This window comes from Typopeltis vanoorti, chromosome 5 (genome assembly GCF_054136105.1).
Source record: "Typopeltis vanoorti isolate ZY-2024b chromosome 5, IOZ_Tvanoo_1.0, whole genome shotgun sequence".
Classification (NCBI taxonomy): domain Eukaryota; kingdom Metazoa; phylum Arthropoda; class Arachnida; order Uropygi; family Thelyphonidae; genus Typopeltis; species Typopeltis vanoorti.
In genome coordinates, this window is record NC_143553.1 from 71,878,151 (window position 1) to 71,950,239 (window position 72,089).

The window sequence follows — 72,089 nt, forward strand, 5'->3', positions numbered from 1 at the left end:
TCCAAAACATGGTCAGCCAAGCCAGAATGGCCATAGTTGTGTTTGAAGATGTACGACTTGTGTTCCTCTAGACGGATGGATGCTGATCTGCCTGTCTGTCCAAAGTATGCCAGCTTACAGGAACAGGGTACTTTGTAAACTCCAGGCAGAGAGAGAGGAGGGAGCTGATCTTTCGTAGAACGGATTTCCGAATGAACGGATATCCGTTCTACGAAAAAGTTTCTGCCTCCACACCCTGTCAAAGGCATTGCTACAATCTAAAAAACGGTGGATTTGGTAGGATTGGTCGGGAAGTTATCATTAACTGACTGGGTTAAGTAGAAAAGTTGATCAGTTGTTGAGTGATTTTTTCTAAAGACAGCCTGAAAATGTGGTAGTATACTATTTTTGTTTAGATAGTAAATTGAATGCTGGAGTATCATTTATTCCATCAATTTGCCTGGAATTGAAGTCAGTGAAATTGGTCTATAACTTCCTGGTTGCAAATTCCCCCTATACAACAATAGCCTAAAACAAGGAAAAGTTCCAAAAGACTGGAAGACAGCCACAGTCATACCAATCTTAAAGCCTAGGAAATCTCAAGACATGTAACCCTTTTTTAATGAGGTTCTTATGTGACTGGCTGTAACTCTAATGTTTACTCTCACCAACTGAGGAAAGATTAGACACTCCATTCACAGTCACATCCTCTGATGATATAACCAGTTTTAAGACTCTTTAACTCTCATGTGTGTAGGGGTGCTTAAGGGTCAAAGCAGCATCAATGAGAAGAGACCTCCACATAGCCTTTAAAGCAATGCAGAGAACTGACCAGGGCTTCTGACTTAATATCCAATCCTCACCTTCTCGTGGTGCACACTTGGGTATCTACCTGGATACTGAACGAATGAGGATGGACTGGAAATTTGGGATTTAGCACACCAAATTGTATTCTTATGGGCTTAAACCAAAATACAAAATGATGGTACAGCATGGCAAAATTTCATGCTGGCTGGGGCATCGCCTGGTTAAACAAGGCCCCTGTTGTTTTCGCCAGGGAACCAGGGCGAACAGCGAAAAGTCAGCTACTAGAACAAATCTGAAAACACACCCCAACTCAATATCACCAGAGTTCAGGATGGAGATTCAGCAGGTACTATCAACATAAGAAACCTGAATGGCAAAGAAATGGACTTAGCTGAGGAATTAGATAAGTACCAGATCGACATAATAGGGGTGACTGAAAAAGATATCCTTGAAGTATGGAGTAACTACTTCGAAAAAAAGATGAAAACTGGTGAGATCTTTCTGAGCAATAAATACAACATATTATATGCAGGCAATGACAAACAAAGAAAAGAAGGAATAGCCATAGTATTCAACACTAAATAACAGGCTAATCTTCTTGAATGGCAGGCGGTCTCATGTAGAGTGATGTGGACAAATATGAGAATGGGGAACTGGACAAAGAGACTTATTTGTGCCTATGGTCCCACAGAAAGTTCTACTAAGGTAGAAGCGGAAGAATTTTTTTGAGGCTTTAGAGAAAGCAAATGACACAATGAAAAAGAAAAAGTTGGTCCTTGTTGGAGTTCTAAATAGCAGAGTAGGAAGTGATTGTGAGACATACAAAAATATTCTGGGAAAATTTGGAGAAAAGGGCAAAACTCTAATAATGGCAAATACCTTATAGATTTCTGCTCAGGACATGGACTGACAATGTTCTAACACGATGTTCCAACATAAAAATTTGCACAAATTCACATGTAGAGAAGAGGCAAGGAATAAGAAAAGTCTCATTGACTATGTTATTGTTGATAGTGATGTTTTTCCCTGGTGCAGGACACCAGAGTGTAGAGAGAATTTGAAACTGGAAGTGATCACCATTTAGTCTTCAGCAGGGTAAAACTGAATTTCATATTGAAAAGAAGAACATGTAAGAAAGTTTTAAAGTGAATAAAAGTTGAGCAGCTCTCAGATGTGAACTGTAGACTAAAATACACAAAGATTATTCAAGAAAAAATGAAAGGGTTTGAGAACAGGAACCAAACCGTGGAGATTCACTGGCACACCTTAAAGAAAACCCTAATTGATTCAGCCAGAGAGGCATGTGGTGAGGTTGTCTGCAAGGATAGAAAAATCAGAACTCCATGGTGGACACAGGAAGTTAAAGAGGCAGTGAAGGAAAAGAAGAAAGCATATCAAAATTTCTTGGCAAATAAGTCAGCTTGTGCTCTTAGAGAATACAGAGACAAATGTAAGAAAGCTAAACAATGTGTAAAACTAGCTAAACAAAAGTCATGGGAGGACTTTGGCAAGAACATAGAAAATAAATATCAAGAAGGAAGCAAAATATTCTGGAGGTTGTTGAAGAAACTTAGGAATGGAGGAAAGAGTGCTGTAAAAGGAGTTAGAGATGATCAAAGTGACATGAAAACAGGAGAAAAAGATATCCTTGAAGTATGGAACAATTTCTTTGAAAAATTGCTAAATGACAGCAGAGTGGTAAAAAACACTCAACGGGCATACAGTCAGGAATACATATCCATACCTGAAGTAGAAAAAGCCATCAAAGGCTCTTGAAATCTGGAAAGGTAGCAGTAGTAGATGATATTCGACCAGAAATGCTTAAGTATGGTGGTATAAAAGTATTACAGTGACTGCACTGCATAGTTCGGAAGGCCTGGACAGAGGGATGAATTCCTGATGATTGGAGTAGAGTTATCATAGTACCCATATATAAAAGGGGAAATAAAACTGAATGTGAGCACTACAGAAGTATTTCTCTACTGAGTGTTCCTGGTAAGATTTATGCAGGTATACTTGAGAAACGATTGAGAATTGTGGAAGAAAAGCTTGGTGAGGAACAAGCTGGATTCAGGCCAAATAGAGGCTGTCAGGTTCAGATCTTCACTTTACGACAAATAGTTGAAAAATCATGGGAATATAACAAAGATCTGTATTTAAGTTTTGTAGATCTGGAAAAGGCATATGTCAAAGTGACAAGAGAGAAGTCATTCAATACACTACGGTTATATGGTGTGAATGGGGCATTCTATCAAGCAATACTTAGTCTTTGTTTGAGTTGTAAGTCAGAAGTTAGAATTGAAGGACGTACAGGAAGATGGTTTAATGCTAAAGCTGGTGTGAGACAAGGATGTATATTATCCCCATCTGTTATTCATTATCTATATGGATCACATTATGAAGGAAAGTGGTATTATACATGATATCAAAACTGGAGATGTTAATGTCAGCTCTTTGCTTCATGCGGACGATGTTATACTTCTAAATAAATCCGCTACAAGTCTGCAAGATTCCCTGACTAAATTGAATAACTGTTGTAATAGATATGGTATGAAGGTCAGCAATAAAAAAGATAAGACAATGAAAATAAGATAATCGTTGAAAATGTAAATTGCGTTGTGAACGGAGAACCTGCGGAACAAGTAAAACATTTCAGCTACTTAGGCACGATTTTTAGTGAGGATGGTAAATCAAATATGGAAATAGTCAACAGAATAAACAAAGCTGGTGTGGTAGGGAGTCAACTGAATAAATTCACATGGAATAAGAGAGAAATTAGTCAGAACACTAAATTAGCTGTATACAAGACAGTGTTCAAACCAGTTTTAACTTATCGATCTGAGAGCTGGGTCAGAAGCAAAACACTTGACCAAAGACTAGTGATCACAGGTAAGAGAGTCCTGCGAAAGATTAGAGGAGTGAACAGATGGCATCAATGGCAATATCATATTAAAAATGAGGATATTAGGAATGAACATGACATTGTCATCATCTAGGAATGTGTCAGTACAGCTAATATCTGGTGGTATGGTCACTTAAACAGAATGGGCTAGGAATGATTAGGAAAACAAGTGTTCTCTTCCAGGTTGGCAGGAAAATGACCCAGTGGAAGACAAAGATATAGGTGGATTGATATGGTACAAAGTGTCTTAGACAATAGAAATATAAGATCTGAAAAATGTTGGAGTCTTGACAAGTAACAGACTGTTCATAAGAAAGATTTCGGTAATTGGACCACATGTTTATTAAGATAAGTAACAATAAAAAAACCCAACACGTTTCGTAAGTCGTTTGACTTACATCTTCAGGGGTCAAAGGTAACTTCTTCTTATTATTATTGTGCTATCTTCTATCGAAGGTCAGCGACCATCTTGGCGAACAAACTGTGCTCTTGTGCTAATCTGAGCAGTTGTGCACTGCTCTTTCCTGTCCACGTCTTGATGTTGTCAAACCATGATATTCTTTTTCTTCCTCTCGTTCCTTTGCCATCAATTCTTCCTACCAAAATAGTTTGTAGAAGTTGGTATTTGCTGTTTCTCATGATGTGTCCAAGATATGATGTTTTTCGTTTCTTGATTATTTCTACAAGATGTTTAGCTTTGCCAATGGATTTTAAGACATCTTCATTGGTAATTTTTTCTGTTCATGATATCTTTAGCATTCTTCTGTATAGCCACATCTCAAAGGCTTCGATTTTCTTGATGGTTGTCGCCTTCAATGTCCATGTTTCAACTCCATAGAGCAGAATAGACCACACGTAACATTTCAGCATTCGGCATCTGACTTCCATGTTTAGGTCTTTATTGCAGAATAGTGTTCTCATTTTCATGAAGGACTGCCGTGCAACTTCAATCCTTGTCTTTATATATATTTCTGGATCCCACCGTTCATTAAGCCAGCAACCAAGATATTTATATCTTGACACTTGATCAATATTTTTCCCATTGAGTGTCAGTTTCATTGATGAGGCTGGATGTTTGCTGATGATCATGTATTTTGTCTTGTTGATGTTTATTATTATTATTATTATTAAACAAGACCTCATGGAGTCAAAGACTCATCTAGGAGGTCCTTTTATCTCACACACATCTCATCATACCGGGTCTTAAACACATTCAAACTATTTGCAGACACCACACTCTCAGGCAAGGCATTCCAATCATTCACAACTCTGCACGAAAAAAACCTGCCTCTCACTCCCCTACTCACACCCTCTTTATACAGTTTCCAGGGATGACCTCTGGTTCTCCCCTGATCTCCCACTATTCGCTGTAGAACTTCTCCACCATTGATCCTATAGCAACCCCTTACCAACTTGTAGGTCTCTATCATATCTCCCCTCTTCCTTCTCTCCACTAGTCTCTGCAAATTACATCTTTTCAATCTTTCCTCATACTCGACATTCCAGAGGTCAGAAACTACCTTGTCAGTCGCCTTTGGACCCTTTCCAACATCTCTTCATCCTTCTGAAAACCAGGTGACCAAATCTGGGCACAATAGTCCATGTGTGGCCTAATCAAAGCCTTATACAATGGAACAAGAATCTCCCTACTTCTACACGTCAGTGTCCTCCTCATCATTCCCAGAAGTCTTTGTGTTGTCTTCACAATTTTGGCGATGTGACCCCTAAATTTTAGATCCTTATCCACTATCACTCCCAGATCTCTTATTTCCTCTACTTCCAACAATATATTCTTACCAAGCATAAATTCTGCATCCCATCTTTGTTTTCCAAATTTTAAAACCTTACATTTTGCAACATTGAACTCACATCCCCATTTGCTTGCCCAATCACTCAATTTATTCAAGTCTTCTTGCAAGGCCACAACATCTTCACTACTCTTTATGGTTCGTCCCAACTTTGCATCATCTGCAAACAACTGAATATCTCCATCCAAATCTTCGCCAATATCATTAATATACAAGTTAAATAGTAATGGCCCTAAAACAGATCCCTGAGGCACTCCACTAGTGACTTTCCTTTTCCTGGATATTGCACCCCCATACACAACTTGTTGATACCTATCAGATAGCCAGTCTCCAATCCAATGCACTAATCTAATATCCAACCCCATCTGCTCTAGTTTGACTGTCAACTTATCATGAGGCACTCTATCAAAAGCTTTTGCGAAATCCAAGTATATTACTGTGTATCCTTCTCCTCTGTCCAAGGAAGCAGTCACTTTATTGTAATAAGTAAGTAGATTACTAAAACACGACCTCCCTTTAGCAAATCCATGCTGTCCATCAAAGATTATACCATTGTTGTCAACCCAACTCTGGATTCTCGTTCTCACAAGCTTCTCCACCAACTTAACCACAACATCCGACACACAGATAGGCCTATAGTTTGATGCTCGAGTTCGATCACCTCCTTTATGAAGTGACACAATCTTGCCCTCCTTCCACTCTTTAGGGACCTGACCAAGTGCAAGACTCGTATTTAAAAAATATGTCAAGGCAGGTGTCAACTCTCTGGCACATTCCTTCAGAATACGCGGTGATATATTATCAAGTCCCACAGCCTTATTTACATCTAGTTTACTCAACTCCCCAAACACCTCTTGCTCACTTACAGTCAGTCACTCCTCCGCATCATCAACTGCTCTTAATCTCTCCATGAAGTCACATTCACAAGATTGAAAGATCTTTATGAACTGCTCATTAAGTATCTCCACCACACATTCTGCAACAGCTGTCTTTATACCATTTCCTCCAATCAATGTCATCCTTCCATAATCATTCTTTCTTTTGCTGGCTACATATCGAAAGAACTCCCTAGGATTCTTTTTAGCTTCATTAGCTAACTGCTGTTCATACCTCTCTTTAGCTACTCTCACCAACCAAGTCACTCTCCTTGCCTGGTCTTTGTAGAACTCATGAAATTGGTTACTTCCACTTCTCTTATGCTGCCTCCACAATGCCCTTTTTCTCTGTATTGCATGCTTAATCTCTTTATTCATCCATCTCACACCTAACTTATTTAACCTTCTCACCCGTGGTATACATTTAGACATTGCATCCACTAAATATTTTTTGAAAATCCCCCAAGCTGCATTGATCTCTTTTCCAGCTAACTCCTCATTCCATGCTACACCTGCAAGCTGTCTCCTGAGCTCTTCATAATCACCCCCCTTGTAGTTCCACATATACCCTTTTTTCACAGGGGTCCTTGCACTGCTGGCAACCACCCAAGTAATCACCTCATGGTCACTTTCACCAATTGGTGGATGATTTGATACCTCATTGATAATTACATCCTCAGATGAGATGACCAAATCCAAGACCCTTAATCCTCTTGTGCCCTCTGTTACATACTGTCTGAGGTAGTTATCCCTCAAAAACTCAAGAAACTCATTTTCTTTACTTCCAGTTGCTATCTCTTCATTCCAGTCTATATTGCCATAATTAAAATCACCCATAATGATCACCCTTTTCTTATTTGCTTGGCTTATTTGACTATACATTTCACTATCACCACCATCCACATTACCAGGTCTATAACAACATCCCACCAAGTATTTGATTCTATTCACCTCTATCTCACACCATACTGCCTCAAAAGAACTGGCCCCATTTCCCCCTTGCATCTCTACCTTGTATGGACATAACTCTTTCTCTATCATCAATAGCACTCCCCCTCCCTTTTTACCCCTTCTATCCTCACGAAACACATCATACCTTTCCATCTCTATTCCTGTCAGGATGTCATCCTCATCTAACCATGTCTCACTTATTCCGACAATCTCTGGGTGCACAGACGCAATTAGTGCAACCATTTCATCCGCCTTGTTTCTTATACTTCTAGCATTGGTATACAAACACAACAACTCATTTCTGGATCTACAGCTAGTTCCACTGATACCACTCACTCGATGTGATCTCTCCATGCTGGAATGGGGCCATTTCCCTTTCTGTTCTTCATTTTAGAACCCTTTGCAATTCCATCTGTTTCCTTTTGATCCCTGATCATCCCATTACTTTCCTGCCTACACATTCTCTCACCTCCTCTTGGAGCATCCACCTTTCTCACGCTGTGTATCCCTGTCCACCCTGAGCCTCCCCGTTTCCCTGCTCCTCTTGCACACCCATTCTCTCATTATCTATACTCATACCACTCACTTCCACATTCATTTCCACTCCTTCAATCTCTCCTGTCTTACTCTCCTGCTCTTCCACATCACTCCCCTCTTGATTTGATTCATTCTCTCTATTCACTTCTCTACCTTCCAGCAGCAGTCTCTCCAAGCGACTCACACCATAACCACTCAAATGCAGCCCATCGCTCCCATACAGCTCACTTCGTCCCTCAAACTCATTCCACACATTAACAAACTGTACTCCCATCTCCTCACACATTTCAGCCAGAATATCATTCATAATCCTTGCTCTCCGCCTCATTTCACCACAATCATACCTAGGCAACACACTGACCACCCTTCCTGTCACACTATTCTCCTTTATCTTTCCAAGCAGTCTCCTGACATTCATTTTGACATGCTCTTTGTTCTCTCTCAAATCATTTGTTCCAATTAATACAATTAACTCTTTTGCTCGTTCCCGCCTCATGTTCAATGCCTCAATCACTCTACTCATTTTACCGCCTGGAAAACATACCTTGTGCATTTTATCCTCTAGCACACCTTTAATAATGGAGTCGCCATACAACACCACTCGCTCATCTTTTGTTAATTCTTTCATGCCATCATGATTTATTTTAATAGTTTTGACCTGAATTCTCTTAATTTCATTCCTCATCCATTTCATTTCTTGCTTCATCCAATCCAATTCACCTTCTGAACCTCGCGACACATTCACTCTATCAGTAAATCTTTCTAACTTTCTAACTCTCGACCCTCTCTTCTCACTTTCCCTCTCATTCATCCTTCTTTGTTTCCGTACTTTCGGTCCAACATATGTCCAACTTTCACTGTCATTCTTCTCACTTTCACTCTCACATATCTTTCTTTGTTTCCGTACTTTCGGACTAACATGCGTCCAACTTTCGCTATCATTCTTCTCACTTTTACTGTCATTCATCTTTCTTTGGTTCAGTACTTTCGTTCCAACATGCGTCCAACTTTCGCCATCAGTCATTCTTTTTTCGCTATCATTCATTCTTTCGATTTTTTTTACTTGCGGTTTCTGCACCACGCCATTTCTACTTTCATTCGTTCTCTCAATTTCGTTTCTTTCCGCCTCACTTTCGTCCCTTTTAACATCCGTTACGGTTGTCAAATCGCTCTTTTTCTTTTTTCCTGATTTTTTAACATTTTTTCGCCTGTCTTTCTCGCCATTCTCTTTCAAGCGTGCACTCACGACACAATCGGTACTAGCACTTTCTGTCATCAACTTCATATTCGCATTCATCAATTCCTCGTTCAGGTCACATTTCGCACACACCCTTCTTCCATCCGCACTAAACATCCACAAATCATTTATGTAATCGAAGGAATACATATAACAGACCTCACACTTAACGAACCTACTGAAATCCAAATTAAAATCATGGAATGACAATGCAGCCGCCATTTTTTTTTTCTCTGCAGGTTACTAGGTCTAATATTAATGTTTTCGTATTTAGTTTAAGCAAGAAAAAAAAACCCACACTAATAATATCGGTAGCGTACAACATTTATAGCCGCTCTTACTTAAACAATTACGCATATATACTTAATTATTCCTAGTAAAACTTATCTGAATCAGGAGCTCTTCAAAGTACGTTCGTAGCGCTTGACCCACTAGCGCCCTCTTGTATTTATTCCCATTCTTTGGCTTTCTATGTATACTCTGTCAACGAGTTTTTGGAGATCCATAATGTTATCTGCAATTAGCACGGTGTCATCTGCATATCGTAGGTTGTTAACAATCTTTCCATTTATTGTGATTCCCTCTGGACATTCTTCCAATGCTTTTTTAAAGATTACCTCTGCATATATGTTGAACAGGAGTGGTGAGAGTACACATCCTTGTCTCACTCCTCTTTTGATGTTAATATCACTGGTGGTAATGTTGTCTAATTGAACGGTAGCTGACTGATTCCAATACAGATTTGTTATTAGTCTTATGTCTTGTTCGTCTAGCCTTATTTGTTGAAGGATTTCTATTAAGTTGGTGTGTCTGACTTTGTCGAATGCTTTTTCAAAATCTATGAAACACATAAAGACAGATTTCTGTTTTTCTATGCATTTTTGTATCAATATTTGGGTACAGAAAAGGTCCTCTCTAGTACCAAAACCATTCCGAAAGCCGAATTGTGTTTCACTTAGAGTTTCTTCACTTTTTCTATAAATGCGATTCTGAATTACTTTCAAAAATATTTTTAATGTTTGGCTCATTAGACTAATAAGTCTGAAGTCACCACAGGAATTCACTTTGGGTTTCTTTGGGATAGTGATAAATGTAGATTTGAGCCAATCTGATGGAAATTCATCACTTTCATATATTTTATTAAATAGTTTTTCAAGAAGTTTGATGTTATCTGGTTCGATTAATTTTAAAAATTCTGTTTGCACACCATCTGATCCACTGGCTTTTCCTGTTTTACTTGTTTGTATAGCATTCTCTATTTCGCATTTCATGATTGCTGGTCCTTGAATGTTATCTTTTATATTTATAGGCTTCTGTCTAGTATCATTGAAAAGTTCTGTTACATATTTTATCCAAATCTGTGCTTTATTCTCTTCTTCTAGAACTATTTTTCCATTTTCGTCTCTTAGAGACACTATTTGCTTTTTCCTCAGTTTTCCAGAAATTTCGTTGATTTTCTTATACAGATTGAAATTATCATGTTGTTTTTGAAGCAGTTCAATTTCAGTACATAAATTTTTCATCCAATTTTCCTTGGCTTCTTTTATTTTTTTCTTGATGATGTTATGTGTTTCTGTATACCTGGCTAGGTCTTTGTTTTTATACATTCTTCTTGTATCAATAAGAGAAAGAATCTCATCTGTCATCCATTCCTGTTGTTTTATATTATTCACATAACCTACTTCTTCAATACTTGTTGTTACGATGGCATTCTTTAAGCTATTCCAAAGAGATTCCACACTTTTATTTTCTTCTATGTTAATCTGTTGTAATCGGAGGTTAAGCTGTGTCTTGGCACTTTTATTTATGTTCGGGTCTTTCAGTTTTTCTACATCAATTTTCTTTTTCTTCTTTTGTGATTTTTTAGCTGATTGTAATCTAAGATGTACTTCTGCAACTATGGGATTGTCAGATATAATATAATATTGTCAGAAATCAATTTGATTTCTGACAATATTATGTTGGTTATCTTGAGGTGATTTCCAAGTGTATAGTCTTCTTGGTGGAAGTTTAAACCAGGTATTTGCTATTGTTAGATCTTCTTCCTGACAGAATTGGACTAGGCGATCTCCTCTGTCATTTCTGGTGTCTAAGCCATGTTCGCCAACAATTTCTCCATCACCCCCCCTCTTCCCACTTTTGCATTGAAGTCACCCATCACTATGTTTATATCATGTTTCTTTGTTAGGTTTTTAATCTCTTTTAGGTGTTCATAAAACTCTTCAACATCTTCTTCACTTTTGTCAGCTGTGGGTGCATAAGCTTGGATGATATTTATGTTAATGGGGTTTCCCTTCAGTTGTAACAGCATTATCCTTTCAGAAAATGGAATCCAATTTATTACTGATTTATTGATTTCTTCATCTACTATTACAGCTACACCATGTCGATGTTTGTTCTCATCATTCCCAGAGTAATACATTGTCATATTATCTTCTTGACACTTTCCAGATCCTGGCCATCTTGTCTCGCAAATTCCCAAAATCTGGATGCCCAGCCTCTTCATTTCTCTTGTGGCATTTCTTAATTTGCCAGTTTCATACAGAGTTCTGATATTCGAAGTTGCAATTTTAAAAGTGGACACCATTTTGAGCCCGGAGTTCTTCGCACCCCTGTCCCATTTAAGGGACGCCGGGAACTTGGGGCCAATTGTAAGGTTTGCTCGCCATGGTGGTTGTTCTGGAGATAAGGTAGAGCAGTAGTTTCTGCGTTTGCTTTCTGCTCTGCAGTATTACAGACGTACACAATATAATCATATTGCCATCTGCAAATCTCTGATCACAAGCTTTTCCGTCATCATTTGGCTTCAACCTTGTGTCAGTACTGACAATGCTGCATCCCAATGTCAGGGGCGGTGACCCTGACATTGGGAAGAGGTAACTAAAAGTTTAAAAACAAAAAATTAGAAATGACACAAAATAGTTCATTGTATGCAGTCATGGCCGTCTAACTGTTCATGAAATTAAATATCCGAATGCAGATTCAGTGCAATGCTAAGTTTGAACAATGCTGGATGCTGTCACGTTCTGTTGTTCATGTTCACATTGTCCAAGGTCTGACTTGGGTATATTTTTTATCAGTTAACCAAACTTGGTGTAGAATTATGTCTGGGTTTTTGTTGCATTGCAGTGGAATTCTAAGCATATTTGCAGCTTCTTTACAAATGAAAACAATCATGTCTTCAATGTAAGACGTTTGTTTTTTGCCAGCGTACATTATGGCCAGTGGAAGTTGTATGGTATGCTAGGCATGATTTGTGTTCTCTTCTTTTTTGCATGTCTTTTTGGTGTTCGTTCATGCAAATTTCTCCTGATCTTCCCGTCTGGCCTACGTAGCAGATGCCACAGGAACAATGAATTTTATAAACACCTGGTTTTTTAAACGGTGATGTGGAGGTTTTGGGGGGTGTAGAAATTTTGAAATTTTTTCCAGCAGTAGAAAAGCAACTTTGATGTTACGTTTGTTCAGTAATTTGGCCATTTTGTCTGTAGCATTCTTGATGTATGGAAGCATGATTGTGTTTTTCAAATCTTGCTTTTGTGAGATGCTTGTAGGGTTGAGGATTCTTTTTATTGTCTTAGGTTCATAACCATCTTTTTTTGAGGATCTGTGTTAAATATTGAAATTCTTCATTTCTCTGTTTTTCTGTGCTGGAAATATCATAAGCTGTGTCCCTCGAGGTTTTAATTAAACTTCTTTTTTTATGAGAGGTGGTGGTGTGAGGCTGCATTAAGAAATCTTCCTGTGTTGGTGGGTTTTCTATAGATTGAGAAGGATAATTTATTATCTTTTTCATTGACTTCTATTAAGATATCAACAAAGAGAAGTTTTTTATATTCTTGTTCCAAAGTAAATTTTATTTTGTTGTGTATGTATATTATTCAGGTAATCTTTGAAAGCAGTTAGTTCTTCTGTTGTTCCTAGCCGTATGATGAAAATATCGTCTACATAGCGTATCCAAATTTTTTGTTTTTTATGATAATTGTTTAAAGCATTATTTTCAAAATTAGCTAAAGGTTAGCTAAAGCCCGGGAGGGGGGGAAGCCCATCGCCAGTCCTTTTTTTTGTTCCCAAAATTTGTCTTGATACATGAAAAAAGTATTTTTTATGCAATGTTCAAGAATATATGGTGTACCAAAAATACACAGGATAGGTATTCCTTTAAGACCGATAGTGGATGGAAGAGATGACTTTCTGACCTCGAATTTGGCAAAACACCTCACCAACATGATTTTACCATGCATAGGAAAAACAACATCTTTCATTAAGAACAATGCACATTTTATTGAGAAGGTAAAAGATATATGCATAGGACCTTCAGACATCTTAGCAAGTTTGGATGTAATCAACCTGTTTACAAATGTTCCATGAAATGAAACAGTGAATCTCCTTGAAGACCTTTTTCCTCCGGACATCGTAGAACTTTATAATCATTGCATAAAAAATACTTTTTTTTCATGTATCAAGACAAATTTGGGGAACAAAAAGAAGGACTGGCTATGGGCTTCCCCATCTCTCTGGCTTTAGCTAACCTATATATGAAACATTTTGAAAATAATGCTTTAAACAATTATCATAAAAAACCGAAAATTTGGATATGCTATGTAGACGATATTTTCATTATATAGCCAGGAACAAAAGAAGAACTAACTGCTTTCAAAGATTACCTGAATAATATACACAACAACATAAAATTTACTTTGGAACAAGAAGAACATAAAAAACTTCCCTTTTTGATATCCTAATAGAAGTCAATGAAAAAGATAATAAATTATCCTTCTCCATCTATAGAAAAACCCACCAACACAGGAAGATTTCTTAATGCAGCCTCACACCACCACCCCTCACAAAAAATAAGTTTAATTAAAACCTCAAGGGACAGAGCTTATAATATTTCCAGCAGAGAAAAACAGAGAAATGAAGAATTTCAATATATAACACAGATCCTCAAAAAAAAATGGTTATGAACCTAAGACAGTAAAAAGAATCCTCAACACACTCCTACAAGCATCTCACAAAAGCAAGATTTCAAGAACGCAATCATGCTTCCATACATCAAGAATGTTACAGACAAAATGGCCAAATTACTAAACAAACATAACAACATTGCTTTTCTACTGCTGGAAAAAATTTCAAGATTTCTACATCCCTCAAAACCTCCACATCACCGTTTAAAAAACCAGGTGTTTATAAAATTCATTGATCCTGTGGCATCTGCTAGATAGGCCAGACGGGAAGATCAGGGGAAATTTGCATGAACTAACACCAAAAAGACGTGCAAAAAAGAAGAGAACACAAATCAGGCCTAGTATACCATACAACTTCCACTGGCCATAATGTACTCTGGCAAAAAAACAAACATGTCTTACATTGAAGACATGTTTGTTTTCAATGTAAAGAAGCTGCAAACATGCTTAGAATTCCATTGCAATGCAACAAAAACTAGGGCCTAATTCTACACCAAGTTTGGTTAGCATTGATAAAAAATATACCCAAGTCAGACCTCGGATAATGTGAACAACAGAAGGTGACAGCATCCAGCATCATTGTTCAAACTTAGCAATGTACTAAATCTGCATTCAGATATATTTAAATTAATAAACAGTTAGACAGCCATGACTGCATAGAATGAACTATTTTGAGTAATTTCTAATTTTTTGTGTTTAAACTCTTAGTTACCTTTGACCCTTGAAGACGTAAGTCAAACGACTTACGAAACTTGTCGGGTTTTTTATTGTTATTTATCTTAATAAATATGTGATCCAATTAACGGAATCATTCTTATGAACTGTTAAACCACAGAAACCTACCTACAAGTAACAGACTGATTTGGAGGAAAATTGTAGATAAGAAGTTAGTAATGATGTAAAATTTTCATGTAGTACTATCATATCCTGTACACCACTTGAGGGTACACAGCAGGAATTCGATGATGATGAACTCTCATGTGCTCTCCATTACATACTGAATAAGAATGTTGTTCCTTAACAACTTAAGAAATTTATTCTCCTTATTCTGTCCATCAACCCAATCTTGTATTCTATTCCTTACAAATCTCTCCAACACCATGACTACAACCGCAGTTATACAGACTGGCCTATAATTGGAGACATCTGTCCTAGAACCATGTTTGTGGACTGGTACTATTTTGACTTCTTTCCACTTCTTAGGAACCCTACCCACTGCAAGACTTTCATTCAATAACCAGGTCAAGGGCATAGCCAAATGTGGTGCTCATTCCTTAAGAATATCTGGTGATATGTGAGAAAAGTGTGAAAGCAAAAATTCTAGGATTGCTACCCAGATGTGACAGTACTGAGTTAAGAAGGAGGGCGATGATAGCAAATAAATTCATTTGCATGCTGTGGAGTAGAAATGGATGTGAATTTTTAGATGTTTAATGTTTGATGTGTTTGTGTTAAGACTTGTATAAGAAGGATGGCCTCACTTGAATTCATTTGGCATCAGGAGCCAGGAGAAATTACTTCTTGGTATAAGACCTAATGCAGAGTCAGGAAAACTGGATCAACAAGGGAGGAATGGTAAAAATGCATGTGAAAATTCAGTTATGGTATGCAAATGTGATAAGGATATGAATGTCTTCGAACATAGTTATGGATGTGGCAAAGAGGGGAAAAAATATACTTTGGGTTTATAAGTATGCCTGAGGAGGGAAAAGAGAAAATTCTAGAATAAGACCAAATAGATTGCATATCTAATTATAAGAATAGGCTAGGTCAGGGGTCGGCAACCTGCGGCTCGCGAGCCACATGCGGCTCTTTGGATGTGAAGCGGCGGCTCTTTAGTTCCATACGCAAATATTATTTATTTTATCAAAAAAAAAAAAAAAAATTTAAAAATCGTTCTGAATCGATTAACGAGGATTAGGCACTGATTCTATCTCTCAGCCACTTGTACTCGCTTTTCACCGCACCCTTCCCCCGTGACACGCATCGTCACTGTCGTCAGTCCGTCGGAAGCTCTCGAATGACGCCGTTGTCAGATGTTTCTATGTAGGTTTTAATTCACTTTCGACACAAGACAATTTGGCGTCTTCACCAGTGCTTTGGCTGTGACGTATAGTTTGTTGTTTCAAGTAAAAGAGTTAGAAGCGAATTATCTTCTCAAAGTTATGTATGTACATATATATATAATAATAATAAAAAAACCGAAGTAAAGGTAGGTAACATAATAAGTATTATATTTTTAAAATAGATATTATACATATTTTTTTCCAAATAAGATACCTAACTACTTTTTTGAAGTCAATAAGCATTGTCAAAAAAGAAACAAAGTACTACTGTTGGATATTACCGCGAAAGTGTTTTTATTAAAATATATATTTAATAAATTACCTATTTTATTATTTATCTATTTTATAGCTTTTATTATTTAAAAATTAGCGTTAAAATAATAATTATAAGTGTAAGTACCTATAAATTGTTATTTAATAAACCTATTTTCAAACTCTGAGGATCAAAGTAGGTAGGTATTTGCAGTTTTAGATTGTTTATATGTTTGGCAATTTTCATTGACTTCGGCATAGCTGGGCATAACACCTTTACTCGTAAACTAAGTATCTAATATTTGCCAAAATTAAAAAAAAAAAAAAACTAAAATGTGCAGACTGCGCCGTGATAAACACGTCCTGACAAGTCCGTTCGTGCCAGTCGGCGATCACCGCACATGGGAGGCGACCACAGATGTGACGAAACTATGTACTTATAGTCAATCAGTACGTGAGAGAGTGAGACAAACAGTGTTTCGTGTCTAAATTATTTATTTTAATAATTAAATTATTAGAGAATTATTTATTTTATTTAGGTAGGTATTTTTAATTGGGAAATATCGTTATAAAATGTTTTTGATAAATTATATTTCATTATGCCCAGCTTCTCGTATGTATTTACTTAGGTATACGTTGACATAGTAAATAATTGCAAAACTTGTCATCTGCTGTTTTGGATACCTAAATAATAATTTTAAAAATTCTTTATTACAGCTTCACCGCAAGCATGGCATCTACAAAAAAAAAAGAGAAGAACTGAAGAAGAGCATCGAGAATTCAATCGGGATTGGACGGAGTCGTTCGCTTTCATATGCAACTCAGATGGCCTTCCGACTTGTCTCATTTGCCATGAAAAACTCGCACACAATAAGAAATCAAATTTAGAGAGACACTTCACTAAAAAACATACTCAGTTTGCTAGTAAATATCCAGCCGGCGAAGAACGAAAAAAAGCTGTCGACGAGATCCAAAAACAAAAACAGCAATCAAGTTCCATGTTAAGTAACTGGACGCAATCTACAAGTAATGTTAATCTGGCAAGCTTCGCGGTATCACTAGAAATTGCAAAAAAAGGCAACCCATTCACAGATGGTGAGTATGTCAAAGATTGCTTCATACGTGCATCTGAAGAACTGTTTTGTGATTTCAAAAACAAACCAGAAATCTTGGAAAAAATCAAAGATTTGCCACTATCCGCTAAAACAGTACAAGATAGAATAGCTAAAATGTCTTCAAATGTAACATATTTGCAGGTGGAAGATATTCAACCTTCTTCTGCCTTATCACTTGCTATAGATGAGTCTTGCGACATAAAAGACACGGCACAAGTTGCCCTTTTTGTCAGGTATATGTCTTCCCAAGGTCCAAAAGAAGAACTTCTAGGATTGCTACTGCTCTCGGGACAAACTAGAGGGGAAAATATAGCGAATGCCGTGCAAAAATGCCTTGAAGACAATAAGATCGATTTAAATAAAATCATTTCAATAGCAACTGATGGAGCCAGAAGTATGACAGGAAAAAATAAAGGGGCAACAACGATTCTTCAGAGCAAAATAAACCACGAAATTCTTACGTTTCACTGCATAATACACCAAGAAGCGCTTTGTGCCCAAACATTTCCGGCCGAAATAGTTGAGGTCATGAATTTGGTAATCAAGATTGTTAACAGCATCTTGTCAAAAGCACTCTACCATCGTCAGTTTAAAGAATTCTTAAACGAAATGGAGACTCAGTATTCTGACCTCCTTCTTCACAATAAAGTGCAATGGCTTTCCAAAGGTAAGGTGTTGAAACGTTTTGCTTTGTGCTTGAATGAAATAAATACATTCCTAAATGAAAAAGGCATTAATCACCCTGAATTAGAGAACGACAAATGGTTGCAAAAATTTTACTTTATGGTGGATATCACAGCGAAATTAAATGAGCTGAATCTAAAAGTGCAAGGAAAGGGAAACCCAGCCTATGTTTTGGTAGAAGAATTGGTTTGTTTTGAAGAAAAATTAATTCTTTTTGCAGAAGATATTCAGAGCGGTAAATTACTTCATTTTCAATTTCTAAAGCAATATCGCGATAAAACCAGTGCAACTGTTGACACGAATTACTTCAGCACAGTTATAAAAAAAATTAAAGATGAATTTGCTGACAGATTTGAGCAATTCAAAACCAACAAAACCACTCTAGCATTCATAGTAAATCCTCTCAACACAAATAGTAACGAAATCCACATTGAGCCATTTGGAATTGATACTGGATCTCTAGAAATGCAATTGATCGATTTAAAAAGTAAAGCATTGTGGAGTGGAAAATTTACAGAGTTGTAAAGCAAGTTGGAAGAGTTGGAGGTCCAGAAATGTATGTACGTAACGCAACAAAAGTGGACAGCTTTAAAAGAAATGCCGCGAGTTGAGGCACTTATATTCGACGCATGGAATAGTCTTCCAGATTGCTACAGTGAGGTGAAGAAGTTGGCATTTGGAGTGCTGACTATCTTCAGATCGACATATTCGTGCGAACAAGCGTTCTCTTGCATGAATATAATTAAAAGTAAAGTAAGAAGCCAACTAACAAATGAAAATTTAGAGTCGTGTTTGAAACTTAAAACAACAAGTTATGAGCCAAATTTATCCAAACTTTCTAAAACCATGCAAAGCCAACGCTCCCATTGAATTTGTTTGCTCAAATGTATGTTATTGTTTTTTTTATTTTAAGTACAAGTTACATTGTTTAGTAAAGTTTAAATTTTCTACTTGAATAACCATGCAAAGCCATCGCTCCCATTGAATTTGTTTGCTCAACTGTTTGTTATTGAAGTACAAGTTAGTGTTGTAAGTAAATGTTTAATTGTTTTAATTTTTTACTTAAATAATAAGTAATTATCTAATAATGCCATATATATATATTATCTAATTTGTTGTGAAAAACACCACTTATATATGAATAAATAGATATTTTTTCTTATGAATAAATAGTTCTTATGAATAAATAGATTAGTTTTTTTTATCAAAAAAACTTTATTTATGCGAGTACTATTTATTGTTGGCAAGAAAAAATTTTGTGGCTCTTTAAAAACTTTGAAATTTTGTAAATTGTAATTTTTGACTCTTCCGACTCAAAAGGTTGCTGACCCCGGGGCTAGGTGGTAATTTATTATGTCTATACACAAATGCTATGGTATGGTATGCTAGGAGCATTAGAAACAAAGGGATCGAGTTCATTGCTTTATTGAATATGACGTGGCTTAAGATTGTTGGCATTAGTGAAACCTGGCTATCAGAATCAAATGTGGGAAGTGGGATCGATTGTAATGGGTATGGTATTTTTAGGAATGACAGAAGAGATAGGAAAGGAGGAGGAGTACTACTAATGATATCAGATGACTTAGGGTAGTCCACTTAGGGTAGAAACAAGAAAACAACGATGGTAACAATATCCCATGTAGCAGTGAGTTTGAGTGTATTTGGTGAAGTGGGGGTTAACAGAATGAAATATATGGTTAGGGTTGGTATAGACCTGGCAGCTCAGTTGCAGGGAAGAAACAAATGCATCGCCAATTTAGTCTTATGCTTACCAAATGAATGATCAACATGGTTGACTTTATTTTCCAAACATTATTATTATTATTATTATCATTATTATTATTATGTAACACTTCCAAGGAATCCAAAGACTCATCAAGAGAGTTCAGCTACTCTACAGCTCTCCATCTCCAACAACTACCTCGCACCGCAACTATGATCATCATCTACACTAATACCATCTATCTGCCACCACCACTAGTATTTTCACAGACAATCACAAACATCCATGCCCACATTGGGATTCGAGCCTGCAGCCTTTTGGCTGGAAAGTGGAGACGCTAACCACTCGGCTAACCAGGTAGGCAAAAATGAGGAATACTTCAAGATTTCACATGTCATCCATGCAGGAGCCATGCTAATCTTCTCTGTATCGTTCCAATTTTAGTATATGTGCTGCTGAGGCAAGTACAATGATTATTATTACAAGTGCATTGATTAGGTAGAAGAAAAATCTTAATAAGAAAGAAGAGGAATTTATTGAATTGTTATGAGACACCTTGCTCAAGCAGCATGTGAAAGAAGGAACTCGAGGTCAAATGTTGGATTTGCTCACAGTGTCAGAAGGAGGTCACTGTTATGAATATGGCTATTTTACCACCGATTGGTGAGAGTGATCATGCTGTGCTTTCTTATAAAGTATCTAATTGTATTGATACTCTGATTAAAACAGGTTACATGCTCAACTACAAAGCTAAAATTGGTAAAAGTTACTGCAATGCATGGGAATCTTTGAAAAAGTTTTTAAGGCAGTATCTGAATGTATCCCTATTGTTCGAAGAATAAATAAGTTGGGAGAGAAATGGATGTGTAACATTATTAAGCAAGAGATCCACTAAAAGAAGATGACATGGAAGGAACATCATGAGAATAAGAGTGAGAGGAGTTATTAAATATATAAAGCTCAGACCAGAAAACTAACAAGTATTGTGAGGAAAGCTAAATCACTGCATGAAAAGAAATTGGCTATGTGCAAGCTAAAGGCAATAGGCAATTCAAAATAATTTTATCGTTATGCTGCAAGCAAAAGAAGGAATGAATGTGAAAGAATAACTTTATTGAATGCAGATGGTACATGAGTGTTAGAAGCTGATGAGATTGTTCGGTTAATGAGTGCTCGCTTTGCTAAGATATATATCAACCAGGTGTATGTAACAAGGTGCACAGTGCTACTCTACATTGGATGAAGAGTTAGAGGTTGAAGAGCTGTTGCATAACCTGGTGAAGAAGTTGTATACAGAGACAGATGGAATATCAGCCTGTTTGCTAAAGAAACATTCAGCTGAATTGGCTACAGCTTTCACATGTTTGTATAGAGATATTTTCCACTATGGCAGATGTAATTCCAGTTAGTACTGTATAGTGTACTATGAAACTATTTGCATCACCTTGGTGCATCTAAGGAAGTGAAGAAAGTCCCACCAGTGAACTCGTTCACCACTTGGAGAACTGCCACTAAACCTGTAACTACCAGTAAGGATTCTAACCATCCAAAATTCACAGCAGGTCTTCTCACCTACATCACCCACTTCTGGACACAAACTATGGAAAGGTTTGGAGAAACCTGAGCTGCTGCACTTGAATATGCCAAGTCATTTCATAGGGCCTGGTACAGAGGATTTTTCTCAGCATATTGTCACCTTATGGTCTGCCTTTAACCCTTTGTAGCTGGATCACCAATTTTCTTTCTGATCATTCAACTGTGTGTACTGGTAGACAGTATTGTTTCTGTCTGTTTCTTTCTCTTTGTCTCTTTAGGCACTGTTATGTCATCAACCCTCTTCAAATACACAAGACCTTTATTTCCTGACCTCAAACCCTCTTCATACTTTTCCAGATAATAGCAGTCTCCATTCCACCTACTTATACAACAAGCTTTATGATTTTCTACAAGCAGTTCCCTAAATGGTGTAATCTATATCATCCTTCAATAGGGTGATGGCAACTTAGTCACATTCAATGCTTCCAAAATATAATTTTGTCCTTTTTTTTTTTTTTTTTTTAAAGACCTTAGTATTCTCTTATCTTTGATAGCACACAGCTGAACAGTCTACATTAGATCTCTCCTCCTGGCCTAACATTTATCGGTACAAAACAACTTTCCTGGCAGAAACACATTACTTCTATAGTAATGTGCATGCACCAAGATATCCTCACCAGAAAAAAAAAAAAAAAAAGTATCCCCTTACACTCAAGATATTACTTTTCACCTGTATGGCCACATACTCTGTACAAACCCCAAATCTTCCCAACACTAGAAACTAACCATCTTAGAGATGGTCCATTTTGCATGTCTTTTTGTTCAGCAAAAATGGTATTCATCATTTCTTCCAATTTTGCTAAACCCACAATAGCACAAACATCAGCTACAATACAAGAAAATATTAGATGCAAGAAAAATTTTCATTTAAAAAGCAAATGTTCTTCTTATCAACATGTTTAAAACCACCAATCTAGCAGCCGATACCATTATTATGAACAGTATTATTAAATGGTTATTATTACATCTTTAGTTATAAAGTATTTCACCATAGACTATATATATATATATATATATATATATATATATATATATATATATATATATATATATTATCATGTAGTACTATCATTTTACATTCCTTCCAGTTTTGCCAAACCTACAATAACACAAACAACAGCTGCAATAAAATATAATAATAATAATATTATTATTATCATTACACCTTCCATGGAGTTGGCAGACTCATCATGGGAGATTCATTCAACAGGCAACATATTTATCATGTAGAATCTTAAAATTCTTAACACCCCTCGAATTAACTACACATTCTGGTAATGCATTCCATTCACTGACAATTGTCTAGGTAAAAATCCTACTCCTCACACCCCCCTCTTCACCACATTTTTACATAAATTCCAGGGATGATCACTGGTTCTTCCCCTTTCACCTTCAACTCTTATTATAATCTCCTCTGGATTAACCTGATAAAATCCTCTCACTAACTTAAATGTGTCTATCATATCATCTCTCTCTCTGCCTCCTATCCACCAAACTCTGTAATCCACATTTCTTTAACCTCACTCCATACTAAGCATTCCAAAGTCTGATATTGTCTGAGACGGTCCAGAGGCAAGTCTGATAACTTGCTTCTAGACCTTCTCCAGACAACGTGATATATCTCCATATCACATTGAAAACCAGGTGACCAGATGTGAGCACAATAGTCCAAGTGTGGCCTGACCAGTGCTTTATATAGTAGCACAACCACTTCCTAATTCCTGCATGTTAGAGTACTTCTTATCATAGCACCACTACAATGTGCGGTCTTTTCAACAGTATCAATATGCCCCTCTAAACATTAGTCTACTGCCATCACTCCTAAATTTCTAATCTCATCCACTTCCTGCAGTATTGTACAATCAATATAGTACACAGACTTATATTTCTGCACTCCAGAATGCAACACCTTGCACTTATTGATATTAAAACTATAACCCCACTCTTTTGTCCAAGTAAAAATTCTATTAAAATCTCCTGAAGGGAATTAACATCAGCAGTGCTACTTATAATTCTTTCCAACTTTGCATTATCAGCAAACAACTGAAGATCCACAGTTGTTTACTGGGGATCTTCAGTTGTTTTAACAAACAAGTTAAACACCATGGGCTGAAGAACAGAACCCTGAGTCACACCACTGGTTACCTTCCTTTTTTTTTTTTTCTTTTTTTTTTTGAGACACTGGTCCATCATACACAACCTGCTCATATCATTCAGAGAGAGCCAATCTCTGATCCACTAACTATTATACCATATATTATTATTATCCTGTGCAATTTGTACACCAAATTGTCATGTGGTAATCTATTAAACACTTTTACAAAGTCAAAGAATATCACTGTATATGATTCTCCCTTATTTAACACACTTGTTACCTAATTTGTGTTTTCTTTTCAATATCTTTGACACATTCAAACATATAAAAAAAACTGTCTGGATCAGCTTATTTGTCCTACATAGCATATGCCATAAGAACAATGGATTTTTTAAGAGGAGAATAGAACAGTTATGTAGGATGTAAAAACCTTGACACTGCAGAGAGGGATGAAAGCTACTTTTATGTCTTGATATCTAAGTATCTTAGATATTTTGTCCATTACATTTGGATATATGGCAGGATTGATGCTGCTTTGTAGGCCCAATTTCCATGGTTTTTGGCAGTTCCTTTGAGAGGCTGTTATAGGATGTTATCACCTTATTTCTTCATTGCAATCAATATTATCATAATTGAATTCACCCATAATGATCATCCAATGCTTGCTCACCAAGCCAAGTTGCCTATACATTTCTTTGTCTCCACCTTCCACATTCCCTGTCCTGTAGCAATACCCTATCAAGTATTATTATTATTACATGACACCTCCAGGGAGTCCCAAGATGCATCGTGGTGGGAGGGTGCCCACCCTACAACTCTCCATCTTTGGCAACTACAATCATCACCACCCATGCCATCTACCACCACCTAGTATTTTCACAGACAATCACAAACATCCATGCCCATGGCGGGATTCGAACCCACAGCCTTTGGCTGGAGAGTGGATACGCTGACTACTTGGCCAACCAGGCCGGCTATCTCATTGTATCAACCTCTACATACTGCTTCAATACCACTGCCACTTGTTTTTCCTTATATATCAACCTTGCTATCCTCAGCAGCACCTCCCCCCTCAATTCTTGCTTTTCCTATCTTCTCGAGAAACATTATATGCCTCCATTTCTCTGCCTGTCAAGATGTCATTTTTAGTCAACTATGTTTCACTTATTCTAACTATATTCTGGTCTATAAACTCAAAGTAACAATTTCATCTCTCATATTTCTAATACTGCTGTCATTCGTAAATAAGCATAAAATTTCATTTCTTACTCTACAGCCAGTCATAGTCATGCTACCTCAACTCAGTTCCCCATGTATTCCCAGCCATTTCGTTCCTATGTACATATGTGTTTATATCACATATGTACATTCATTATCACTTCCAGAATCCACTCTCCTTACACTGTGTCCCCCTGTCTTTCATGGCTCACTCCATTTCTCTGTCCAACTTACTTTCCTGTTATCATATTCTCTTCTCCATTCTAAACCACATCTGTCTCACCTAGTCCACTCATCTGCTCATTCACATCATCTTTGATTTCTAGTGATACCTTGTTTTGATTATGGTAATGCTCTTTAGAAACACTACAAGTCAGATCTTTCACAGATTTGAATTGCACCACATTCCACACTGAGATCCAGGTTAAGAAGCACCTGGATCTCAGGTGCTTCTTAACCAGTCGAGTCGAGGTAGCATCGCCTAGGCTAACATTTCTTAGCCTAGGACAGTGCATGGAATAATTATGTGAGCTGTATTCTTGAAAAGAAATGTTATGTCTCTCCATGATGTCCAAATTAAATTTGAAAAAAAAAAAAAAATCACTACTACATGTAGGAAGATACAGGGAAAAGCAAACCAGGTCACTGTTCTGAAATCCTAATAAATTTTTTGGCCATTTCAGGTCTCCAATAAGCAAAGGGATGGTATTAGAAATTGATGAAACTCATTCATCATATGATGACCAATACTCTAGATGCCTGACTCTTCCTCTGAAGAAGGGGGGGGTGTGATGAATACCAAGCCTCATTCTCCATATGTGTTACTTCACATATGGAGAAGTAACACACATGTGTTACTTCACATTTCCAGAAAGTTGCTAAAAGTCTGGTGGTTGAATGCCTTCTGACGGGGAATATACTCAGAAAGAGGCATAGCCAGAGGATTTGGTTGGTTGTAGTTTCATCAGTATTTTAATTTTTTTAGGTTTAGCCCAAGGCATTGCAATTCTATGTTGGCTATATTGATAATAATACCTCTCCCTTAATTCTTTTTCTATCTTTTCTGAAAATACAATATCTGTCACATTCTGTAACAATATTTTCATTTGTTAACTAAGTCTTACTTATGCTTATACAGTATTAACTACATTTATTTCTCTTTATTCCAAAAATATTCACTACAAATATAAACTTATACATGTAATAAAAACTAAAACTATATTGCTACTATATTCAGCTTGAAAAATAAATAATGTAAAGGACAGTTTATCTTTGAAGAATGAGTTTAGTATGATTTCTTGAAAATGAGTTAAGTAATGAAATTTTTTCTACATCATCAAAATTATAAACAAACATTATGGAGATAAACTGTGGTCATTGAAAATAGAAATACATGGGCATATTAAAACATTACTACAAAAAGCAAAAATTAGAGTAAGAACAACGATAAATTTTTTTTTCACCTTTTTTTATCAATGTCTTCAGTCTCCCAGAAATGAACAATATCCTCAGTTTTTCTGATATCCCACAACAATCTTTGAATGAGCGTAGTTTTACCTACAATAAAAGTGAAGTTATTTAAAAAATATTCAAAAACTGCAAATAAATTTTTACAGAGTTTTTCAATGTTGCTTAATGAAAAACCCAAATGTATTCAATCTGGAGACTTTTTTCTCTTCTTTTACAGCAGACAATAAATACCTCATGCAAAATTTCAAACTATTCTTTCATTTGCAAACTGAAAATCACACACAGTCCTTTCATTATGACAAACTCACAGAGACTACAGGAACAGTTTGTTATAGTGAATAGTTGATTATAATGAATTTCTTTTAGCAGAGCATTGCAGCTCGTGGCTTGAAATCGTGAAGAAGGGGATGCTGCAACTTTCGAAATATACATACACACTGTAAGTACAGTGTATACGTCTTTGGATAAAATATCAAAATTATGGTAAAAATTAAAACAAATATTAAACATGAAAAAATATTGTTTATTATCGATAAAATTATACAGTTTGGTATAATTCAAAATTACTTAAAAATTACTATAACAAATGTTATGTCTTTAATTGTAATCTCCAAATATTTAAAGAGACGAAGTAAACATGATAAGCACTATGAACACTCTACTACTGGTGTAAACTGCATATAAACAACAGTGGCACTGTGCAACGAACAGTGCCACATTACACTAATAGCTCGCATCTCACTATGACGTGCATATGCTTGTGCGCATAGCAATATGACACTGTGGAAAACACAGTGCCGCTAGCATCCTTCGCCCTCCTAAGTGCTACAAAATGGATTATTATTTTTTTTTTTTTTACAAAATAAGAGAATTGTATAGGATTGTTGATGATAAAATTAAATATTACAAGCAAATATAAATAAATTAATAAATATGTTTATATATTGAGAAAAATTGGGGGTGCTACAGTTCCGCAGTGACTATGCAAGAGCCGCCCCTGATTGCACCTATAAGCCTATTCAGTAATTTGTTACAGTCAGTGAATCTGTTATAGCAGTGCTTGCCATAAGTGAGATTCAACTGTATAATGACATTACAACAACTCAATTTAATAGGAATAGAGCTTATTAGCATATCAATGCAGGAGAATACATTAATGCAAAAAAAGTTGAAGAAATGGAAATAAAAAAAGCAGTATAAAAATATACAGGGCTTGATAAATATGCTTCCCCACAGCAAGTAGATAAACTCCAGCTGACAAGTAAGCTGCAGACTGACCAAAACACAATATTTTTATTTAATAAAAGATTACTTTCTAAACAAAATCTTTTATAACTACAAGTAAACATGGAAGAATATGCATAATATAAAAGGTTATTCTAATAACTAAAATTAATGCAACAACTTATATTTTCCAGAAAATCAGTGCTATTTTTACTGTTGTTTCCTAATCAATTGAGCAAGTAACCTAGTTGTAAAAATATTTCATAACATTTTTGTTTACTCCCACCTGGGAGCAGCAATAAGGATGAAGCCAGAATATGTCATGTGAAGTATAATTTACTTTCAGAGGAAAATATCTGCTACTGATGATGAAATATTTCATAGAAACACAAACAATAATTACTGATATTTCCCAAGCATTTGCATGAGTATGGCAGAGGCATCACTAATAAAGCTGTCTCCTGTTGCTTTTCATTTGCATTCTGTAAATTGGTTGCCAGTGTTCTCATCTGCATATCACAATGGATCATATTCCTTCTTTTTTCAAAATCTCCACTAATCCAGGAATGTCTCCAGGATTTTTCTATATATATCCATGATAATTTTTAAGTTTCCTTACACCCTATCCAAAGTTTTTGCAAATGATGCTATATACAGTGCATTCCATTCCTCCTGATCCTTTCAATGTTCAATTTGTGTTTTCTTTTCAACATCTTTGTCACATTCAAACATGTCAAACCTGTCTGGATTAGTGTCCTACATAGAATATGCCATAAGAACAATGGATTTTTTAAGAGAAGGATAGAGCAGTTATGTAGGACGTAAAAACCTTGACACCCTACACAGAGGGACGAAAGCTAATTTTATGTCTTGATATCTAAGTAGCTTAGATTTTGTCCATTACATTTTGGATATATGGCAGCACTGCTGCTCATTTGTAGCCCCAATTTTCCTGGTTATTGGCAGTTCCTTTGAGAGGCTGTTATAGGATGTTATCACCTTTATGATTATATCCTTTTTGAGGTATTTACGTTCCAAGATATTTAAGCTCTCATTTCATCTATTCCATGCTAGAGAGAGAGAGAGAGAGAGATGCTGTGTGCCCTGTCTCACAGAGTTTTAATTTATTTCTAATTTTTGTGTAGGGTGGTGGCGAGATGTAGTATGGATGCATTTTCCAGTGTGGATCACTTTTCTAGATAAAGAAAAGATAAGTCCATTTTCTTCAAAGACCTATAGGAAGAGAATAGCCTGAAGCCTGTTCTAATAAAGATGTCATCCATGTAGTGTAGCGTAGCCATATTTTTGGTTCCCAATAACAGCTATCAAGGGTGCACTTTTTAAGGGATTCCAGGGGTCCACAAATAAGTTTGCATGGTGACCCCATTACTAACCATTTTTCTGTTCGTATTGTTCTCAAAAATGGAAAAACATATTTTCTATGCCAAGTTTAAACAGTGAAATAGTAGTGAGCAAGAACAATTCTTGTGTTCTTGCATTTTGATGTCCCCCCAGCACTTAAGGCTTAAGTGCTGGGAGGACATCATGTTGAAGGTTTAATGGAATATTTGCAGCACTAAGAAAGGATTAAAAACTAATTTTAATGCTTCCAATATTTCATCTCAGTTACTGAGACATTCTTCAGGGATTACAAATAACTCTTGTAAAACACACACAAAAAGACAACACAATACTAAATGAAACACGTGGGTTTCATTTAGTATTGTGTTTCATTTAGTAAAGTCCTATCTAGGTGGAGCGTGCCCTCTATGGGTGTTTGCAGATGGCCTTGGATGTAAAGTGGAACCTCTGACAATTACTGTTTCCCAAATTTTATGCATCCATATATATATTTAAATTCGGTTGATTTCTGAGTGCTACCACAGATTCTAAAAAGCAGTAGTTACTTTTTGAATTTATTATGATGGTTTTCTTCCAAGAGATCCTTTGGGTTGTATCCAATACATGGTCTTGAAGGCCACATTGACCACATTCATGATTGCAGGTGTATGATTTGTATTCTTCTAAATGGATGGTTGCTGATCTACCTGCATGCTTGAAGCAAGTCAGCTTGCAGGAACAGGGTACATATCTATATACTCCAGGCACTGAGAGAGGAGGGAGCTGATTTTGGGTAGGATGAATAATTAGATTTGTGGATTTTAGGTAAACCACATATCTGGGGAAGGGATGAGAACTGAAGAATTTGAATTTTTTTGTAATGTCCGGTGGCCAAGAAGATGTTTTTAATTAAGTTTTTTAATTTTTTAACTTGCATTTTTGTGGGATTGTGATCTAATGGGATGTAGGTAGTTTCCCCCTAAGACCTATAGTAGATGCCACTGATGCTCCATGCTACAAATTGTCAAAACAGTGGACTAACTCTCTTATCCCCACACCCCCCTCACTGGACTTACACATCCCATATAAAAAAAACTCTACCCATTTTAAAACCTTGATTGAAAATCTATCTTCAAATAATACAGATATTATTATTATTAGTATTATTAAGAGACACCTCCAGGGAGTCAGGAACTCATCGAAGGAGGCCACATACTATACACACACACCAGCTATCATACTTATTCTTGAATTCATTCACACTGCTTGTACTCACGACATCCAATGGCAATCCATTCCAATCATGCACCACCCTATGAGAGAAAAATCTAAAATCTAGCCCTCACCCGCTTCTTAGTGGCATTCATTCTCAACTTCTAAGGATGCTCTCTTGTCCTTTCCCCACCCTCCATAACTTAAAAAATTCAATCAATTGAAATCCTGTATGACACTTACAGAAGTTTATAAGTCTCAATCATATCATTCCTCTTTCTCCTGTTTGCTAGTGTCTGCAGTCTACAAATTCCCAATCTGTCTTCATAATCAGTATTCCATAATCCTGATATAAATTTTAACACTATTCTTTGTACTCTCTCCAATATATCAGAATCACAATGGAAACCAGGAGACCAGACGTAGTCACAATAATCCAAGTGAGGTCTTATCAAGACCTTGTAAAGAGGCAAAATGACATTCTTATACAAGTGAACATACGTTTCAGCATTGCAACTATCTATTGAGTTGCATTTGCAATCTTTGCTACATGGCCCTTGAACTTCAACTTCCTATTTACTAATACTCCAAGATCCCTAAGCCCCCTCAGTTTCTTCAAGCATAATCCCACCAATATAATACAACACTGGATATCTAAACCTGCCGAAGTGAATGAATTTACATTTAGTAACATTGAATTGACATCCATTTTCCCATGCCCATAATTTCATCCTATTCAAATCATTCTACAAATTCTGCATATCAGCAGCATTCCTGATTACCCTACCTACCTTTGCATCATCAGCAGATAGCTGTATGTCGCTTGTCAAATCCTTCCCAATATCATTAATGTATAGGTTGAATAACAGTAGACCAAGCACTGATCCTTGTGGTACACCACTAGTTACCATAAATCTTTCAGACTGACATCCCCATATACCACTTTTTGATATCTGTCAGTCAGCCATTCTCTTCCATGCTAATGCTAATCCATGCTAACCTTCTATAATCCAAACCCATATTTTCCAATTTATGCAACAGTCTGCCATGCTGTATTCTGTCAAAAGTCTTAGCAAAATCCAAAGGTATCATGGTGTATCCATTCTCCTTGTCTAGTTCAATGATAACATTTTTATAGAATGTCAGCAAGTTGCTAAAACATGACCTTCCCTTAGCAAATCAGTGTTGTTCATTGCAAAGTAGAGATTCACTGTCAACCCATTTCTGAATGCTAGCCCTAACCAATTTTCCCAGAATCTTCACCACCACTCCTGAGATAATAATTGTTCAATAGTTGGATGCATTGGTCTTTGCACCACCACCTTTGTGCAATGGAATTACCATACATTCTTTCCATTCCTGAAAAATTGTCCCTGTTCTGAGACTGATATTAAACAGCCTGGTCAAAGGAATAGCCAGTTCAGCTGAACACTCTTTTAGCATATGTGCTGATATCACATCAGTCCCTATTGATGAATTCTTATTCAGTTTGTGCAACAGCTCTAATACCTCATCCTCATACATCTGAGTTTCTTCATCTGGTGAAGAGGTAGCAGTGGGCTCAATGTTGCATACAAATGATAAAGATCCTTTCAAATGATCTTTATAATTATGAATCTTGTTTCATTAGATTACACATCTGTTTGACTCCTACCCTATTTATTCTTTGAACTCCTGGGACACATTCTGATATTGCATCCTTTAAGTATTGTTTAATGCTTCCCATGCACTGTCAATCTTCTTCCCATCCAGCAACTGATCTCATTCTACTGAACTCAGCATACTTCTCAGTTGGTCATAATTTCCTGCTTTGTAGTTCCACATGTAACCTTTTCTGAATGGAACATTCATAAACTTAGTCACTTCCCAGGTGCATACTATATGATCACTGTCACCATCCAGAGGCAGAATATTTACATGTTTAACTGAAATGCCTTCTGACACTATAATCAAATCTAATACTGTTTAACCTCGAGTTCCTTCTGTCACATGCTGCTTGAGGAAGCTGTCCTGCAACAGCTCAATAAATGCACTTTCATTCTTCTCATGAGATTCTACTGCAACCCATCAATATCTGGATAATTACAGTCTCCCGTTATGATTACTCTTATCGCACTCATCTTGTCTATTTGGTGATGTATTTCTTCATCACTAGCAACTCATCCACCAGATCTATAATAACACTCCACTATGTAATTGACATCGACATAGTGGAGTACGACACCTCTTAAAATATGTTTTCCCTTCTGATTTCTTAGATCTCTTTTCCTTTGCCATCAATTTTGGTTATTTTTCTTAGAAGAACAAAATTTAGTCATCCAATATCTTCAGCAAACTCTTACTGGATTCAAGTCATCCAATATCTTTAGCAGCATGCCCCTCCTCTCCTATCCTCTCTATCCTTGCTAAAAGTGTACCCTTTACACTTGATACCAGTTAGTATGTCTGATTCTGATAGCCAGGTCTCATTAATGCCTACAATCTGAGGTCCCAACGTATTGATTATGGTAACAAACTCTACCCCTTTGTTTCAGATATATTGGTAAGCTTTGACATCACCTCACTGTTTACCAATATTCCCTTAAATTACACCTTAACACTCTTAAAACACCGCACTGCAACAAAACCTGGTTTGAGAGAAAATTTAAAGAGTCATGTGAAATGCTCAAACACAACCCAAATCTCAACAAAAATGATGGCCTAACCATTTCAACAATGTGGAGGATCCATCTACAACCTGTATAACAACCTAAACTAGCCATAGAAAAATCCCACTACAAGAAGACAACCTGGTGAAGTGTTTGTAACATTCAACAGCAACTGAAAGAAATCATATAACAATCAGAACTATCCAGAAGAATATTAATACATGAGGACTTTAGCAGTTTATTGCAGTTGTATTTATTTATTTTTATTATTATTATCATTATTATTATTATTTATTTTATTTTTATCACTAGAGGTCAGGCTAGGGAAAAGGATTAATTAACTACATAGATTTAGTTTACCGGTATACAGGGCATGAGCATGTAGCTTGGTTCCTTATACACTTGTATTCTTCCAATGATGATCTCAATACAGGGGTCGAAACGTCAAGTTTTATTTTATTAGTAATTAATAAAATAATCTGTTCAACATGTGTGTTTTTGTGTCCCTAAATTTACAAATATGATTCTTAAAACACGTTTTTCCTTCTGATATCTTAGATCTCTTTTCCTTTGCCATCAATTTTGGTTATTTTTCTTGGAGGAACAAAATTTACAAACAGATAGATGGAACTGTAAATGGTTCCCCCCCCCCCTTCTCATCCCCTGTTGCCAATTTTTACATGGAAAATTTTGAAAAATGAGCTTAGACTCAGTCCCTCTGAAACCTATATGGCTAACATATGTAGCTGATGTGTTCTCTATTTAGTCTCATGGCCCAGACATATTAAACTCCTTCCTCAGTTATCTCAATAGTCGACATCCAAGAATCCAGTTTACAATGGAAAAGGAAAGTAACAACAGTTTACCCTTCCTAGACACCTTAGTAACATGCCTTCCTAATGGTAACCTTTCCTTGATTGCATATAGAAAATCCACTCACACAGGCAGATACATTCACAAACTTTCCCACCATCATCCCTCTGAACAATATGGCATTGTGAACACTTTAACCAATAGCGCCTATAATCTTTGTTCCAGTGGAACCTCTCTTTCTATCAAACTCAATCATATACACAACACTTTCATTTCCAATGTTACAGTGATTACAGGATTAAATAAATAATCAGTTCCTCCTCCATGCCTCAGTCATCACTTCAGAAGGATTTCAGAAATGTCATAGCCATCCCCTACACAGGGGCACATCAGAAAAAATAGCAGGTCTTTAAAGAAGTACAACCTCTACACAGCTTTTAAGCCCAACTGGAAACTTGCTACATTTATCCGTTTTACCAAAGATCAGCTCCTTCAGGAGTATATAAAGTACCCTATTCCTGCAAGCTCACTTACTTTGGACAGACAGGTTGATCAGTGACCATCCATTTAGAAGAACACAAATCATACATCTGCAATCATGACTATGGTCAATCTGGCCTTGCAGACCATGTATTGGATACAACCCACAGGAAGAAAACCACCATGTTCCATCATAGTAAATTCAAAAGGGAATGACTGTTTTTTTAAATTCTGCAGTGGCACTCAGAAATCAACCAAATTTAAATAAATACGGATGCATAAAACTTCCTAAAATTTGGGAAACAATAATTGTCAGAGGTCCCACTTTACATCTTAGGTCACCTACAAATGCCCATAGAGGGTGCTCCACCTAGATAGGACTTTAGAGTCACTGATGTGTTTCACTTAATATTGTGATGTCTTTGTGTGTGTGTATGTTACAAGAATTATTTTTAATCCCTGAAGATATCTCAGCGACTGATATGAAATATTGGAAGCATTAAAGTTAGTTTTCAATACTTTCCTAGTGCTGTAAATATTTCATTAAACCACCAACATGACTAACTATTTCAAATGTTCACATACTTGTGTCCCACCTCAGTCTTACTCTATCTCAAAACAGATATAATCATAAGATGATAATGAACAGCCTCTCAACAACAGTCTCCTAAAGGAACCAGTAACTAAGAAATCCAGGACTACTCTTCCATACTGTTCCACCATATAAAGAACAAATATCGAAGATACATAGACAACAAGACATAAAAGTAACCTTTGCCTCTTCTACATAAGGTATCAAGATTTTTGCCTCCTCCTTAATCACCTCTTCCTCGTCTTTAAAAAAAAACTGTAGATCTAAAACAGGGGTGGGGAATGTCTGGCCTGTGGGCCATATAAGGCCCACAAAATCATTTGTGGGCCTTATATAGACAACCACAGGCAGGACTCGAAATTCAATAAATCTAGGAGCTTTTTTCACAGCAACATAAATTTATATTAAGTGAATCATAATAACGACGTAAACTTTGAGGGACAAGAAAGGAACGTCCATTACAAGATAGACAGGACACATACGAGTATATGACGGGACAGACATATATGCTTCACGTCAGCTGCCATGGCAGCCGAGGAGAAGACCTCGAGAGTCGATGGTCCGAATGTAGGATATGTTCCAAATCCAAGATGACACACACACACACACACACACACACACACTGGATAGTTATTAAAACTTAAGTGGTGTGACATCCTACAAATGGCAACTACAAAGTAAAGAAAAGTTGATGCAGAGTGTTGATCTTTCCAAGAGAAATGGACAAATGATTATTTTTTTGTTGAAGTCAAAGGCAAACCTATGTGCCTAGTTTGTGGCAATGCATTAGCAGTAATGATAAAAGTCAATCTGGAGTGTCATTACAGCTCAAAACATGCTAAACTCAATGAAGTGGGAGGCCAAATGCATCTGGATAAAATCAATGCTCTCAGTGGAATTTGGAATCACAACAAGCTGATTTCACTAGGCGTCATTGTGACAGAGACAATGATATTCAGATAAGTTATGTAGTGAGCAAGCTAATTGCAAAGAAGCTGAGGCCTCATGTAGAGGGAGAGTTTGTGAAAGAGTGCATGGTGGCTGCTGCGGAGTTGTTAGCACTAGACAAAGTAAAATTGTTTCAGAGTGTTAGTTTGTCTCGGAGAACCATCTCAGATCGGATTACTGACTTAGCACAAGATATTGAAAAAACATTGAAGGATTCTGCAGGAGATTTCCAATTTTTCTCTTGGCTTGTGATAAGACAATGGCCGTTTTTGTTCATGGGATAACTACAGTTTGACACATGAAAGGAACTGCTGTCATTGGAAGCCATGAGTGGCATTACAAGAGGTGAGGACTTGTTTTAGAGACCTGTTTTATCAATGAAAAAACTTGAGCTAACATTTGAAACGTTAAGTGGCCTTATTACAGATGGAGCTCCAGCCATGGTTGGCTCGCAAAAAAGGGTTAATTGCATTTGTCAAGAAAGAACTGAATCATCTCAGTCTTGATCCAAGTGATTTAATTATATGCCACTGCATCATACACCAAATAAGTCTCTGTGCACAGTCATTGCAGTTCAACACTGTGATGTCAACAGTAGTGTCATGCATAAATTTTGGCAAAAGCAGAGGGTTTAACAGCTGCCAGTTTAAGGAGTTACTGAATGATCTTGAGCCTGAGTACGGTGATCTTGTTTATCGCTGTGAAGTGCAGTGGTTGAGTCGTGGGAACATGCTCATGAGGTTTTACGAACTGCGGGATGAAGTCAAGCAGTTCATGGAGGTGAAGGGAAAACTTGTCAGGGAACTCAATGATAGCAAGTGGCTGTGTGATTTAGCGTTCATGGTGGACATTAGCAAGTACCTCTCAGAGCTGAACGTCAAGCTGCAGGGCCCCAACCAGCTTCTCAGCTCCCTGCTTTCAAACATGAAATCATTTGAAGCTAAATTAAGGCTGTGGAAAGTGCAACTTGAAAGGAATACCACGGTGCATTTCCCCACTCTGGAAGGACAAAAGCCTTCTACGACACTTGAATATACGACACTTGAATATGGTGAATGTGTGAAACTTATTGAGGCAATAGAAAGATTCAAGGACGTGAAAAGTAAACAAATGGAATTGAACATCTTTGTTACAACGTTCAATGTGGAACCAACTGATGTGCCTGATAACTTACAAGAAATCATTCAGCTGTGATGATGAGCAGAAAGCTAGATACAACAACCTCCCACTGCTTGAGTTCTATAAACATTACATAAGCAATGATGAATTTCCTACTTTGAGGAGACATGCACTGAGATATGCATTTGTGTTCAGAACAATTTACTGCTGCGAGCAGTTCTTTCCAAAACTTATCGCAAAGAGTCTACTGCACTCCAGACTGACCGACGCAAACCTGGAAAAGCAGTTGCGAGTAGCAACATCATCAATACCAGCTAACATCATATGCCTCAACAAAGAGAAGCAGTTCCAGCCATCCATCACCTTAGAGGTGAGTTAATTAAATGTTTGATAAAATATAGCAGGCTAATTTTTAAGTTGATAATTTTGTATGGTCTGCAAATGATGTTATAAATATCCAAATGGCCCTTGGCAGTAAAAGGGTTTCCCACCCCCTGATCTAAAACACTGATTGTTCTTGCAGCTTTTGCTGTGTAGGACAAACAGGGTATCTGGAGATATCTATGTCTGAATGTGCCACATATGTTGAAAAGAAAATGCAAATCCAGTCTAACCTTTGGTGCAAAAAAAAAAGTGGCATAAAAAAATCATTAAGTACTTTGACATCAGACAGAAATACCCTATATGGATCACAAGCATTTTTTTCAGAAAATTTAAAGAAGCTTCTGGTAGAAAAGGGTGGGATGCAGAGTATACAGTTAATTTGGAAACTACAAGAACATCACAAATGATTATGGTAGTAAGACATGCAAATACAAAGAAGTTATGGTTCCTCTGTATAAGGCTTTATGCAGGTCACATATGGCCTACTGTATGCAGATTTGGTCTCCTAGTTTTCAAGGGAATGAGGATGTATTGGAGAGGTTCCAGAGAAAGTTCATTAAGTCAGTGTCAGGTTTATAGAATATTTTGGATAAGTGAAGAGAATGAGGGAATTCAACCTGCAGAAAGAAAGAGAGAGAATATCCCTAAGACATATAAGTTGGTGAAGGATGTTACCAGATAATAAATGTGGAGGACATTTTTCATAGAGCAGAGGGAGGCATTCCCTGGAAACAGAACAAATGATCTCTTCAGCTTTTAGAAGGATCCTTTAGTCGACTAAGCAGCTATATCTTACATTAGCATCTTTAAATATTATGTAGTTAGATGGTATAAACTATTAGTCCATCTAATATTACTTTGTATAATTCCATGAAAGTCTTATGATCAGGGAAGTGAGAAACAGGTTCTTTGCATATAGCATGAATCATGAGTGGAATGCATTACCTGAAAGTGTGGTAAGTGCGGAAACTGTGAATGGATCTACGGTCTGGTTTGATGATCTTTTTGCATGAGAGAGAGAGAGAACTTTCCACAATGAATCCTTCGATTCCATGGAGGTCAGATAATAATAATAATAACAATAATAATGTCAGCTATGAATTACAGGCAAGAAGGCTTACAACTAACATACAGAAAATCAAGTCTGAGTACAAAAAGAAGCTGATTCGGCAAGCTAAAAACAACCCAGAAGAATTCTATCATAATTCAGTAATAATTCTATCATAATTCAGCAACAATAATTCAGTCCACAGTATAACATCCCATGTTCCTGTGGACTGAATTACATAGGTCAAACATCATGAAGCCTAGAAATTCGAAAAATAGAACATGTAGGAGATGTCAACAACAACAGAACAAACACCTCAGGATTAGCCCACCACTCCATTGATTAGGACAACAGTTCCATGCCGTACATTGAAGATTTCAGATGTAGAAACTTTAAAGAAGCTGCAGTGGTACTCTGGACAGGAGACAATCTCAACAGAAATCAAGGCATGATATTAAAAGACATTTGGAAACGCTTAATAAACTCACTATGTTTAGCAGAACTCAATTTTGCAAAAAACTATAAAACGCGATCTACAAACAATAACTAAGTATCCATGCTCCATGCTCTTAATGTCATGCGTCTTTTCAATTTTAATTAATTTTACTGTTCGTTACTGCATTCTTTTTTAGCATTTAATGTTAGTGAAGTGAAGTCCTGAAGAAGCCAGACAGACTTAAGCTGGCGAAACTTGTAAATGATTGTATACATATATTTATAAAGAATCATGGTCCAATAATAAATCCAAAAAAATGCCTTATACTTGAAGAAGAATTTGGCAATACAGGCTTATGGGATATCAGCACAGAAGCTAAGAAGAGTATTCAGCAGAACTGGCTGTTCCTTTGACCAGGATGTATAATTTGAATCTCAGCACAGAGAAGATACTACAAGAGTGCGAAGAATGTATGAAAATCCCAATACAAAGAGTGACGTACCCATCTATCAACCTATCAGTATCTCTGAAGTGGATAAACAGAAAATCTATGTGATGCAATGAAAAGCATGGGTTTACTAACTTGCTCATATTGTATAAAAATGTTATGGTTGAGTTAGACAAGAGGAATGGATACACTTTATACTTTTGGACTTCACAAGTGATACAGCTGTTTGTTAGTGATGCCAGGATAGGCATGGTAATCAGGAATGCAGTGCTTGAAGGATCACTTGAATTGGCTGGGACTGTGGAGATACACAGTTTTTTATTCATAAAAAACTGTGTATCTTGCAGCATTTTTTGGCGATTTGCAAAAATTTGAAAAAAAACTCATAGATGAACTGCATAGCTTAGAAATATCGAAAAAATTAAGAAAAAGTTAGGTATGTCATGAACGCATAAAATATATGTAGATACTAGTTTATTTCATCAATTACTACACAAATCTTATAAAAAGTTAAAATTTATCAAAACTTATGGCCATTTGCAGTTGAGAGAAATGTAAACAAACGTAAAGATGCAGTTTATTTATTTCATGTGGGGTTTCCCCTTTTTCCTTCCCCATCCCTTAGGATGAGGTTGAGGAAAGAGAGCTTTTCTAATGAGTAATTAAGTATATTTTATGACTGTAGATCTGTGTATGTGTGTGCGTGTGTGTTCACAGAGCCGGTTTATCTGTTCTGAGGGACGAAAAATCCGAATTTCCGGGTAAAAAAATCCTCTACCTATGAGAGGATTTTTTTACCCATATGAGACCAGCTAACTCACCTTTAGTCAAAAGAGACCAAGAGACCAGATAAAGGTTTCTCATGTAATGGATGAAAATCGAACCCAGGTCTTTCTGACCCAAGGGCTTTTCAAGACCAAGGCAACTCATGGTAAAAGTAGAATAACATTTATTATACCCAAGGTAAAATACTTTCTACATTTATATCTCCTCCTGAGATTTTTATATTTTTATATTTTATAATAAGGTTAAAACACCTTATGGTAACTTGTTCTGGTAAAATACTTATAAGCTCTGTATTACTAAAATCTTGGTATTTTTCTAGCCTGGCTCCCACTGATGAAACCTCAATAAAGGTCAAAACTGGTATGGGTAGTGGCCCCCTTGCCTTTAATACAAAACATCATACATCTCCTCCAGGAGATGTGCTTTGCATTAAGGGTAAATATTAAGATTAGTGATCAGAGCTTATTCTACTTTTACCATGAGTTGCCTTGGTCTTGCACTACATGTAGGATCAGCTAGACTTGCAACACTTGCAGGCGCAAACTTGACTTGTTTGTCTGTTTGCTTACTTGGGAAATGGAGTAAAACCAGGTTTAAAATAGCTTGGTATCTTTAACATTTATTATACCCAAGGTAAAATACTTTCTCCATTTATATCAACTCCTGAGATTTTTATTTAATAAGGTTAAAACACCTTATGGTAACTTGTTCTGGTAAAATATTTATAAGCTCTGTATTACTAAAATCTTGGTATTTTTCTAGCCTGGCTCCCATTGATGAGACCTCAATAAAGGTTGAAACTGGTCTGGGTAGTGGCCCCCTTGCCTTTAATACAAAACATCATACATCTCTTCCAGGAGATGTGCTTTGCATTAAGGGTAAATATCAAGCTTAGTGATCAGAGCTTATTCTACTTTTACCATGAGTTGCCTTGGTCTTGCACTATGTGTAGGATCAGCTAGACTTGCAACACTTGCAGGTGCAAACTTGACTTGTTTGTCTGTTTGCTCACTTGGGAAATGGAGTAAAACCAGGTTTAAAATAGCTTGGTATCTTTAACATATATATACATATATATATTATTAACAGACAAAACTTGGATGAAAAAACAATACCATATTAAAACAAGAAATAATCATATATATATATATATATATAAAACAAAAAAATAAAAATAAAAATAAAAATTACTCACAAGAATTAGGGTCTTCAATTAGTGTGATAGAGATATTATTCACTATGGCAGATGTATTTCCAGTTAGTACTGTATCATGGCAATATTTCCTGTATAAGAATATACCTAGGAATTATACTTTTATTATACATGTTTATAAAACATGTATAATAAAAGTATAATTATTATACATGTTTATAAAAGACTGAAACATAATTATACATGTTTATAAAACACTGAAAAGAGATAAAATAATCAAAACTGACATGGTGGAGAGTGTTAGTTGAATAAATTTATGTGAAGTAGGAGAGAAATAAGCCCAAATATCTAACTAGCAGTGTACAAAACAATGTTCAAAATTAATAGATTCCAGTTGATCAAACATGAGACAAGACAACAAATATCAGAGTTCAGAGAAAGTAGAGGAATGAACAGATGGCACACAATGACAAAATTACATTAAATATGAAAAAATGAGAAAAGAAACCTGATAAAATTACCATTCTAGTAATGTCAGCATAGTAAAATATAAGGTGGTACGGTCAATTAAAAAATGGATAGAAAAAGATTAGCAAAAGATGGTGCTAGTGTTGCCGTAGCATGTGGTGGTGAATTTGAGCTGTGCTGAAGAAAGTGATTTTTTAATCGGTGAATAGTCCATTTTTTTACGTTTATGAGTGCTAAATTGTTTCTCAGGAATACGAGTGTACTACAGTGGTTGTTTTTTGAAGTTAGTGCTGTCACCATATTAAGTATTTTGTTTACCGAGAAGACGGGGCAGATGCATAACGGTGGAAGACAAGACGAAGCTAAGTTTTCATTACTGTATTTAGTTTTATTTCATTCATTTAGTGTACTTAATGTTTTGTTTTGCTTGAAATTGTTTATACTTTTCTTATTTATTTATACTCCCTAATACTTATTTAGCATTTATTTTTGACACTATTTTGAATAATTAACGATTATGCTAGTAGTTCCTCGGCAGTAACGAATGATGGCAGATTCAGCTGCAGTCGCAAATGGCGTGTCGCAAAGTCCTCCGCACATTTAGGCACTTTATTATAAGCAACATAATAAGAGAGTTTGTGGCATGCAGTATTTGCGGCATGTATGCGTCTCGGGAATTGGATATCTGGCTTGTAAGGGAGGAGGGGGTGCATGTGTGTTTAAAGTGCAGGCAGTGGGAGGAAATAAATGCAGCAGATATCTCAATAACCGACCTTGTTGCTCCAGGAATGGGAAATGAATACAGGAAGATGAGTAGTGTGATAGGAGAGAATGAAGAAAAAAATGTGAATGAGAAAATAATAGTTGATGGTGTAGAAGGCGTGAGTGACTGTGAAAGTTTAGGAGATGGGTTTTTTTGGGAGAGTGAATTTTGATTTAGAGTGACTGACCTGCAGAGGGAGATAGAGGAGCTGAAAGAGGAGGAGGTGGAATGTCTTGGGAGAAGTATGATAAGTATGAAAGATGAAATTAGGAGAATGGAAGAGATAAATGCAAGGCAAGTCGGAGTAGGGGAGAGAGAGAGAGAGTTTTGAGAATGATAGGAGAGGAGAGAAATTTGTGAATGATAAAAGAGGAGAGAATGGAATTGGATGTGGAAATGGAAATGGAGAGAATGGAATCAGGAGAGAGAGGTATGGGAGTGCTAGAAGAGGAGAAAATGGAAACAGCAGAAGAGAGGGAATGAGAGAGAGAGAGAGAGAGGTATGGGAATGCTAGAAGAGGAGAGAATAGAAACAGTAGGAGAGATGGAATGAGAGAGAGGCACGGGAGTGCTAGAGGAGGAGAGAATGGAAACAGTGGGAGAGACGGAATGAGAGAGAGGTATGGCAGTACTAGAAGAGGAGAGAATGGAAACAGTAGGATAGAGGGATGAGAGAGAGATATGGGAGTGCTAGAAGAGGAGAAAATGGAAACAGTAGGAGACAGGGAATGAGAGAGAGGTATGGGAATGAAAGAAGAGGAGAGAGGGAATGGCAAGAGGTATAATGTATGGGGACTCAATGATCCATGGTGTTCAAGATAGGATGCATGAGGAGTGTTTGCCAGGAGGAACGGTAGAAAGCGTGGCTTTGGCAGTTAAGAGAGGTGAAAGGGTGGATGAGATGATTGTGATGGTGGGAACAAATGACTTGAGTGGTGGTGTAAATAGGGCAGCGAGAGATATGAGATTCTTGCTTGAGGTGGTATGAAAGAAGACACAGAGAGGAAAAATAATGTGTATGCTGCCTAGGTATGATAATGACGAACTGAACAGAAGAGCAGTAATATTGAATGGCATAATAGCTAGAATGTGTGACAAGAGAGGACTGGAATATGTGGATGCTTGGAGTGCATTTGATGAAAGAGAGTAATTGTATGCAAGAGACTGCTTACATTTGAATGAGGAAGGACGTAGGCATCTGGAGAGATTGCTGTTCTGAAAAAGTCAGTGTGTCCAAGGGAGGATGGTAGAAGGGGTGGCCGCTTGTGGGAATGGGTACGTGGGAGAAGGGGGGACGACATCAGGTAAAAATGATCCCAGTGGAGTCTAGAGGGGATAATGCTGGGTATAGAAACAATAGCATTTATATGCTATATACTAATGCCAGGAGTATCCAGAATAAGGGAGAGGAATTGGTGGGGCAGATAGCATCAGCCTGGGCAAAAATTATTGGGATCACTGACACGTGGTTGACAGAAGAGGATATAATAACAGGAATAGAATTCGCTGGGTACAGCATTTTTCGGCAGGATAGGAAGGGAAAGCATGGTGGTGGAGTACTGCTTATGATAAGTGACAACCTAGGTTCTCTAAGAGTGGAGAATTTGGAAGGCAGTGACACTAATGATTCTGAAAGCATATGGTATGAGGTAGAGGTGGGCAAGACAGGATATTTAGTGGGGTATTGCTACAAACCCAGGAGTACAGAGGGTGGGGACCAGGAAATATTTAGACAGTTGAGTTTGGCAAGTGCAAGAAGAATGATTGTTATGGGAGATTTTAACTACAGTAGTATAAACTAGGGAGAGGAAGATGCATGTAGCAATAAGGGAATGGAATTTCTAGAATTCTTGAGGGACAAATGTCTTAGGCAACATGTAACAGAGGAAACAAGAGGCTCAAGAGTTTTGGATTTGGTTATTGCATCAGAGGAGTTGATAATAACTGAGATGACATCTCTCCCACCAGTTGGAGAGAGTGACCATATGGTTTTGACTAGAAAAATTAATAGACATGCAGGAGAATCAAAGAGACAGGAACGTATGTGGAATTATAAGGCAGGTGATTATAATAGTCTAAGAACATCAACTTGGAGAAGTTTCATGGAAGGAGGAATTGGAAGGTCGGGATATCATTAGTGCGTGGGAAATTGTGAAAGAATATTTGTTAGAAGCAATGGTAAGTTGTATACCACGAGTGAACATGAGGACAAAATTTGGAGTAAAGTGGATGACAAACAATATTAAACAGGAATTGCATGTGAAAAAGAGGCTATGGAAGAGATATACGGAGACAAGTGAAGAGAAGATGCATGAAGAGTATAAGACACAAGCCAGAAGAGTGACTCGTATGTTAATGTAGACGAAACTGGAATATGAGAGGAGATTAGCCCTAAGATCCAAAGAAAATCCTAGGGAATTTTTTAGATATGTGGCCTGTAGGAGGAGAAATGACTGTGGAAAAATGATATTGTGGGATGAAATAGAGTGACTGATGCAGAGGACATAGCAGAATTGTTCAATGAACACTTTATTGGAGTATTTCATCCTGGAGGAGTCAGTTTTAATACTAGAGGGATAGGGCAGGTTCGAGGTTTAGAGGTAAAGGAGGAGAGTGTGTTTCAGATACTGAGTACTCTGAATGTCAGTAAAGCTGTGGGGCCGGATGGTATTTCACCACGAGTTTTGAGAGAATATGCTAGGGAATTGACAGTGCCTTTGACCTGGCTTTTCAATGAAAGTCTGGCTGCGGGAAAGGTGTCCATAGAATGGAAGGAAAGCAAGATAGTTCCATTGCATAAGGGTGGTAGCAGACTGGAAGTGTCTAATTATAGGCCAGTTTGTGTGTCATCAGTAGTTAGTAAGATCTTGGAGAAAGTAGTGAAGGACCATATACAGCACTGGGCAGATGAGGGTAATGTTATCTGTGAGAGTCAACATGGATTAGTGAATGGGCGCTCTTGTTTTAGAAATATGCTAGCCATTTATGATAAAGTTACAAGAGCATTAGATGAGGGAAAGGCATATACTGCCATTTTCTTAGACTCGGCGAAGGCATTTGACAAGGTGCCACATGATAAGCTGATATTTAAATTGCAGCACATGGGTCTGGAAGTCAGATTGGTCAACTGGATTCAGGATTGGCTGTCTGATAGGAATCAGAGAGTTGTGTATGGTAGGGCAGTTTAAAGGAAGCAGAGGGTTACAAGTGGGGTCCCACAGGGCTCAGTATTGGGACCTGTATTGTTTAACCTTTATATCAATGACATTATCAGTGGATTGCAAGGGGATATTCAGTTGTTTGCAGATGATGCAAAGCTGGGAAGGATTATTATTAATAGTGCAGATGTGGCAGCCCTGCAAGAGGATTTTAATAAGCTAGATACATGGGCAAATGAATGGGGGCTGTCAGTTTAATGCAGCAAAATGTAAGGTCTTGAGGTTTGGGAAACATCGATGGGACACTGCATACTCTATGGGAGGACTTATACTGGAGGAAGTAGAGAAGACAAGAGATCTGGGGTTGATGATTGATAGAAACCTGAAATTTAGGGGACATATTGCAAAGGTGGTGAAGGTAACACAGAGGATTGCTGCAATAATGAGAAGGACACTGACCCGCAGAGATAAAACAGTTATCATTCCATTGTATAAGACCCTGATCAGACCACACTTGGACTATTGTTCTCAGATTTGGTCCCCAGGATTTGAAAGGGATAAATTAACTGTAGAAAGGGTACAAAGGCAGATAACAAAGATGGTTTCAGGACTGTACAATGATAGTTATGAGGATCGGCTGGGGGAATCTGGACTGCAGAGTTTGTTGGATAGAAGAGGGAGAGGTGATGTGATTGAGACTTTTAAACTGTTGAGAGGTGGTTACAGGGTTGACACTGGGGAGTTATTTTGCTTGGTTGAACAGTGGGAAGGAGTGATGTCAAGAGGCCATCCCTGGAAGTTATGAAAGGAAACTGTGAGCAAGAGAGTGAGGAGTGGTTTCTTTGCATGGAGGGAGGTTGAACCATGGAATGCATTGCCTGATGGAGTGGTGAGAGCAAGAACAGTCAATGAGTTCAAGAAGTGGTATGATAGACTTTGTGTTTCTTAGGAAGGACCTCCCACGATGAGTCTTTTGACTCCATGGAGGCCTGAATAATAATAATAATAATAATAATAAAAACAGGTGTTTGCTATGAGAATAAAATGAAAACAACTGAGTTCAACCAAAATCTAGTGAGATGATGATATTAGTAGTGCCTTAGCATCACTATTAGCCCCATAATGCAATCTAACAATATGTCAAGGAGATTGGATAAGCTAGAAAAGTGATAAAATAATGGAGATGTCATAATAAATTAGTTTAATCCTTTATCCAAGTGTGAGCAAACAAAGTTTGCGCCTGAAAGTATCTTCTGGACTGGGGTAAGGTGGTACAACACTGGGCACTCTTTGCAAAGGTGGAGCAAGCTAACATCACTCCAATCTCAGTATCTCCCATAATGCAAAACACATTTCCTTGCGGATATATATAATGTTATGCATTAAGGGAAGGGTCAACATTATACATATCCGCAAGGAGATGTGTTTTGCATTATGAAAGATACTGAGATAGGAGTGATGTTAACTTGATCCACCTTTGCAACGAGTTGCCCAGTGTTGTACCACCTTACCCCAGTCCTGAAGATACTTTCAGGCACAAACTTTGTTTGTTCACACTTGGATAAAGGATTAAACTAAATTTATTATACTCTAACCAAGTGAAAAATAAACTTTAAAATGGAAATGTAAGTTTAATAGAGCTAAAATGTAAAGGTTTTAAAATGGAATCCACAGATGGGAGGATGCATATTCTCTTGGTGGAGCAATATTGGAAGAAGTACAAAGAAATGTCCCTACCATCACCCCAATGATGGTAGGGACATTTACAACTGTCATGAAGACAACTCAGAGGATTACTGCAATACCAAGGAACAGCACAGTTCCATGTAATGCCCCTATCAGATCACATCTCGATTATATCTCTACTCATATCTTGTCAATGAAATTATGAAGGGGATGAAGCAACTTTCAAAAATAACAAAAATGATATTGAGATTGTAGAATATTGATTTTGAAGAAAGACTGAGTGCATGTAGAGTGGTGGACAGGTGCCATGTACTAGATTGACACTGGGGAGATTTTCCTTATGGTAGAATGAAGGGGGGGGGGGGGAGAGTAACACAAGAAGCCACCTTTGGAAGATGCAAAAGGAAGAATCACCCTCCAAGATAAATTCAACAGGAGTTGAATTTATCTTGGAGGGTTATTTTAAAGTAGGGCCATGTTGTCCAGTCCCAATTTAATTGTGACCATCCATTATATGTCTCGTATTTTATTATGGAAGACTGCAGGATGATTCAAAGTGAGTTGCCAGAGTTTAGGACATGTATGTATTTTATCTATGTTCTGATAAAAAATGTGCATCTCTTGCCATCCAATGCTGGCTAGAGAGCCAGATTTCATGTGCTAACTAGTAGATCTTTTAAAGTAAGTAGATATTGAGTGGCCAATCCTAGTAGTAGTCTGTGATGGAATTAAGTAGTTTCATAGTTCAAGATTCTAATCCTCCTTAAGTCAAGTAGTTGGGAGCTTTTGCAGAATAATCATAAGACTGCTATTCCTTTTGTGCTTATGCTGGAAACAGCTTTTATTCTGTCATGTTATATCCTCTATGCAGTTCCAGTCACCAGCAACTAGGATTTGATTCACATCAAAGCAACAAGTAATATGTGCTGAACAATGAACTGTCTGCTCACTTTCATTGTTAGGAGTTTAGATACTGATAAATCTGGTTACATATCTGCCTTGACCCCAGTCAAAGGCTAATACTGTGATGATGCCGCACTATACATTAAAAAAAGGATTTCAAGATTGGATGCCACGTTAACAGAACAACTTCAGAACTTTCATGACTCCTAAATTCCGAGAATGATGGATATACAACAGACTCAGAAAGTTTATACATCTTTGTAACTGGCAAAGCAAGTTTCCTGAATCAAAAACACCCAGATATTATAATTAACATTATTTTTCATGTTTCTTCTTGTTTTACTCAAGAAAAATCTTTTATATTGAGTAAGGTGATAATAAAAGGATATATTCTTATTTGTTCTGTTAGCCAGTCTATGCAAAACATTAAGTAAAGAAACTTTTTCACAATGTGTAACTGTGATCTGGCACTTGCTAGTTGCATAATTTTACTACCAATTTGTTATACGTGTTTATATACCGGCTTTATATTAGATCATGTCTCCCCCCCCTCTCCCCCAACTACTTAAGAGATGACATCCTGAACTAACCTGTCCTACATCATCATCCTTTCACCTTATTATTCTCAGCTGGCATCCACCTGACAGTATGAAAGTAAGCCCAACAATGAACCAATTCAAAAAAAAAAAAAAAAAAAAAAAAGCCTGCATCAAAAGGTTGTACACATATAGTACATTAGTACCATGGGCAGACTAAGGGGTTTTCTATTTTTATCAATTTTATCTTATATAGATTATAGTATTTTGATTTATTTTTACTATAAAACTATTGCTCTCACCCTTGTGCATCTAAGGCAATGGAGAAAGTCACATTAGTCAAATTCTTCAAGTGATGAAGAGAGGACTGCTAGTTAACCTATGACTACCAGTAAGGATTCTCATGTTGAAGGCTTAATGGATTGTATACAGCACTCAGAAAGGATTAAAACATAATTTAATACTTCCACATACACAACACTTTCCTCTCCAATGACTACAACGATCACAGTATTAAAAAATAATCAATCCTCTCCCATTCTTCTCTTCAGAAAGAGTTTAGAAATGCCGTTACCATACCCTACATCTGTGGCACATCTGAAAAAATAGCCAAGATTTTAAAAAAGTACAACCTGCACACAGCATTTAAACCCCACCGCAAACTTGCTACCCTTATCCACTTCTACTCTTTTTATAATCCCCTCTGGATAATCTGATAAAATCCTCTCACTAACTTAATTGTCTCTATCAATAATTACTCTTCCTCCATCAAACTCTGTAATTCACATTTCTTCAACCTCTCTCCATACCAAGCATTCAAAAGTCTAATATTGTCTTAGTCACTTGCATCTGGACCCTCTCCAATGTCTCCATACCACATTGAAAACTATGTGATCAGATCTGAGCACAATAGTATAAGTGTGGCCTGACCAGGACCTTATGATCTCTAAACTTTAGTCTACTGTCAACCATCATTCCCAAATCTCTAATCTCATCCACATCCTGCAATATGGCACAATCGATATAGTACACAGACATATTTCTGCACTCCAAAATGCAACACCTTGCACTTATTGATATTAAAATTATAACCCCACTCTTTTGTCCAAGAAAAAAGTCTGTTTAAATCTCCTGAAAGGAATTAATATCAACAGGGCTGCTTATAATTCTTCCCAACTTTGCATTATCAGCAAAGTTGATAATGTTCTAGAATCTTCGGTTCTAGAACAACTGAAGATTCCCAGTCAGTCCACAAGATATATCATTTATAAACAAGTTAAACAGTAGGGGCCCAAGAACAGAACTCTGGGACACACCACTGGTTACCCTAAGTTTTTTTTTTTTGAGAAACTGCTCCATCATACACAACCTGCTTGTATTGTTCAGAGAACCAATCTCTGATAGATCTATACCATCAGTTCCCATCCTCTGTAGCTTGTACACCAACTTATAATGGGATAATCTATCAAACACTTTTGCAAAGTCAAAGAATATCACTGTATATGATTCCCCCTTCTCCAACATACTTGTTATTACCTTATCATAAAATGCAAGTAAATTAATAAAACAGGACTTTACAAATCCATTCTGACATCATAAAGAATGTGATGTCCATCAACCCAATCCTGTATTCTATTCCTTACCAATCTCTCCAATACCATGACCACACCACACCCATAGTTATACAGACTAGCTTATAGTTGAAGACTTCTGTCTTAGAAGCATGCTTGTGGACTGGTACTATTTTTCCTTCTTTCCACTTCTTAGAAACCCTACCCACTGAAAGACTTTCGTTAAATAACCAGGTCAAGGGCATAGCCAACTGTGGTGCTCATTCCTTAAGAATATGTGGTGATATGTGAGACATGTGAGAAAGTAAAAATTCTAGGATAGCTACCCAGATGTGACAGTACTGAGTTAAGGAGGGGGATGATAGCAATGTGATCATAGGCTGCAGAAGAAATAGATGTGAGGAGTGTGTTTGATGGCAGAAAAGACTTGTATAAGATTGGCTTGCATTTGAATTCATCTGGCATCAGGTGCCCGGAGAAATTACTTCTTGGTATGAGACCTAATGCAGAGTCAGGGAAACTAGATCATCAAGGGAGGAATGGGAAAAATGTGTGTGTGAAAGTTCAGTTATTGTATGCAAATGTGATAAAGATATGAATGTCTTCAAACATAGTTATGTATGTGGCAAAGAGGTGGAAAAATATGCTTTGGGCTTATAAGTATGTCTGGGGAGGGAAAAGAGAAAATTCTAGAACAAGACCAAATAGATTGCATATCTAATGATAAGAATAGGCTAGGTGGTAATTTATTATGTCTATACACAAATGTGAGGAGCATAAGAAACAACGGGATCGAGTTCATTGCTTTATTGAATATGATGTGGTTTAAGATTGTTGGCATTAGTGAAACCTGGCTATCAGAATCAGATGTGGTAAGTGGGATTGATTGTAATGGGTATAGTATTTTTATGAATGAAAGAAAAGATAGGAGAGGAGGAAGAGTATGAATTACTAATGATATCAGATGACTTAGGTCCATTCAGGGTAGAAACACAAGTAAACAATAATGGTAACAATGTCCTATGTAGCAGTGAGTTTGATTCTATCTGGTGTGAAGTGGAGGTTAACAGAATGAAATATATGGTGGGAGGTTGCTACAGATCTGGCAGCTCATTTGCAGGGGACGAAGAAATGCATTGCCACTTTAGCCTTATGGGTGCCAAATAAATGATCATTATGGTTGACTTTAATTTTCCAAACATTATTATTATTATCATTATTATTATGTGACACCTTCAAGGAATCCAAAGATTCATTGAGAGAGGTCAGCTACTCTACAACTTCCATCTCCAACAACTACCATCATCATCTACACCAACGGCATCTACCTGCCGTCACCACCACTAGTATTTTCACAGACAATCACAAACATCCGTGCCCATGGTGGGATTCGAGCCTGCAACCTTTTGGCTGGAGAGTGGAGACGCTAACCACTCAGCTAACCAGGCCAGCAAAAATGTGGAACACTTCAAGATTTTGCATGTCATCCGTGCACAGGAGCCATGTTAATCTTCTCTGTATAGTTCCAATTTTAGTACATGGGCTGTCGAAGCAAGTACAATGATTATGATTGCAAATACATTGATTGGGTAAAAGAGAAATCTCATGATAAGAAAGAAGAGGAATTTATTGAATTGTTACGAGACACCTTGCTCAAGCAGCATGTGAAAGAAGGAAATCGAGGTCAAAGAGCGTTGGATTTGCTCATAGCATCAGAAGGAGGTCACTGTTATGAATATAGCTATTTTACCACTAATCGGTGACAGTGATCATGCTGTGATTTCTTAGGAAGTATCTAATTGTATTGCTGCTCTGATTAAAACAGGTTACATGCTGAACCACAAAGCTGGAAATTAAAATAAACTTAGGAGAATACTATCTTTCGTCCCATTGTAAAGGTTACTGCAATGCATGGGAATCTTTGAAAAAGTTTTTAAATGAGGCAGTATATGAATGTATCTCTAGTGTTCGAAGAATAAATAGGTTGGGAGTGAAATGGATGTGCAACCTTATTAAGCAATAGATCCATAAAAGATGATGATGATGTGGTAAGAATATCATGAGAATAAGAATAGGAGGATTTATTAAATATATAATGCTCAGGGGCCAGAAAACTAACAAGTATTGTGAGGAAAGCTAAATTGGTGCATGAAAAGAAATTGGCCATGCAAGCTAAAGTCAATCCAAAAGAATTTTATCATTATGCTGCAAGCAAAAGAAGGAATGAATGTGAAAGAATAACTTTATTGAATGCATATAGTACTTGACTGTCAGAAGCTAATGAGATTGTTTAGTTAATGAGTGCTCACTTTGCTAAGATATATCAACCAGCTGTATGTAACATGGTGCACGGTGCTACTGCTACATTGGATGAAGAGTTAGAGTTCATGAAAATGATGTTGAAGAGCTGTTACATAACCTGGATAAGAATTTGTATATAGGGACAGATGGAATATCAGCCTGTTTGCTAAAGGAATGTTCAGCTGAATTGGCTATGCCTTTCACATGTTGGTATAACTTGAGTTTTCAGCTCAGGAATGGAAGGAATATATGAATGTATGTATCCATTAAACAAGGGCGGTGCAAAATCTCTACTGACCCATCAGTATCTGTGTGGTAGTGAAGATAAGACCACACTTGGACTAGATTGTGAGTATGTGGATTGCAGACTCTGGTTAACAGGAGAAAGAGGGGTGATATGATAGAGGTCTATAAACTTTTGGCTGGGTGTTATAGGATATTTTCTGATGAAAATTTTCATTATATGGAAGGTGGGAAGAGAGCACAGGGGGGGGGGGGATCCATGGAAGTTAAATTATTTGCAATCAAGAAAGAGGTAGGTTTTTCTGCAAGAGAGCAGTGAATGAATCTAGTGTAAATGAATATAGGGGAAGGTATGACAGCTGGTTTTGGTGATTTATACCCTCTCTCGATGAGTCCTTGATTCCCCAGAGGTCTCAAATAATAATAATACGTCATCCAGTCACATCTAACCCAACCAACATCTGATACATCTCTGTTTCTTTCACTTCCAATTCTCCTAATACTTGCCTCTCTTCTACATATACATGGCATCATTTACACCAGCATGATATACACTGATAAAGTGCCCATTCAATAATTCCACTACTGCCTTGTGAGTTTCCATGCATTGCCAACATCTTTTCTGCTCAGCTCATCTACCCAACATACTGATGCTAAGTGACTACAGAGCTTCCTATAATCACCTACTTTATACTTCCACTATCCACCTGCATCATTCTGCCATAATTATTCTTCCTCTTGCTTGCCATGTAGTGGAAAATTCCATTGAGTTAACATTGGCAAATTGGCCTTGAGAACTCAACACTACAGACATAGGATACACTAGGGGTAGGGCTAACCACCTTATCCTGTGAACAGTTTGAGGTGCGATTATTAATAAACCCTTGACACTGCAAGGTAAAAGAGGGGAAAGGAAGATGAGATGAGATGAGATGAGATAACATTGGCATGACCAGCCAAACTCCACTCATACTGCACCTTTTCTTTCTTTATCATGCTTGTCAACTTTCTAGCCTACACTTTACACTCTTCATGGATCTGATCACCACCAACTGTCTTGCACCTCCTGCATAACATTTTCTCATCCATCACAGGTTGTTTGATTTCACTGTTCATCCATTTCACTCCTACTCTATTTACTCGCTTAACTCTTGGTATGCAGTCATATGTTGCTTTTGTCAGATACTGCCTTGTGAGTTTCCATGAATTGCCAACATCTTTTCTGCTCAGCTCATCTACCCAACATACTGATGCTAAGTGACTACAGAGCTTCCTATAATCACCTGCTTTATACTTCCAAATGTATCCATTTATTGCAGCAACCTTTTCTTGTTTCATCACTTCCCAAACAAGTAACTTATGATCACTCTCACCAACTGACAGCAGAGTCAAAACCATATTAACAACTACATCTTTGGATTTGTATCACCAAATCCAAAACATTAAAGCCTCTAGTTGCTTCAATCACATGCTGCTTAAGATACTTATCTCTCAGAAATTCCACAAACTTGATTTCCTTGTTTCCATACAATCTCCTCCTTCCTCTCTGCATTCCTTGGCCTAAACAAGCATCTTATCAGATATACTAACCTGTTTATTTCAACTTCACACCACACAGATTCAAAATTGTGCACAACTTCTACACTTTGCAGACACAATTCCTCTACAAACATTAACAGCACTAAACTTCCTCTTTTCACATTTCTATCCTTGCAGAAAAGTATATATCCTTTTAATTCTATTCCCAACATCACATTCTCCTCAGACAACCAAGTTTCACTTATTCCAATTATCTTTCAGCATACTGACTCAACCAATGCAACAAACTCAGCTCTCTTGTTTTGAATACTTCTTACTGTTGTGTATAAACATAACAATCTCCCTGTGCTTGAGGCAATTATACTAGTACGAACATTCTAGGTGCTATATCATACCTATCTCTTTGGTCTGACCACTCCCATTTCTCTGATCTTGACTCTGATTTCCATTCCTACCTGTCTCATCCTCACCTTCATGTATTCCATCATCTTGTGCTGTTGCAAACACATCTTTAACATCATATCCATCTTCCTCCTGCTGTACAATCTGTTGATTTGTGCTATCCTGCTTCACAAGTAGTGTCTGATCATTTACTTCATTAACTTCTTGATTCTGTGCCTTCTCAGAAAACAACAGACTTTCTAAATGCCTAATACCAAACCCATTCAATTGTAATCTATCAGCTTTAAACCATTCCAACTTCCCTTCTAATTCATTCCACAGATTTACAAATTGAACCCTCTTTGCCTCACACAACTCAGCCATCTTACTACTTACTACTCATTCTCTCTGCTCTCCTTCTCAATTCACTGTTGTCATATCTGTGTGACACACCTACAACTTTCCCAACAATGCTATTTTCCTTTACCTGCTGCAACAACTTCCTTCTCTATCAACATTCTTTTTCTCCACAACTAAGTAATTTGTCCCCATAACTATCACTAATTTTGATGCCTAGTATTTCCTTTTCTGCAATGCATCAGTTATTTGCTTCGTTGTTCCACCAGGAAAGCATGTTTTGTGCACTTTATTAGTAAGCACACCTCTAATGATCGAGTCCCCATACAATGCTACACGACTATCTTTTGACACTTTCTTTATAATACTAATTCTTGTAGATAGGATTATATATTGGTAACACATGACTATTAAATTATTTCAGGAATTTACAACATATACTGGAATATTAATTTAAAGAAACTTTAAAACCGAAAACTTTATTAATAAAAGACCATACGATTTAATGAATAAAATACAAATTGTCTACCAGTTTCGCTAGCTACTGTCTAATATTATCAAGGCTGTACTGGTATAAATACAAATGCACCAAGTTACATGAAAAAAGAAGCATTAGTACTAACGCTTCTTTATTTATAAAGCTAGTGAAACTGGTAGGCAATTTGTATTTTATTCATTAAATCGTATGGTCTTTTATTAATAAAGTTTTCAGTTTTAATACATTAGACCAAATATGAACAATTTAAAAGAAACTTTAATAAATACTTCCTATATTTCGGCAATGTCACATCGCCATATTCATGGGAACATATAATTATGACACGTACATGCAGGCATTACAAACAGCAAATGAGGCAGAAGAGAGAAAACTAATGCTGTTCCTAGAGTCCTAAAGGTGCCCCCCCCCTCCCCAGAGCGGGCTATATTGAGTTCTCTGGATGTTGGGCTGAAGTTCTCAAGATACAAGCTTCCCAAATTTGGGGCAGTCTCATGCACCCAAATTTGTTGAGGTTTGGAAAGTTTTTTAGAGCTGAGGCTGATTCCATGAACAATCTTTCTTATTTAAATTTCCTGCGGTGTAATAATGTGGCTTTCTTCCAACGTATTCTGTGGTGGGTATCCAGAGCATGGTCTGCAAGCCCAGATGGCTGTAGTCTTTGTGTTCTGATATCCTGACAATGCTACGTTGATGACGTGTTCACTATTTAGCCACATGGCTCAGATACACTCTACTCCTTCTTAACACACTTAAACAACCAATACCCCATAATCCAGTTTACCTTGGAAAAAGAGGAAAACAACAGTCTCCCTTTCCTAGACACTCTAATCCAGGGGTGGCCAACCTATGGTGCATGTGCCAAAAGTGGTGCATTGCATGATTAGAAGTGGTGCGCTGAGAAAAATTAAAAAAAAATTGTATACGATTTATATGAACACAATTAACCTGCCACTGAATTCTAGAGTGCGCACTTATTATACTTGTTTGATCTTGAAGCAACAGGCACCGGCAAATGCTGACATGCGTCACCAGTTACTCAATCAGTTTACAGCTGACTCTCGTGTCATGACGTTCGATGAACTTCTGATTCAATGCGAGTGAACAATTCTGTGTTTTCGAACTTATATGTTTTTATTAACGGTTCTTTAAGTTTAAGATAAGATTTCTGTTTTCATGAAGGCTTAATATAGTTCTGTAAATTTAAAAATAAATGTTTTCATTTTGAATGCATATGTCAAGTTCTTGCTCTCTCCCCTAATTTGCTGATTACTGAAACCTGCAATTATTCAGTGTATTTGTGTGTGTGTGTTTTTATGTTTTTTTAATACAATATCTTTCCTTTTTATTTATGTATAGTAGGTTTAATCCTAAAATTTAACTGATCCTCAGCAAAGCTTTCGTAATGAGGATGTTTGGGTCGTGTGTGTGATGGCCAGCTGAGCGACTGTTTTATGGCAGGAAGAGATCTCGTATTTCATTGGACATAATATATTACGAGAGAGAGATGAAAACTCTCTATGAAAAAAAAAATATATATGATTTTTAAACTTACAGAACTGTATTCTGTAAGTCTAAAACTTGGAGAACTGTTTTTGAATATTCATAATGTTTAAAACGATAAAATAATTTAAATAAATTATTTAATAATAAGCTTTACTTTTTGAAATTTTTTTTTTTACTCTCAGTTACCCATTACTTTGCAAAAGAAAATGAGCAGAAGAAAAACAGAAGGCGATAGCAAGCGCCAGTTTAATGAACTGGGAAAATGAGTTCTTATTTGTTGCAGGGCCTTCAGGAAAACCGTTGTGCATTGTTTGTGAAAGCACTCTCTCAGATAATAGAAGACATGATCTTAACAGACACTATAGAAAACATCAAGCTGAATTAGAAGAAAAACTGAAGTCAGTTCCTGGGTCTGAGTCGGAAAGAATATGTGGTTAAGAAAAAGGAAGAAATAAAAAAGAGACAAAATTTGTGAAATAAAGTTGTGAAAGTGTGGCAATGCTGGAGGTGTCTTATGAAACTGCCTTTGTGTTGGCTAAAAACACAAGCCTTTTTCTGACGGAGAGTAAGTTGTTAAGCCCTGTCTCGAAAAATTGGAAATGTCTTAGTGATAAGATGTTGAAAGAAAAGTAAACCAAATTGCTCAGTCCAAGCAAACAATTACAAGACGCATCGAAGAACTTTCTCATGATGTTAATGAGCAATCGAAAGACCATGTTCATGCATGTTCTTTCTTTTCTTTAGCCTTGGACGAATCCGCTGACATATGTGATGTAGCCCAATTAAGCATTTTTATAAGAGGAATTGATGGTATTTTAGTATCTTTAAAGAACTTATCGGTCTTGAGTCACTTCATGGAAAAACCAGAGGGTCAGCATATTTGACAAAGTAAAATCATGTCTAGAATATCAACAACTAGATTCTAGTAAGCTCATCAGTGTTTGCACTGATGGGGCACCGTCAATGGTAGGTAGAGTTTCTGGGACTGTAACTTTACTTCAAAGGTTTTTAGGTCGTTCTCTACTAAAGTATCACTGTATTATACATGAAGAATCTCTGTTTGGAAAAACTCTAAATTTGAAGCATGTTATGATACCAGTTGTAAAGTGTGTGTGAATAAAATTAGAGCAAGAGGGTTAAACAGAAGAGAATTCAGAGAATATTGTGAACTGCTAGATATGGAATATGGTGATATGATCCTTCATTGTGAGGTGTGCTGGCTTACTAAAGGACAAGTTCTCAGTAAATTTTGGAAGCTGAAAAAAGTCTTCGTAATTTTCTGGAAGAGAAGGATGTGCTGCATGAGGAAAAAGCCCTGTTTACTGTGATGAGAAATGGCTATTTGATTTAGCATTTTTAGTTGATGTTACCAGCCGCCTCAATGATCTAAATTTGAATCTGCAGGGCAAGAACAAATTGTTTCCCAGCTTAGTAAATGACACCAGTGCATTCAAAATGAAATTAAAACTGTTCATCTGAGGATTTAAGTCAATTTCCACATTTAAAAGAAAGTGAATCTGTTGAAGATAATGGCAACTTTACAGAATATACTGAGAAACTCAGATTATTGCAAGAGTCCTTTAACAGTCATTTTAGCGATTTTGCCGAAGAAGAAGACTGCATTCTTGCATTTATAAATCTCTTTTCACTTACTGAACAAAAAATCTTGACGATGCCTAGTGACATACAAATGGAACTTACTGATCTCAAAACCAATTCCTTATTGAAAATGAAATTTAATGAACTTTCATCACTCCCAGATGCTTCTGATATAATTAATTTCTGGCTATCGTTGCCCTGTGAACATTTTCCAGAGCTGAGAAAATTTGCTCAAAGTTATCTGTCATTTTGGAACTATATACAGATGCGAACAAGCATTTTCATCAATGAAAATGATTAAGAACAAACTATGATCGCGACTGACTGATTCAAATTTGAAAAACTGTTTGATGCTTTCTGTAACTGATTTAACTCCAAACATTACAAGCTTAGCAAAAGCAAAGCAATTTCAAAAGTCTCAATAAAATAATTAATGTTTATCTTGTCTTTATATGAAATCCTTTTATTTAAAACTGCTAAAAGTGCTTATATCACCATATAAATCATTTTATGCATAACTGTTAAATATATCCATATTACCATAATTTAAAGGGCTGAAAAGTGGTATAAGTTTGTATGGTGCATCTTAACTAAAAAATGAAAAAATTGATGCATGAACTATAAAAGGTCGCCCACCCCTGCTCTAATCACTCACCAGCCTGATGGTTCCTTGGCTTTCTCTATTTACAGAAAGCCTACCCATACAGGCAGATACATTCACCAGCAATTCCCCCCCCCTCACAATAATATAGGGTTATAAAAACACTATATAATGGGAACAGGGCAAAATTAATCTCTTCAGATGACAATGCCCTAACCACTGAACTACACCACATCCTTAACACTTTCTTAGCCAATGGCTACAACCTCCCAAAAAATATTAAAACCAGTTACCCCCCCCCCCTTTATAACAAAGATTACACTAAATCCATCACATTCCCTATATCTGGGGCACCCCTGAAAAGTAAACCAAAATATTTAAAAAATATGACCTGACTTCTTGTTACTAACCATATAAGAAATTGGAATCCCTTATTCACTCCACCAAGGACAAACCACTTCCCCTAGACCCTACCTGGAGTATACCAGGTCCCTTGCAGCTGTAAACTGACCTACTTTGACCAAACAGACAGGACAGCAAATGTCAGGATATCGGAACACAAAGACAACATCTGGTTTCACCAATACAGCCACTCTGGGCTTGCAGACCATGCTCTGGATACCCACCACAGAATATATTGGAAGAAAGCCACATTATTACACTACAGGAAATTTAAATAAGAAAGATTGTTCATAGAATCAGCCTCAGCTCTAAAAAACTTTCCAAACCTCAACAAATTTGGGTGCATGAGACTGGCCCCAAATTTGGGAAGCTTGCATCTTGAGAACTTCAGCCCAACAACCAAGACAACCCAATAGCCCACTAGGGGGCACCTTTAGGACTCTAGGAACAGCATTAGTTTTCTCTCTTCTGCCTCATTTGCTGTTTGTAATGCCTGCGTGCACGTGTCATAATTATATGTTTTCATGAAGATGGCAATGTGATATTGCCGAAATATAGGAAGTATTTATTAAAGTTTCTTTTAATTAATATTCCGGTATATGTTGTAAATTCCTGAAATAATTTAATAGACTTCATAATACTAACTTCCTCCTTCTCATTATCATCACCCAATCTTTTTTTTAGATGTTTAATATCCTCTTCCAGTTGTTTCATTTCGCTTTTCATTTTCACTAACTCCTGCCTAAGTTCTTCTATGGTCTGAACGCTTGATCCTATTTCTAATCACTCTAATCTATCAAGACACTTTTCACATATATTAATGCTTTCCTTCTTCTTGTTTACCCAAGCAGACCACAAATCGTTCATGTTTCCGGTGTTGCGAAAACCGCTATATGCATACATATAGCAGTTTTTGTAACACATCCTCTGTGAAAAATCCAAGGAAGAGTCAGACTTCTGTACATGTTTCTTTATGAATGTCATCTTTAGAAGCTGATGCAGTACAAACAAACAAAGTAGCAAAACACAATATACACAACAAAAAATTTCAACAACACCACTGAAGGACATTTGTATCTAAACTGAAAAGATACATACAAGAATTTATGATGTAAGTTTTTCATGTAGGACTATCATAATATTTTGTACACCCCTTGAAGATACATGACAAGAATTTGATGATGATGATATATATCATCATCATCAACAGCCATGATATGATTCTTCCATTGCATTCTATTTTGTGCAAGATGACTCAGTTTGTGTATAGAGTTTCTGCACCATTTGACGATGTCATCGCCTGATTCGCTGTTTGGTCTTCCTCTTTTGTTCTTTCCTTTAATCATTCCAAACAGCAACGTTTTTAATTTTCTCTCATTATTCATTCTACATATATGGCCAAATAGACATAGTTTCCTTTTGATTATTTTCTGGATCGCGTTTTCTTTTGGTTGTATTCGTCTGTAGATATATATATATGTGTGTGTGTGTGTGTGTGTGTGTGTGTGTGTGTGTGTGTGTGTGTGTGTGTGTGTGTGTGTGTGTGTGTGTTCGTATTATTTACTGACTGGATTCCGAGAATTAGAAAAAAAAATTAATTTAATTTAACACACAACATGTTTCGTCGGAATGCCAACTTTTTCAGCCACGACAACATTAAAAGCAAATATAAAAAACACCGTAAAGAAACATTGTACCACTACAACAACAGACTATGAACTGGAATTAAGTTTGAACTGAAGCTACAGTCTGGGCTAAAGTTCTGTTGTTAGGCAAATGTGAGCGTGTGACTTCACAAGTGCACCTGTATCTGATAGCAGAGCTATGCGAGTCTGCCAAAGGATAACTAAGGTTACTCTTTATGTGAGAAGAGTCTAGGATAATTTCTTTGGATTCAACTATGAGGCGTTCTACTTCATCGTGGTATATATGAATGTTTGATGTTGTATTCCAGTCTATTTCATGTTGGCAGCCTTCATTATTTGTGTTCACTGAGAACAGGACATGGCTTGAGAGAGTGCTTGCTCTGGTTCTACTATAAGCGATGTTTCTCTGATGTTCTTCGAGACACGGGGGAATGGACTTCTCAGTTTGGCCATAATATGGCTTCCCACAGTCACATATTTTATATACACCTGGAAACTGAAGATGGTTGTGAGCCTGTTTTGGTTGGCTTAGAATTGATCTGAGTTTGGGAAGAGTGGAAAAGCACATTTTTATATTAATTTTTTTCAAAATTCTTCTTAGTTTCTAGGAAAGCGAGCTGATGTATGGTAAAGAGATATAACCCTTGGGGTTGTCCTGTGTCTCTGTTGTTTTGAGGAATGTGGTATAGTTGTTTATTGATAGTTTTTGAAGAGTAGCCATTATTTGCGAAGGTTCTTTTGAGATGTTACAGTTCATTTTTTAGCTCCTCTTCATCTGACAATACAGACCTGGCGAGATGAGCCAGAGTAGAGATGATACCCAACTTTTTGCTGGATAGTGGAGTGAGGATGCATGCAGGTATCTATCCATGTGCATTGATTTTCTGAAGATCGAAATTTTAAAGTGTCACATTTCTTAGTAAATTTGATGTCTAAAAACGCAGAGATCCATTTTCTTCAATTTTGATGGTAAACTTGATGTCTGGGTGGAAGTTGTTTAAGTGATTTAAAAAAAATGTGAAGATTATCTATACTATATTCACAAATAAGGAATATGTCATCCACGTAATGGAGCCAGATTTTAGGTTTAAGTTAGCAGTGGAGATGGCCTTTTCTTCAAAATCCTCGAAAAAAATGTTGGCTAGTATTGGAAACAGGGGGGCTGCCCATTGCTAATCCCTTATTTTGTTCATAAATTTTTTCTTCAAACTTAAAGCAGCCTGAATTACAATGTGACAGCAGAGCAAACATCTTTTTTGAGATCTTGTTATTTAAAATATTGAAAACCTCTTGAGTTGGAACATTTGTGAAGAGTGCCACTACAACAAGATGTTAGATAGATACTCGGATCTAGAGAGAGAGACTCAATGTGAGATATACATAATAGAACCAACAACCTTCTAAATAAGACCATGGAACTTCCAAAAAACATATGCCTTTCTCTTCATTCTCTACATCCACACATCCCCAGATGGCTTTCCACAGGTACATAAAGAAAATTGTCCACTAAGGCCAATTGTTAATAGTATTGACTCATCTACATATAAGTTATCAATATCTAGCATCCTCCTTAAAAGGTTTAGCAGGAAATCTCCTTCTTACATTAAAAATTCAACAGACTTCGTCTACAAAATTAAAAATATAAAGCTCAAGAATTCAGATATTATGGCGAGCTTTGATGTAGTGGCACTCTTCACAAACCAAAACAGGCTCACAACCATCTTCAGTTTCCAGGTGTATATAAAATCATATGTGACTGTGGGAAGCCATATTATGGCCAAACTGAGATATCCATCCTCCTGCATCTCGAAGAACATCAGAGAGATATCCCTTATAGTAGAAGCAGAGCAAGCGCCCTCTCAAGCCATGTCATGTTCTCAGTGAACACAAAATAGACTGGAATACAACATCAAACATTCATATATGCCACTATGAAGGAGAACACTGCATAGCTGAATCCAAAGAAATTATCCTACTCTTCTCACATAAACAGTAACCTTAGTTATACTTTTGCAGACCTCACATAGCTCTGCTATCAAATACTGGCGCACTCATGAAGTCACATGCTCACATATGCCTAACAACAGAACTTTAGCCTGGACTGTAGCTTCAGTTCAAACTTAATTACCATTTATAGTCTGTTATTGTAGTGGTACAATGTTTCTTTACAGTGTTTTTTTATGTGCTTTTAATGTTCTCATACCTTAAGAAGTCAGCATTCCGACAAAACATGTTGTGTGTTAAATTAAATTAAATTAATTTGTTTTTTCTAATTCTCGGAATTCAGTCAGTAAATAATATGAACATATCTACATACCGAGTCAACAACAAATGGCAACTACCATTATACCTGAAGAGAAAAGTTTTTACCAGTGTATTCTTCCTATACTGACATATGGCTGTGAAACATGGACACTGGATGCAAAGGAAATTCAAAAATTAAGAACAACACAATTTAGTATGAAAAGAAGTATGTTTGGTATCACAAGATTGGATCACAAAAGGAATTATTATTATTATTATGTAACACCTCCAGGGTGTTAGGTCTTGGCAGGGTTCTCTATCATTTATTTATTTATCTTATTTTACTTATCTTTCTTATAATCAGCTATTCCGTTGCCGACAAATTTATATTCTTTTAAGTCGACTGCGCCAGCCGGGAACAGAATTCTGACACACAATCTTAAACTACTGAAAGCAATATAGGGATCAAGTGGTTTGCAGTCGTGGTCCCCCTTTCTTAGTTACTAATGGATTCCCCTCTTACTTATGCACGGTCCGTAATTTAACAAGTGGTAACTCAATTCTCAGAACAATGACAGACTCATGAGGTTTGAATTAAAGAAATACATTTATTTAGACAAAAACATATATACACTTTAGTTAGTAATTCCAATTAAAAAAAAAGAGCCCGAACTCCCCCGCCCCCTTCTTAAGTTAGCATATCCAAAAGGTTTACTCTAAAATCTTATACTATCAATATCATACTCTTCTTTGTATAACTACGTTCAGGCTCAATTAATTCTTACAGAGTGCTCAGTTCCCATATATAGGAATAACACATATACATACGCACATTCTACAACCCTAGTATGGATTATATCAGACGTACTCCGTCTGGCAAATTTCACATGAAAAAATATTCTATCTTAGTTTTAGGCTTTACCCTCCCCCAAAATTCAGTTAATATTCAAATTTAAACTTAACACAATGACATAAATCTATCCTCCAATATAAACAGTCCGAAGCCTTGGTTCCCAGCTCAGCTTAAGCTTAGGATGCCACTTGCTCTTTAGGCGTAGACAAAATGTCCAAAAGAAAACAGTTCTTTAGATACAACATGGAAGTTGACTATATGGAGCTCCTTAACGTTCTGTTTCTTATACCCTCTTTGGTTATTAATCAATCTTAATACGAAAGCTTGTGTCTTACCGTTCTTGCTTTTCTGGTAGTTATTGGGACTTCCTTAACTAGACTTCTGGGTTTCTTCACCGTATATTTCTCATGGCGTCTGCATCACACTTTCATTCTTCTCAAAGGAAACACTTCTTCGCTGACTTATACATTGGCGTTGGTTCATCAACGGCTCTTTTCTGGAACTCTGGCCGCATTTTTAGTTGTGGCTGTGGTCGACGTGGGATGTACAGCAACGGGAGACTGCTGCTGGGTATGGCGGCAAGCTTCACAGTTATCCAGCACTCCGATCAGGAACCAGGAACAGACAAATAAGAGGACGACTGAATTCTGCGCCAAAACCTATACAGCTAATGTGAGCATCCTCTCTTGGTGGTGTCGTCATGCACATAGCGGCAGCCGATTGGTTACCACGGCTCCGAACTGTTTTTGACATAGCTTAATACCTGTATCATCTTATATACATCTTTCAGCATTTACTCATAATTTTCTTTTGCTAACTTTTTTACATACTTTATCAATTCTGATCATGAACTACTAAAATTCACTTTATATCTATAACTGAAGGGTTAGACATAGTTCTGAGTTACCAAAACTGTACACTATTTTTCTTCTGGAGGCATAAGCATGTCCTTATCCATGGCTTTTAACGTTACCTTATGTTGGGTCGGAAAGAAGATGACTCATCAAAAGTGAATCAGCACTTTTTCCGACACTACAAGGGAGTCCAAAGACTCATTGAGGGAGAGTGTGCCAAAAACATGCACATGGTATCCAGGAATGCATGGATAAGAAATCAAACCCAAGTCTCTGACATCATAGGAAGAGTGAAACATCTGAAGTGGCAATGGGCTGGGCACATTGCTCGAAGGCAAGTGATGGACATAAGAAGTACTGGATTGGATTCCACGAGAGGAAAAACGACCACGACACTGACCTAAATCACGGTTGATTGATGATATCATCAGATTTGCAGGAGTGACATGGAAAAAGAGAACTATGGATAGAGAGTTTTGGAGTAATCTTGGAAAGGCCTTCATCCAGCAGTGGATCGACAATGGCTGCTGCTGATGATGATGATGCTATATATATATATATATATATCATAAATATACAAGCGGTTCAGGGTTGTATTTTTCAGTTTAAAAAAATTATTTTCTTATGAACATGTTAAAAACCACTGATCTAGCAACCAATATTATTATGAATATCATTATTACATGGCTATTCCATGGACTGCAAAGATCCATCCTGGGAGGTCCACACTAACAATTATTCACATGATGCCTGTCACAGTTCTCCTTAAACTCACTGAATGAGTTTAAGGAGAGGTATAACTATGTCTGATGCTCTTGTGCAACTTCCACACAACTTCCAGGAGTAACTCCTATAATATAATGTATTAAAAATTTCTTCATGATTTATTATTATTATTATTATCCCAAAACCCCATGTAGTCAAACACTCATCTAGTAGGTTCTTTGGTTCTTTCGTTATACACACAGCTCATCATACCTTAAACACACTCAAATTCTCTACAGACACCACGTTCTCATTATTTATTTTATAAAACCCTTTAGTAACTTAAGTTTTTATTGTATCCCCTCTTTTATACATACTGACCAAACTTTGTAACCCACAAACATTCAGCTTGTTCAAGAAATTCTTTCCTTCTTTCTTTTTACCCTCTTATCTAACCATAGCACTGATTGGCTACAGGTCTTGACCTTTCATGAACGGGGATAATATTAAAAAGCCATTTACAATAGGGAGCACTTTGTACTCAATCACCATATTCACTCACTCACATACAGATATTCTCCATTACAAAACCTTAGGCAACCATATCTGGATTACTGTGCTCAGTAATTCTGATGTGGATGCCTTTTTTTTTCTCTTCTTTACAACCATTATTCTTTGTCAGTGTGACTTATCCTAGAGGAACATTACATTGCCCTCATTAAGACCTGCTCTCTCAATTTTACATCATCTACAAATAAGGGGGGGGGTCTGAAAAGTTATCAGCCTCAACCACAGATGGCAACACTATCGGCAAGATTTTTTTTCTAAGTTGGTACACCTGTCATAATTTCACATCCATGTGAAATTGCAAGTCATTCTATCAAGTAGCATTTTTTTATACAGCCATCTGAAGCAAAAGTGTTGTCTGTATCCCTTGAAATGGATTAAATTGAGTATAGTGCGGTTATAAAATTCTTTGCGAAAGAAGGTTTAACGCCAAAAGAAATTCATTCAAAGTTCATAAAAGTTTATGGGCACCCTTCTCCTTCGTTTTCGACAATTAAGAAATGGTCTGTCGAGTTTAAACGTGGCAGTACCAGCCTTGAAGATGATCCATGTGAAGAACGTCCAAAAAGTGCAACATCAGAAATCATTGATCAAGGGCACAATATGGTATTGGATGACCGGTGAGTCAAAGTGCATGAAATTGCTGAGACTGCACACATTTCAAAAGAATGTGTAGGATATATTTTGCATGAAGAATTGCAAATGAAAAAGCTTCGCACAAGATGGGTGCCATGCCTGCTCACAGCTGATCAAAAAACGTACGCGCATGAAAATCTCTGAACAGTGCTTGGAGCATTTTAACAAGAATAAAACTGATTTTGTGCTTCGATTTATTACTATGGATGAGACTTGGATTCACCATTACACACCAGAATCCAAACAGCAGTCAAAACAGTGGACAGCAGCCAGTTGTTCAGCACCAAAGAAGACAAAGTCGGTTCCATCAGCAGGAAAAGTCATGGCATCGGTGTTTTGGGATGCTAAAGGCAGTTTGTTTACTAATTATCTTGAAAAGGGTAAAAACAATAACTGGGGAATATTATTCCAATCTTTTAACCAGATAAGACGAAAAAATTCGTGAGAAAAGACCCAGTTTGCAGAAGAAAAGAATCATCTTTCATCAGGACAATGCACCTGCTCACAAAGGTGTTTATGCAATGGGAAAAATAAGAGATCTGTACTATGAATTGTTGGAACATCCACCCTATTCCCCAGATTTGGCTCCCTCTGACTTCTGTCTTTTCCCAAAAGTAAAACTCTTCCTTGCTGATCAGCATTTTTCTTCTAATTAAGAGGTGATTACAACTGAAGAGGGGTATTTTGCAGATCTTATTGAGAACCACTACAGGGATGGGATAATGGTGCTGGAGCATTGCTGGAATAAACGTATTAGTCTTAAGGGAGATTATGTTGAAAAATAAAAATAATTTTGAAATTATAAATTGTTTTTTCATTGTTAGGCTGAGAACTTTTCAGACCACCCTCATAACTGAATATTCTTCCCCATACCATTTCCCATAATGTCTATGTTTTGCACCTCCTGATCCTGGGTATGCAAATCTGATACCACTGTCCTTAAACAATCATTTACCATTTTCTATGAGATGTAATGTTCATTCTTGCTTTTCAGTTTCTTATGCCATTGTACTACTCCAAATTGCTTCTTGGGTAGGTTATAATCACTAGCTTTATAGTTCCACATATTCCTTAACTAAAATTTTAACATCTGACAATATACCAGGTAAAGAATGCAAGATCTCTCCCCCCCCCCCCAATCACAGACAAAATGGTTACCTTAGTTATAGACAAATCATCTGATCCTATCACCATATTCTGAACTTTTGAATCCTGACACAAGCTCTTTTAGGTAATTATCGCTAAAAAATTGAATAAATTCCGTTTTCTTCCCTTTCTGTTTCCTTTTCTCCTTCCCATCTACATTGCAATAGTTGTGGTTCCCTCCTAATAATTAATTGCTCTATGCTTATTGAGTTAATTTACCAATCCTCATACTCAGTAGCATTAGAGAATGTTTTGTCCTTTTGACCTGTATCTCACAGTCTTATATGCACTCATCCTACAACCTTTCATTTGCTTTCCTGATGAATACAATTTGATGAATAAAGCTTATACCCTTGTTGGTTCCAAATTCTTCTGCTATCATCAGCAATTTCAGTCCACTGAAAGTAATTTTTGGTAGCGCTAACTCACCTAATTTCAACAATTTCTCCTTTATGATTCTGAAATTAGCACAAATTGGAATATTCCCTTCAACCCACAGATATCCTTGCATCTTTTAAAGCACAATCCCATTCATATTTTAGACATGAGAAACTACATTCAACATTCATTGATCTTTGCTATTCTCACACTCATTCAACTTGAAAAAGGGAGCTTATATACATACTCACCTGCATCCGTGTGGTGGATTGCGCTTGACTACTTGGAGAAAGTTTGGTGACAGAATGAAAGAGCAATAGTCCTAGTTTCCTTGATTTTGCCTTTTCATTCTGTCCTCAAACTTTCTCCAAGCAGACAAGTGCAATCCACAAGTCAAGTACTTTCAACCATCAAATTCACTCCATTCATCTAAGAGATGCATATCATTCACCTTACACTAGCTACATACTGACTGATTTGCAATGATGGACAATATTTTCAATCCATTTTGATCATACCTTGACAACTTTATATTACCCTTATTTTTCCTATGCCTATTCCAGAAACACATTCATATCTTCTTAAAGATGATAAGTATGAACTGAAAATCATTTGTACCTATCATAACTATTAATTCTTTCACTTTCCTTATTTGCATTTTAACAGCAGACACTAACATCCTTAAACTTCACACAAGGTAAACATAAGTTTGTCATGTGCTCAACAAGTGCACTAATCATGGAATTACTGTACAACATTGTCTTCTCACTCTCTCCCTTGAGCTCTTTCACATTTTCCTTTTCTCCCCTTTCTTATGCTTCCTGCTGTACTGCCACTCATTGGTATAACATAAGCACACAATTTTTCTCATTATGGCCATTTCATCATTCTTGTCATCTTTTTCACATTCCTTTCAACTCATACTATCATAATTCGTATTCTTTTACCTTCACACACACACACTTATATTCCTCTCTCTTTATTCTCTATGATACTTGCATTTTTGCTTTGATGGGTGCTTTTTTTTTTTAAAAAAAATGGTAATCCCACATATGAATGGTTCAGCAATATGGATGGAAAGAAACAGAAAGAAGAAATGTTGTAACATCATTAAACAAGATATGTAGAATATATCTGCTTTGAAAAACATAAGAGGGGAAGACTGTTTCAAAGGAAAGCAGTAGAAAGAATGAACAAAGAAGAAAATTTATTCTGAAAATTTCGAAATGAACCATAAAGAGTCATGAACAACTACTGCATGTCTTAAGATTTAGAAGGTGGGGGAATTCTAATGCCAATTTGGATTCATTACAGATAAATCTATTTCATTATTTTATTATTTTTTAAAATAAATTTTGTTTAAAAAACTGTACGTCTGATGACCAGATGTTACATCTGGAGAGGCTGCTGCTGAAGGGAGATCTTGAAAGTTCTCGAAAACTGGTAGGCAAGTTGGGATACAGAGTATACAATTAATGAAGAAATTTTGAAAGAGGTGGAGGCGATGAGAAATCTAGGAGTGTTGGAGACAGAAACATGAAGTTTGGGGGTCACATTGCTAAAAACTGTTAAGAAAATCCCAATGGATTATGGCAATAATGAAGAAGACATTGACATGCAGAAGCAAAGAGGTTATGGTTCCCCTGTATAAGGCTTTGATCAGGCCACATATAGAAGCTGGTTTGATCACTTGGTTTTTCAGGGTAATGAGGATAGATAGGAGAAGGTCCAGAGAAGGTTTCCTAAGTTAGTGTCAGGTCTGCAGAATGTCAAATACAAGGAGAGATTGTGAGAATGTAACTTGCAGAGCCTTGTGAATAGAAGAAGAGGGAATACGATTGAGACATAAGTTGGTTAGCAGATCAATGTAGAGAAGATATTTCATAGAATAGAGGGAGGCAAGGGTAGAACTAGAGGCTATCCGTGGAAGTTGTATAAGGAGGGTGTGAGCAGGAAAGTGAGAGGCAAGTTCTTTGCATGAAGAGTGATTGGTTTAAGGCACAGTTCAATGATCTTTTGGGTAAAAGAGAGAGAAAGAGAGAGAGAGAGAGAGAGAGAGTACAGACCTCCTCCAATGAGCCACTTGACTCCACAGAGGTCAGATGTTAATAATAATAATAATAACACCCAATCACAGTTTACACAGTAGTGTACTTTTCAATAATGCAAGTTACAGCTTTGAAATAAATAGTGAATGACCCAACAGGCTACTTTAGCTATATCTAACAAAGGAGTTTTGTACTAGCTGAAGTACCAGCCGGCAGCTGCTGAAGAAATTTTTTGATCATACTTTATATCAATGTCATTCCACACTTGGTAACATGGTTAAATACACCAAATAACAATTTCATCAGTTCGGAATTCTTTCCATTAAAAATAAAATAAAATAATAGTGAAAAATTATATTTACCATGGAGCTAAAAATATACTGTCAACATCATCTTCTAACCCAAGCCCTAAAAGATAAGTAGAAAATATTGTTTTATCATTTATCAAGATAATATTTTTTTAATTGTAATTTGCAACATTTATATGGTGTGACAATAAAGTAACAATAAACATAAGCATGTATGAAGATGGTCTGAAAAGTTTTATACAGCCATATTTGTTGAGATTCATACTCTGAATCTCAACAAATATGGCTGTATAAATTTGCCTAAGATTTGGGAGACAGTCATCTTAAAACATAACTAGTACCTGCTTTCGCTTTCTCTCTCTCTCTCTGTTTTTTAGGACTTTAGTCTTTGTGTTGTTACCACATTTTTTTTTTTTTATATATAGATAGAGGGTGCCTAATTAGGACTTTGTCTTTGTGTTGTTGCTACAATTTTGTTAAACTAGTCCCTTTGTTACACCATGTTGTTGTTATAGTCTAACGTACTGTGACAAACTGTATTTTTGTGCTCTGAAGATGCTGGTTATAACACCAGCAAAATATCAGCAATAAGTCAATAAAGAATTATTTACTTATAATTCTGTGTTCTGATATATACCATCAAAATTAAACAACATGTACGACAAACACAGAAGCCTTTCTACAAGATCTGAGAGTTGGGTTAGAAATAAAGCTTGATCAAAGATTAGAACCATAGATCTGAGAGTTCTGAGAAAAATCAGGGCCCTGAACATAATAAATTTAGTTTAATCCTTTATTCAAGTGTGAGCAAACAAAGTTTGCACCTGAAAATATCTTCAGGACTGAGGTAAGGTGGTACATCACCTGGAAACTCGCAGCAAAGGTGAACCAAGCTCTCATCACTCCTTGTCTCAGTATCTTCCATAATGCAAAGCACATCTCCTTGCCTTGCGCATCCAGACCGGTTTCGACCTTTATTGAAGTCTTGTTAGTGGGAGGCAGACCCAGAGTGGTGATACTAAGGCAGAAGCAATGGAAAGGTCATATTTACCTATACGAGTTTCCAGGTAATGTACCACCTTACCTCAGTCCTGAAGATATTTTCAGGTGCAAACTTTGTTTGCTTACACTTGGATAAAGGATTAAACTAAATTTATTATAGTCTAACCAAGTGCAAAATAAACTTCCAACAGGGCCCTGAACAAAAGGCATTAATTTCAGAATCATTAAAAATGAAGACATTATGAAGGAACTTGACACTGTTGGCATTCAAGAATGTG

At 36.8% G+C, this 72,089-nt stretch overlaps 1 protein-coding gene and 2 non-coding genes across 3 annotated transcripts; 1 reads left to right on the forward strand and 2 right to left on the reverse strand.

Annotated features, from left to right (window-relative positions):
- Positions 1-17,892: 17,892 nt before the first annotated feature.
- Positions 17,893-18,705, forward strand: LOC150106518 (general transcription factor II-I repeat domain-containing protein 2B-like). Its single transcript, XM_090393019.1, has one exon. The coding sequence runs from the start codon at positions 17,893-17,895 to the stop codon at positions 18,703-18,705; it is 813 nt and encodes a 270-aa protein (XP_090249145.1).
- Positions 18,706-20,266: 1,561 nt separating this feature from the next.
- LOC150106519 (U6 spliceosomal RNA) lies at positions 20,267-20,371 on the reverse strand. The gene has a single exon (XR_016548396.1). It is a non-coding gene; the product is annotated as a U6 spliceosomal RNA (small nuclear RNA).
- A 31,080-nt stretch (positions 20,372-51,451) lies between these two features.
- LOC150106520 (U6 spliceosomal RNA) lies at positions 51,452-51,558 on the reverse strand. Its single transcript, XR_016548395.1, has one exon. It is a non-coding gene; the product is annotated as a U6 spliceosomal RNA (small nuclear RNA).
- Positions 51,559-72,089: the final 20,531 nt, after the last annotated feature.

Bases quoted from the DNA above. Each gene is read 5' to 3' on its own strand.
- LOC150106518 (XM_090393019.1), top strand. From the start codon at position 17,893: ATGACAGGAAAAAATAAAGGGGCAACAACGATTCTTCAGAGCAAAATA.